The sequence below is a fragment of the Eucalyptus grandis genome, chromosome 2 (genome assembly GCF_016545825.1).
Source record: "Eucalyptus grandis isolate ANBG69807.140 chromosome 2, ASM1654582v1, whole genome shotgun sequence".
In the NCBI taxonomy this organism is placed as follows: domain Eukaryota; kingdom Viridiplantae; phylum Streptophyta; class Magnoliopsida; order Myrtales; family Myrtaceae; genus Eucalyptus; species Eucalyptus grandis.
The window spans coordinates 46,868,526-46,938,565 of NC_052613.1; the positions used below are offsets into that span (position 1 = coordinate 46,868,526).

General features: G+C 40.2%; 6 protein-coding genes and 1 long non-coding RNA gene across 19 annotated transcripts in view; 1 reads left to right on the forward strand and 6 right to left on the reverse strand.

Annotated features, from left to right (window-relative positions):
- The first annotated feature begins 833 nt into the window (after positions 1–833).
- LOC104433162 (E3 ubiquitin-protein ligase RHA2A-like) lies at positions 834–1,929 on the forward strand. Its single transcript, XM_039305986.1, is given in 3 exon segments — positions 834–1,281; positions 1,284–1,584; positions 1,715–1,929. Coding segments are annotated over 2 exon segments (588 nt in total). The 5' UTR covers positions 834–956; the 3' UTR covers positions 1,547–1,584; positions 1,715–1,929.
- Positions 1,930–7,415: 5,486 nt separating this feature from the next.
- Positions 7,416–8,430, reverse strand: LOC104433163. Its single transcript, XR_723470.3, has 2 exons — positions 8,094–8,430; positions 7,416–8,014 (listed from the first exon to the last, which is right to left on the reverse strand). It is a non-coding gene; the product is annotated as an uncharacterized LOC104433163 (long non-coding RNA).
- Positions 8,431–16,300: 7,870 nt separating this feature from the next.
- LOC104433164 (putative zinc finger protein At1g68190) lies at positions 16,301–20,975 on the reverse strand. Of its 5 annotated transcripts, none has more exons than XM_010045824.2 (6): positions 20,822–20,975; positions 19,397–19,953; positions 18,843–19,211; positions 18,092–18,319; positions 17,056–17,375; positions 16,301–16,556 (listed from the first exon to the last, which is right to left on the reverse strand). In XM_010045824.2, exons 2-6 carry the CDS (start codon positions 19,883–19,885, stop codon positions 16,460–16,462), a joined length of 1,503 nt encoding a protein of 500 aa, XP_010044126.2. In that variant the 5' UTR covers positions 19,886–19,953; positions 20,822–20,975; the 3' UTR covers positions 16,301–16,459. The 5 variants fall into 5 exon arrangements, with proteins under 5 accessions (XP_010044126.2, XP_018724530.2, XP_010044125.2 ...); XM_018868985.2 differs by having other exon boundaries at positions 18,843–19,160; positions 19,397–19,912; positions 20,822–20,973; XM_010045823.3 differs by having other exon boundaries at positions 19,397–19,912; positions 20,822–20,973.
- A 1,266-nt stretch (positions 20,976–22,241) lies between these two features.
- Positions 22,242–29,425, reverse strand: LOC104435494 (amino-acid permease BAT1). Of its 2 annotated transcripts, none has more exons than XM_018868982.2 (8): positions 29,160–29,425; positions 28,205–28,465; positions 24,334–24,352; positions 24,009–24,228; positions 23,722–23,903; positions 23,312–23,601; positions 23,103–23,232; positions 22,242–22,903 (listed from the first exon to the last, which is right to left on the reverse strand). In XM_018868982.2, exons 1-8 carry the CDS (start codon positions 29,324–29,326, stop codon positions 22,556–22,558), a joined length of 1,617 nt encoding a protein of 538 aa, XP_018724527.1. In that variant the 5' UTR covers positions 29,327–29,425; the 3' UTR covers positions 22,242–22,555. The 2 variants fall into 2 exon arrangements, with proteins under 2 accessions (XP_018724527.1, XP_018724528.1); XM_018868983.2 differs by lacking the exons at positions 28,205–28,465; positions 29,160–29,425 and adding exons at positions 25,665–25,925; positions 26,046–26,726.
- Positions 29,426–33,172: 3,747 nt separating this feature from the next.
- Positions 33,173–37,340, reverse strand: LOC104433161 (amino-acid permease BAT1 homolog). The gene is made up of 8 exons (XM_010045821.3): positions 36,994–37,340; positions 36,613–36,873; positions 35,216–35,234; positions 34,891–35,110; positions 34,604–34,785; positions 33,937–34,226; positions 33,728–33,857; positions 33,173–33,557 (listed from the first exon to the last, which is right to left on the reverse strand). Exons 1-8 carry the CDS (start codon positions 37,119–37,121, stop codon positions 33,210–33,212), a joined length of 1,578 nt encoding a protein of 525 aa, XP_010044123.2. The 5' UTR covers positions 37,122–37,340; the 3' UTR covers positions 33,173–33,209.
- A 4,480-nt stretch (positions 37,341–41,820) lies between these two features.
- Positions 41,821–45,360, reverse strand: LOC104433160 (lipid phosphate phosphatase 2). The gene is made up of 7 exons (XM_010045820.3): positions 45,074–45,360; positions 44,888–44,975; positions 44,689–44,798; positions 44,447–44,540; positions 43,280–43,468; positions 43,129–43,188; positions 41,821–42,180 (listed from the first exon to the last, which is right to left on the reverse strand). Exons 1-7 carry the CDS (start codon positions 45,287–45,289, stop codon positions 41,978–41,980), a joined length of 960 nt encoding a protein of 319 aa, XP_010044122.1. The 5' UTR covers positions 45,290–45,360; the 3' UTR covers positions 41,821–41,977.
- Positions 45,361–62,989: 17,629 nt separating this feature from the next.
- The window catches only part of LOC104433158 (lipid phosphate phosphatase 2), a 7,091-nt gene continuing 40 nt past the window's right edge, over positions 62,990–70,040 (reverse strand). The window contains exons 1-9 of one of the 8 annotated variants that reach the window (XM_039307527.1): positions 69,399–69,713; positions 67,409–67,540; positions 67,292–67,321; positions 67,115–67,202; positions 66,916–67,025; positions 66,674–66,767; positions 65,007–65,195; positions 64,857–64,916; positions 62,990–63,455 (exon numbers count right to left, since the gene is read on the reverse strand). In XM_039307527.1, coding sequence (XP_039163461.1) covers positions 63,250–63,455; positions 64,857–64,916; positions 65,007–65,195; positions 66,674–66,767; positions 66,916–67,025; positions 67,115–67,202; positions 67,292–67,321; positions 67,409–67,507 — 876 coding nt within the window. In that variant the 5' untranslated portion in view covers positions 67,508–67,540; positions 69,399–69,713 and the 3' untranslated portion in view covers positions 62,990–63,249. Of the gene's footprint in view, positions 63,456–64,856; positions 64,917–65,006; positions 65,196–66,673; positions 66,768–66,915; positions 67,026–67,114; positions 67,203–67,291; positions 67,541–67,854; positions 68,198–69,142; positions 69,714–69,849 lie in introns of those variants that run through there. The other 7 variants (XM_018868980.2, XM_039307526.1, XM_010045818.3 and 4 more) reach the window with 7 other exon arrangements.

Genomic DNA, 70,040 nt, shown 5'->3' on the forward strand with positions numbered 1-70,040 from the left:
TCACTTAGCAAAGGGAGCTTATATTCATCATTTCTTTAAGGGTTAGCGGTTTCAAATTTGGTATAGATTTTACATGAAACTTAAAAGAATAGGTTCTTTATTTTTGGGAACCTAAAATTTATTTTGCATATCTTGAAATCTACAACTTATCTTATTACAGATTTAAGGTTCTATATAAGTTCATGATTTAATAGTCATCAATTCTTTACTGATTTATTGATCATAATTTATATATAGACGCAAGAAAAATATGAAATATTAATAAAATAAAAATCTCAATTATATGATAAAAGCTAAGATAAGTGGTTTTCAGATAGTAATGTTATTAAATTATCGTAAGATCATATAAAGATATAGATAAAAAAAAAAACACACAAAAAAATATATCGCTGTAACGTCTTGTGGTTGCTGCTCATCTAATCGTGACCCTCGAGGGCCACACACGAGCGCCTGCTTTGACGCCGCCTCTTCGCCACCTGCGACGTCGGGCACAACCAATCGCATTCGCCGAAACGCCATCAAGTCAGCAACTTGGCCCGACTGACGTGATGAAAGAAAAGAAAAAAAGTACGCCCTGATTAATTAGCAAAAATCACCATCAAACTTTGCAACTTCCTGAGCAACACATGTGTGGCAGCATCGTTATCCACGCATCAGCCCCACCACCCCAAGAAACGAAAATCAACAATTTGCTAACCCAAATTTAAAAATAATTAAAAAAAGAAGAAGAAGAAGCAGTTTTGAATTTTTTTTTTTTTTTCCAAACATTTTTCAAATGGAACGAAAGTGGGCCCCTCCCCCAAAACACAGCACATGCTTTGCTATAATACAGCGCACAGCGCTCTCCCATTCTTTTGGCCCTCCCCAACCCAACCCAACCCAACCCACACGACACGAGCGTCTCTCTTTTTTCTCCTCCATCATCCGGAAACGAGCACTCGAATCGGACGACGGCGATGTTGCAGAGCCAACTCCAGGACGTCGCCTCCGGCTCCATCCCCCTCCTCCTCCTCGCCGTCGTCGCCCGCAGCGTCCGCCACCTCCGCTCCCTCCTCCTCGCCCTCCTCCACTCCCTCCGCCTCTCCAGATCCATCCACCGCGCCGCCTCCGACTCCTCCGTCGACGCCGGCCTCATCGGCTCCGGCCTCGCCGGCCTCATCGTCCTCGCCGACCACCTCAACCAGAACCGCCTCTCCTCCTGCCGCTGCCCCGCCCCCGCCGCCCCCGGCGGTTCTGGCCTCGGCCTCGGGTCGCCCGACTGCGTGGTGTGCCTCTCCGCGATGAGGAGGGCGAGCAGGTGCGCGAGCTCGGGTGCCGCCACGTCTTCCACAAGGCGTGCCTCGACGGGTGGCTCCAGCACCTCAACTTCAACTGCCCGCTCTGCCGGTCCCCGCTGGCGGCGTCCGGCGAGCCCGCGGACGCCGCGGGGAGGCGCGTGGGGGAGAGCTGGTGGAGTGGTTCTCGCTGCGCTGAGCCCACCCCGGCCGGGGGAAGGGGGACCCTTGAATTTTGGGCGGGGGCGGTGGCGATGGGCCACGAGCTTTGACCGTGTCTTGTTGCGCCATCAGTCGTGGCGCAGAAACGGTGACACACTTCTTCTTCCATCTTGCTCTTTTTTCACAGTCCTTTTGACCATCTTTTTTTTTTTTTTAAACCCTTTTCACTGCTAGGGTTGTCTTGACTTTCTTTTTTTTACTTGGTGCTGTTCATATAGGTTTTTGGGCTAGGTCTTTGCCATTTGCAATAATGAGATCGTGATAGAGGGAGAGAGATGCGTATGTAAGATGATGATGATGTCTGGGATTGGCCCTTAGGGTTTTTTGAAGAGCTCCTGCTGTAGGGAAGCTCTTTTTCACTTCGCTGTAAATGTCGACCTTTCCGGAGTTTTAAGAGTGATCTTTAATAAAATGGCATTTACCATTACTTTTATCTTTTTTTCATTACTAACATCGTTTGTATCATTCTTATGGCCTTACCCCCATTTCATAGATAAGTGGTCAGTGCATCTTTTACGAATCTCACTCGGGACTCGAATTTTATCCACATATTTCATACAACATTTCACGCATTAGCATAAATATAATTTATTAGCTTTTGGATTGGCGATTCTTATTGACTGGGAACTCTACCTTGTCGCGCCTGCACGTTCGAGGCACGGCTTTAGTCATATAATTTCACATGATCACGAGTACCAATGGACTAAGACTACTCGGCAAAGTATTTCATGCAGATCTTACCAAAAAAAGAAAACGACGAAATATATTAGGACGATCTTAGTTATGTTTTCTGACGGATTAAATTTTATGCCGAACTTCTCTTCGATAATATCGCCCAATGTGTAGAGCTTCGGTTGTAGTTTCTCTTTCACCAAACTCGTACGGCAATCCAAATGGAGGTTCCTCTCTATTATTGCTCGTGACATTTTGCATGAATTGTCAAACCTTTTTTCGCGATTGCAATATTGAACTCAAAACAAACAATAACAAAATGGCTTGGCGGTGCCCCACGACAAGTACCACAAAAGCATTCACTTCGTGGAACGAAAAGCGAAGCTCTTCGAGATAGACTTAATAGATGATGTATGCGCACTAAACATCATTTTGCTTGATGGAAAATTATTTACCTATTTTCCAGTATTTTGATGATGAAGAACTAATTGATATATAGAAATCATCCAACACGGATTAAAATAATTAATCTAGATTGAGGGAATAAGGGGAAGGAAATCACTTGTTATAAACCATAAAGTAAAAATTAATTATTTTTTAGATATAATTTTCATGGATGATATTAAAGATATTTTTCGTTTTGAGAGAAATAAATCCATCGTAAATTTTTAACGAAATGCACAAAATATTTTGTTAGAACATATTTGGGATGATAAAGTGTCCAATCAAGGAAAGGAAGTGGACCCAGTCTTGTAAACATTGACAATTTGAAGCTGCACAGAAAAAATATAAAATGGAGCTGATTGCCGACCTGATCACTTGTTGTCGGCATTATTAACTTTAATTATTGGGAATGAGAGTTTATCCGATGAAGTGTCTCCACCAATCCCCTTCGAGTAGTGGGTGCTGATGCAATATGAGTTGCTTTGGTGCGGTCAAACAGAATTTAATTTTAAAATTAAAACCTGTTCTTTTTTCTTTGGTCGAACACCCATAACCTGCTGAAAGGTGCATTTTTCTCCCCGTTGATTTAATTTAAAATTAAATTTCATCCAAAAGGGCTTCTAAACTCGATAAAAGGAATTCATTAAGCTTAGACTGTTATGTTTTCATCGATGGCATTTTGAAAAGAGAACATATTTTCAATTTTCGACATTGTTTGTTGTGTATGGAAAATCGTTCTTTCTATCGTTAATATTTTATCGAGTGTCTTGGGACACTTGTTAACAATGTCTAGATTTGTCCAAATGGGTTATAGACCCATTATATATATAACCCATATATGATAGGTTGAATTATTAGATGAGTTAGTTATATTTTGTAAATGAGTTTAAAATTGTAAAACCCCAAATAATATGGATGTTTGATGAGTCCGCAACTTTCTTAGACTCAACACATTTGTATGACTTCTTGCCTTCTCTCAATTTCATGCTTGTTCGCTTTGTGCTCCCATCCCGATTTGGGTATGAGTTTTCGAAAATTAGGTTAAATATAGAAATATTTTTGCAATATGTGTTAAGTTGAGTATAAGTTACTAGATTCGTATTACATAAAAATGTATCAAAACATATGAAATTGGTCCATTTAGGTTGGACCATTTTCAATCTAACTCGTCAATTTGATAGGTCTTAACATCATTTCAAAAAATCAATTTTTTAAGTGAAGAAATGTTTGTTTACTATTTCACTCCCAAGGAATCATGAAATACTTGGGAGAATTTCTTATTTGTACTTCTAATGGATGGCAAGAATGTGTTGATCATTAGTGACGAAACAACATGTAACTATATATATATATATATATATATATATATATCTTTACAAATATGATTATTATACCATTAGACTATGTTTGGCAATCCAGATGTGGATTGGAATAAGATATGATAAAGGGGTTTAAAATCCTCTAAATATCCTTCGAATTATAGAAATAACCCATCATTTTTTTTATGCAACCTAAGATAGGATTTGAAGGTGGAGCTATTGTGGTGGAGGGAGCATGATGGAGCAAGGCCAGCTACAAAGCGAAATGGAGGGGGCCAACCTCCACCATTAAGCAATAGTCCAAACTAAAGACAAGGAGAATTTCTTTTTGGCATTTCGTTAAATGGTTGGTGAGCACATAGTTTAGAGTTGACCAAGAGAGAGATTGTGAAACAATGGAGGATGAGAATGAGCAATCAGAGGTGAACTAGAGAGAGGAACCGAGAGATGATTCAGTGATGGTAAAAAAGTTGAAATCGATTGAAAAAGTGAGGGAGCTATAAATGAGGTGGCGACCCCTAGCCTTCCAAGTGAGTCATGAGCAAGGGAACAGGCGAGGATACTCGAAGATGCTGGAGTGAGCGACTGTTGTGGTGGATGGCTATTGGAGTGGTGGTGGGGTTAGGGGTGTGCAAAATATCGGGGAACCGCCCGGACCGCCCGGAACCCGGACCGGAACCGCCCGGAACCGGCGGTTCTTGAGGGAACCGATCCGGTCCGGTTCCAATTTTTTCGGAACCGGCGGGTACCGGTCCGGTTCCCGATTCCATAGGCAGATCCGTCCACCGGATTGGACCGGAACCTTTTTAATATTAAAAAAAAAAATTACTAAAAGAAACCTCGACTAGATCTCATTTCCTCACTCTCTTTGTCTTTGGTTCTCTCTCTCTTTGTCTCTTCCTTGGTTCTTCCTAATCCTATCACCATTTTGATTCCTCCTTGAGCATCAACGCCGCTGCCGCTGCTCCTCCGCTGCTGTTGTTTGCCCCCTCGCGTCGGCCGCCACCTGCCACAGCCGCAGAAAATTGTTCCGCGACCGTTCTATGTTAAAAACCCAACCATAGGCCTCCTCCCCTCCTTCTCAACTCATAGATCCAACCGTTCTATGTTGAAAACCAAAATTGTTTCGCGTCAAGATCGGTTCCCTTGATCCACCCGGGAACCGGACCGGACCGGCGGTCCGGTTCCGGGTGGATCCATGCAACAAATGGGTGGATTCCGGTTCCAATTTTTCGGAACCGGTCTTTAGCGGGCGATTCCCGATTCTAAGTGGGAACCGCCCGCCCAGACCATGCACACCCCTAGGTGGGGTGCCATTGAGGAGAAATGCCAAGGGCGATGAGTCTCGCTTGAGGTAATGTTTTCTTGGTACATGGGAATTGCTAAGTTAATTTTTAGATTTTTATATCTAATCCGGATTTATCCCACTCTCAACGTTGGATTTCTTATCTGGCATTTTATCTGAGTATATTAGGTTTGGAGAATATCACCAAATACTGGATAGGATAATTGATTCAAATCCGGACCACCAAATGCAATTTTATAATTTTAATGGATTACATCTTTGACAAAAGATTGAGATGCTCCTCATTTAGGTAGTAGGATTGGAATCCTCTAAATTTTGGTCACCCTTTGGACCGAAATTATCTTGTATTTAGGAGCTACCAAACACTCTTACAAATTTCCTCCCTTTCTTTCTATGAGAGGGAGAAAATTTCCAATTTTGCTCTCTTTCCCTCACAAAATACTTAAAATTTTTTTTACTTTTTACACTAACCCTTCCCAAACAACAAGCAAGAGTTTGTTAGAATGGCCTTTGAACTTTCAACTTTTAGATGAAAGAGTGGGGGAGACTTGCAATTGTCATTAGTATATATTTTTTTCCAGTAGTGTTATTAGCAGTTGACGCAGGCATATACATTGATTTATAGGAGTTTCGATGGCATCCTGACGTCATTTGGAGCATCAGCCTAGTCAAAATCAATCTGAAGGATTCAGAAAATCATTAACTTGCGTTGAGAAACGGGTTCACATTGCTAATGGTTTCGTGTACCCTTTGAGGAATTCTTTTGTTTTCTTGCATAAGCGACAATTTGAGGATTGATGCACGAAATCCGTTCATGGGCTCAGCTAGGCCTGAGTACGTCGCGGAATAGATGGAAACAGGATCGAAGCAACCATGTGACGAAAACGAGCCTGCTGGGCTCCTCCAGGTGCGAGTCCATGGCCATCTATTGCGGCCTCGCGGGGGGCTTCTTACTCTATCGTCGTTAGCTCCTCCGACTAATCGAGTCACGCTGCACGCTCACGCGTTTGCTTTACCAATTATTTACTTTCGATAGTTACTTTAGCAAATCTCTAATTCTTATGCCAATTTCAGTAATAAATTCCCACTCGATGTACGAGAGATCTTTTGATAATCGATGATTAGAAACAATCAATTATGTATAAATACATGGTGATTTTAAATACCTACGTATCACGTGTTTTCAATAGTTGCTCATGATGAGTTTTCCAGTGATAGTATGAAAAGGTTGAATTCATTTTAGGGTAATCGGTTAGACAAAAAATAATTTTAAACTCGCTTGAAAAAGAATAATATGAAAAGAATTATCAAATACACTTTACTAATAAATGAACATAGCAAAATTATCCATCGTAGAAGGAAAAAGGGTTCTAATACATGATTGGATATACTTAATAATATGCTTAACGGAATATATTTTAAGTAGTGATTGTTACGATTGAAAAGTTACGCGGATACCCACTACAGAAAAATTGTGTTGCGTACTGTAGACATCTATGGTAGACATATACGGGAGATAATAAATTTGGTGTGGTGGCCGTCTTGTCTTAAGATATATGCACATATTACATACACATGCGAATTAATTTATGCTGATGTTATGTTCACGAACAATGCATTTGTTTAGAAATGGTTCAACTCCATGCCACAAAAGTCAAGCGTGCTTACTTCTTTTCCCGTAGTCAATATGAAACATCTTCAGATTATTATGTCAGAAAAGAATCGCATGTTCTTCCAAATTAGGGATGGAGGAAAAGCACGCTGCTATTTTTGAGCAGCAAATAGGTGCGCAACTATTCAAAAATGTTTGATTCATCGTTCGACATTTTGACGAGTCTTTTCTTTTCTTTTCTATTTTTTCCCTTTTCTTCTGGTCGGAACTTTCTGACGAGGTCGATGAAATGATGATCACGGTTCACGAGGGTTTCCCAGCTACAAGACAATTGAAGCCTAAGTGGGAGACCAAACGCATAATTCCGGGATGATTATCTGGGACCATGCCAGTAAAATCTAATCCTCTTTTTCTCTTCTTTTCTGCTCATTTTTCCGGTTTCCTTTCTTTAATCTTTATGATGATGGAAAGAAATTTACAAACATCATGGCTTCATCATGCAAATCGGAAAAAGCCGGCAGCCCATCTGAACATGAATACGGCCAAAGTTTAAGATACTCCCGTGATCTGAACAACAGAACCTCTTCCAAATTATTGATTCATGATGTGTACATCGGCTGTAATCTTCCACCAAAAGAGAAAAAACAAAAGGGGTCGTGTACAAATACATCAATCCAAAACTCAATCTATTACAAGTACACAACACACCTGACAGACCACATGGGAAGATTAGTCCCAGAACGTCCACGAGAAAGAAGCCAAGATGAACTTTTTCTTGCCCTAAAAGTTTTGTTAACTTCATAAACAAAGCAAAGATACATTATTCTCAGGTGTAAGTGATGCATGCCCAGCAACATCTCCCTCCCTCCCTCCCTCCCCCTCTCTCTCGAGTCGCAAAGCCCAACCGACCACAATCCCTCTTTTAAAACTCGAGCATGCGTCTCTTACATCCCATTTCCAAAGGATAGAAAAAAAGACAAAAATCATGAGAAGCAACCTCCTAAAAGAAGGGAACATAGAAAAGCTAAAGTCGATAAGTACTACAGAAAGAAAAAGAGAAATACATGATGATGAGTTTAACGTGAAAATCGGACCGCTACCCTCAATTCCCCGCAATGCAACGATGCTGCTCTCCCAACTCTGCCCGTCTGTTTAATTTCTTTCACTTGATGTGAACAGAAAAAAGGGTTAGAAACTCGGGAGAGCGCAATTGCAAAGCTGTTTTCGGCGCTTTCGTGCCTTACTTTTCGCTAGACAAGCATCGCCCTAGTACAGTTTTTGGGACGCCGTCGACGCCAACATCCGCTGCTCCTTCCGTAACCGCTGCTGGAAACCACCGCAACATGCCGACGACCGCCCATCCCGGTGGATGTATGTGGTTTGGTTTGTGAGAAAAGGAATGGAGATTTGCGGTGTGGAAGCAAAAGTTAAGTGAGGGATGAGATAAAAAAAAAAAAGGAAAGAAAGAGAGGGGGAGAGAGCTTTATGAGTTGTTGCTACATAGCTAGGGAAGCCATAACACAGAAAAGAGACCACAGTTTCAAGTGAGTGATGATGAGGAGTGAATGGTGGTGGCAGGGGACATGATGGGTCGAATATAAAGGCGAGATCGTAGCTTTTGGTCGAAGGCGTGAGTGGTCTTTTTCCCTTCTTTTCACCCTCTCTCTCTTTTTGTTTTAGCTTTAACTTTTCCATGGGGTGCAAATTTGTTTATATCACTTCTTTGTATTTCTTTTTTCAAAAAAGTGAGGTTGAAATTCACGTTGAAGAAGGGCATGTTTGTGGGGAATGAAAATAACTCCACTAACCCGTTTTCCAAGGCTCTGGGAATTTCCACACTCGAAAATTTTATATATTCCTCCTTGATGCAGGAGGGGGGAAGGAAAGTGGGATTGATGGGGCTCCTTTGTCTGCGTGCGGGAGTGAAACTTTGCTTTACATTTATATTATATATATATATTCCTCCTCCTTTTGCTTGCATTAATTCGGGGGCTATGGGGCTTTCGGATGGCGACAAGAGTCTATTCATTAGCCAACTTTTTAGATTTATTGCCTTATAATTGAGGGTTGGATGGACGTTTGAGGATGGCCATTTGCCTAGATATTTGCGTGGTATGGATCTTGAAACGATGGCACACGGACCCGAGAAGGCCATCAATCCCACTTTCCATGTGCACTCTTTTTGAGTTATTTGCTAAGTCGCTGGTTACAAATTAAATGTCCAAAAATTATTATGTAAGTTTGAAAAAAAGGACAGTAGTCATTCCATGATAGATCAATCATGATTTTTAAAACTTTGGCGCTCAAGCTTTTATGAATAAAGAAACAAATTGTTTTTAGTTCAATCGAATACCGACAAGTCGACTGTAGTTATCACCAATTGTGATATATACACATGAACGGCCTCTTGTTTTTGACTAATCCTCCTGTTGGAACTATCGGTCACAAACTCGTTAACTAAAAGCTTACAACCGATAATGATGAAATTGATAAATAATATAAAAATAAATAAATAAATAAATAATATATATATATTAGTGTAATTCTTCACACAATGCATTTATACTGTAAAATTTAATAATCACTTTCTATCTCGACTATTTTCCTACGTTTTGCATGTTCTATATTATTGTAGATATTACAAGAGTTGCTCCTTCTCTGTGATGATGTATGTGGTTCCAAAGTGGATCGATATATTCGTAATTCTTCTCTATGAGCAAAAAAAAAATAAAAAATGCTAAAAGGTCTACTATGTATCCTGAAAGCTCCAATGCACCTTAAAAGCTCCGATGTTCCGAATCGGATTATGAGGTACCTTTTAAGTACTAAAATTTGATTACCTGCATGTCAATTATGTAGGTCTGAAAGTAATTGTAATATTCCTTGCCTAATGTGTATTTATCTTCCCCGCGTCCCTCATGTAAACATGAATCTGGAAAGGAAAATTCTACACTTGAATCTCCATGTCGTCGTACTTTTAATTGGTGAGATTGAACTATATGGTAATAGACCAAATTTCACCCGTAAAACTTTTTTTTCCTAAAGAAATTGGGATCCTCTTAGTCTAAAAGATGAATCGAGAATTGCAGTTTAGATCATTGAGAGGATGACACATCAAACACAGCTAATATTGGACGAGTTCAATTTATTTTCCCTCCTTTTTTTTCAATAAAAAAAATTGTCGTCTTTCCCCGTCAATTCTTCTTACTTATTCCAACTCCAATGTCATCCTCCTTCACCATGACGCCCTCGTCGCCGTCACCGTCCAAACCTCAGTTGCGTGACACACCACCACACATTGCCAATTTTTATGTGTGTGTATGTATCTATGCCGTGTTGAACGGCACCCCAAATATGAGGCTAGTACTCAAATCCGAAGTCTTAAGCTTCGGCGACCCCTATTTAGGGTTGCCTAAAGTGCGCCACAGGCTTGCATCGTTGTCGCGACTAGCTGCATTCGCATAAGTCTCGGTCTTTGTTGAGAGAGAGAGAGAGAGAGGTTAACGTTTGGATAGTTTTGGATGAAATTTCTGAAAGTCCGAAAGCATTTTGGTCAAGATAGGGTAACTTGAGCATGTTACTCCATATTTTTGAGCGTGTATCACCTTTTCCATGGTTAGAGATCAGAGTGGGTTGTTGCTTGTTTGACCTTAGGATGCCCGCAAGAGAACAAACGATAAAGGAAACGATAGTGGTCCTCGTTGCTACTCTAATTGACCTTTCTGTCACGACATTGACTGTTGAGTCATGAGACGTAGCTGTACATAAACCACAGCCGTCCATGGCTTGGAGGGATATGATGGACGGAAGAAAAGCGGCAGCTGAATCAGTAAGCGACGACTACCGGATAAAAGCGCCCCCCTATCTCACTTTACCACGTTCAAAGCAAAGAGAGAGCAAAAGAAACGCAAACAAAGTCAGCGGCGAGATCGTGGTTGGATCTCGCTTTTCGCTGTTCACACTCGCACACACCGTTTTTTCCACCTTGACAAAGCTGGTGGCCTTGTTCCCATCATCACGCCCCTCCTCCTCCTCCCTTCTTCCTTCCATGCATGGTGCATCCTCGTACATTGCCTTCCGATCTCTCGATCCGACGGCCCGAAGCAACGACACGCCATGCCTTTCCTATCGTGGGTTCATGATGATCATCCATCGATGGACCTATCATCTGTTCTTAGTTGACCCGCTCGTTGTGTCGTTTCCTCCTCTCATGATAAACCAATAATGCATGCCGGACCCATTTTTATACCACATTCTAGAAAAATAAAAGGTCAGGTTGCACTACTACCCTCATGCCTGCTTTTAGTATAATTATTATTATTATTTTTTTAATGATGCGTCATGTGGGTACGTATCCACTCTTTATATTAAGTGAATTTCGCACGTTACCCTTTAGTCAAGTTTGTCGTTTTGAAAAAAAAAAAAATATTGACCCGAAAGGTGTTCTTAATTTCATTTTGTGTCGTTTTGCTTAGATAGGTTGCAAATTACTGATGTTTACCCGCCGCCGGCCGAATTTGAGGATTACATTAACTTGAGACAATGTGCTCTCAACGTCAAAACGAGAAACAAGAAGAAGAAACTGTCTCCCCTTATTAATTAGAAGGAGAAGAGTTGCAAAATGTACGAAAATACACGTCGGGAGGACGTCCATGTTCCTGCGGATTCGAAGTATGAGAGATTCTTAAACGTAAATATCTTTGAACAAAACGATATTTCTACTTTTAAAATGTCGGAGTTTATGTTAACGAGTGTCTTTGAGTACTTGTTAAGAACATTGAATTGAAAAAGATTATACTTTCATGACGATTGATCACACATAACACAAGAACAATCGGTATATATATTGAAGACTGCATTCTGGATCGTGTTGAATCATCATATTGACCTTTGCGTTGAGCAAGGAGATTTGTAAAAGTTGTTTTTATCAAAATTGATGAAACAATCTAACAAAATACCGCCGGCAGTTTTACAATAAATGGAACTTCGAGTCGGTAAGTAAATTACTCATATTGTGACCAAAAAAGCTTATAGATGCAATCGGGTTTGTGCAAATTTTGCTTCGATTCGGCAAAAATGCCAAATTAGAACTTAACCAAGTCAATAATTTAATGAAAAGAGGAGGTTTTCCTTAAGTTCGGTCGAGTTCAGGTTTTGAATTTTAGGGTTTCCATTCGACCAGGGCCTTATCAAAAGGGGCTTGGAAGTATGGAGGGCGACCCGGTTATACGTCATGCCACGCAATTAGTACGTCATAATTAGCGTATGTATAAATGTGGCTTTTTCTTAGCTTAGATAACGGGGCTTGTTGACTTCGACGCTGAAGTATGAAGAGGGCCGAAGCCCCCCAGGCGACGCCGAGCATTCTTCCTACGTGCGCCTGCAGGGGCGCGTACTCTACACTTGCCATCGTTTATATGGAATGTGGGCCATCTTCTTAAACCATATGGACATGATTTATATATCACGCAGGTCGGCTAAAGTCATTCCATGGATTATTCTTGATGCGCACGGCGATGCACATAAATTTATGGATTGGGATACTCCAAATTTAGGAAGATAATCAACATTTATTTGGTTAGTCCTTTTTGTTTCATTATGTTAAGAGTGATTTCTTCCGTTCACATGAAAATGATCACGGCAAATTTCCAAATAAGGTTCAAATTCATTTATTTATTTATTTACGTGCAATGCCCTCTGACCATGACTGAAGTCACAATATCCCAAAACTCTCAAACCCCAAATAATTATGTTAAGTTTGACCATAGTTTTGGTCTCCAATTGCTAGTACGACAATGAAAAAGGAAAGTGCCAAACACATATTCGAGTTTTCAACCACTTTGCATTCTCTATCTTTGAAAGTGCAAAGTGCAAGTTTGCATCCTTATTTTTATAGAGTTTTGCATCCATTTAAGACATTTCAATTTTCATTTTCGTAAATGCTCATGCGCATTTCTTCATACCCACTAATCCACATCTCTTAAACCCAAAGATCTAACCCTAACCCTTAGGTTAGTCACCAAGGGCGCCCCCTCCCTCTTACGCCCGCAATTGTGACCTTTGACAACTTGCGTCGCCCCTGTCACTAAAAGACTTGCCTTGTGGCCCCACAAATGGACCCGTTGCAGATTTTCATCACATTTCCTAAATATTATTGTCAAGGTCATTTATGCTGTCACAATAGCCGTGAGGACTTTGATTGCTAGATTGGCGAGAGAGAGATAGGGAGCTAAGGGCGGGAGAGGCGATTAACAACGATTGATGGTGACAGGTGATTAACAATAACCAACGGTGACCATATATTTGGATAGAGAATTCATACGAACGAAATAATTAATATTAGAAATTAAAAAAAAAAAAAACTCATCTCCTTTCTTTTTTCTTGTTTTGGTGCGTACGAAGGGTATTGTGATCATTTCAATTGGGCGTTACACAGTTGAGAAGGCAAAACTTCATCGTCAAAAAGTAGGGAATGGGAAGTGAAAAACTACAGATAAATCTCTTGAGAGCGCGTGCGTGCGTAAGGAAGGGATTCGCGTGGGGGCGCACGTCGGCGAGATGGAATAAGGTGAATAAAGAAAAGGAGGGCCAAGGAGTGGAGTGGGGGGGTGGAGAATGGTCAATCATTGGATACTCAAAAAGGGCCAAAATTGGGGGGTGCGAAATCCGATAAAGCGGCCCCCAAATTGGGTCACCCCACTGTCGGCCCAGCGGTTGACACGACACCGGTCACTCTCGTGTGCGCCTCGGACCTTGCAATGCCCTCTCTCTCTCTACTCCCCACGACACGAGAAAGGCGACCCAACCAAAAAAAAAAAAAAAAAAAAAAAAAAAAGAAGGTCTTCCCACGCCCACATTGCATGCTTCAATACGCTGTGCGACTGATCGCTCTTAGCTTTTATAAAAATTACACCTGTGAGATCATTGACAGGGCCAGATTTATCTTTTTCTTTGGAGCTTTGATTTGGTCCGGCCATGCGAAGTTTCGTGATTATTGTTTTGGAAAAAAAATAAAAATTTGATGGCTCAAATGTTGTTTGAAATTTCCAGTGTTACGTATAATCGCACGCTCATTTTAGTATCCCTTCGCGCATCATACTCGACGTGCTTTTGCGAAATAGTCAATACCTTTCCCTTTTGTTGTAACTCCAGCTTGAATGTCGAAATAATTATACTTATATTGAGCTTGTAGATATATAGATAATGTCCATTGTGACATCGATGCGCCAAACTTTTTTGTATCATGAAAACCTCAAAATTTGGGGAAAGGTGTTGAAAAAAATCCTAAATTTATTGTATTGATGACAACTTAGTCCTAAACTAATTTAGTTCTAGACCTTTTAAACTAATGCAAATTTAGCCCTAAACCTTATGATTTGGTACTAATTTAGTCATTTCAACTAATTTTGACTGGATATTACCATGGACATTTAGTTGATTTATGTGGCACCATCATCGCTAATAACTTTTAAATTTTTTTCTAATTTTTTTTCTTTCCTTGTTTTTCTCTCATTTCTTCTTCTTCTTCGTCCTTTTACCGGTGATTGTCCACCAGGTGATGGCCAGGAGGGTTGGCCTTGCTTGGCCATGGCGAGGCCAGTCCTTGCCCAAGCCAAGGTGACCAAGCCGAGCATCGCCTTCGCTTGGGTGACGCTCGGCTCATTAGATTTGGCGAGGGGAGCCCTTGCTAAGGTTGCCCTTGCCCAAGCTATATCTAGTAAGGTCGACCCTTGTCGAGGCTCAGTCTTAACATGGCCAAGCAAGGCCAGGCCGAAGAAGAAGAAGAAGAAGAAGAAGTGCCGCATAAGCTCACCATCATCCACATCAGTAATATTAGGCCAAAATTAATTGGAAGGACGGAATTGACATCAAATAAAAAAGTTTATGATTAAATTGCAACCATTAAAAATTTTGGAACTAAATTAGCATTAATGCAATAGATTGAGAACTTTTTTTTGACACTTTTCCCTCCAAATTTGTATTAGTATGACAAAAATACTCTCCACTTGCCATACAAAGCCCAAAACTTTGGACTTTGAAATATTGTCGGTGTTTTGGGCAAAAATATGTTTGTTGCTAGTACAAGTCTGTGGTATGGATGGAGTGGTAAAAAATGTGGCATGTCGATGCTACCGTATGGAAAAATATAAGGTTTTTGGTGGTAGATAGATGGTATTTTTATCACGCTAGTACAAGTTTGAGGTATCAATGGCACTTGTCATACTAGTGCGAATTTGATGATTTTTGTCACACAACTATTTTGGGAGTAATGGTGCCAAAATAAGCATAATTTGGAGTTTTTGGTAGTATAATAGCAATAAATCGTTGACCACTCGAACTTGTGCCGTTTAAAAATAAGGAACTTCTTATCCAAACTTGGACCAATTGATCAGAAGTAGTTACATAACTATTTATCATGCGGGGCTCACATAATCGACAAGTAGGATGGACACAACCCCTATGCTCTTGGGTACGGGCAAGAATTTGAGAAGCTTTTTGTTGGGGCGAGGTCTACGGATGCGATCACTCACCGCTATTGATCATGTAGGGCCATATATTGAGCTTACACGGTCAACGGCTACGATGGATTCGATTCATGGAAACACGAGTCTCACGCAGGAACTTTGCCCCAAGAGATTGGCCCCGTCTGAAGAAGCCGTCGAAGGATGGCCTTCTACGGCGGTCCACACGGTCCTCCACATTGGATCCCATTTCGGTAGCATCGCCCTCTCTTTTGACCCGTGCGGTAGAATAATCCAAATCCAAAGGGTGAATGTGAACGAATGGATGTGTGGGGAGGCGACAAGGATTATCATCGATCACCTCATTTTCCTTTTGACGAGGGGAGCGCCATCGAAATTATCCCACCAACCCACAGCTGCCGACGCGTAAAAAGAAACGACCGATAGGTTAAAAGGGAACCTCACTAAAAGGAAGGGAGCTTTCGCTCTTACTTTGGACATCCGCGGCCTGTCTGTTTGATTTACGGGGATGGCGGGCTCCATGGATGCTTTCCTCATTTTAACGTGCTTGTTTTGCCCGGAAGGGGGAAGGGAATAATACCCTCTAAAAATTTTACGTTCCAGTGATTCTGAGATCCAGATGAGGACGGAGATGAAGCCTTTTAAGGACTTACTAGGTCCGAACAGTTCCTTTTTCTTTACATTGTGCTTCCGAGGTTAACTCTGCCAAGACTAGTGTTAATTTTTCATCAAGACTGCTCTAAATCTGGTCTCGCTATTGATTTCCATCGCTTTCGGAAAAAAAACTAAACAGAAACAAAGCGTAAACACGAGCACCCTTTGGCGTTTCTATAGCGAAGGGCAATAACCTAGGTGTGATCTATGCTCAGTTTCTGCAGATTCGTCTCACCTCTGCTTTCCTTCTCTTTAATTCCATGGACTCCTTAATGACGCTCTAAGCATGTAGTTTTGCCTGCGTTTGCTCGAGATACGGGAAAATTAATCTACATTCAGAAAAACACAAGTAGCACAGCAGGACGAGATCCATAGCCCCAGTAATTAGAGCTCGACACTTATGTACAGCACAGCTACAGAACATGAAGATGAAGGAAGACCACTCTCAGTCGCTTCTCGTGACGCCAGCGGTATCAAGAATCGTACCCCCCGGTCTTTAACCTTCCCTTTACACGCTTCCGTGCATCTGCTTTCCCTCTTTGGGATGCATTCTGCGTTCTTTTCTCGTGCCTGGAAGAAGGAACATTCATCTGCTTTCATAAAGAACAAGTTCTATGTTGACCAATGTTAGCTTCTTTTTTCTTGCCATGATTTCAATCAATTTAAGTGAAAGATCCTTGTACTCAGGCCCCCAGGCAACAGGGTCCTGCAGATTTATAGCAAAAACTGTCTATACTTCCACCTTTGCTGGCTCACGGGCATAGGTGGCAAATCCATGCGAAAACAAGCACCTTAAAATGACTCGTTTGCACTAATGAACATACACTATTTCGGTTGTTAACATGACGAGAGTGATATAGTCCAGCAAGGTCAGTATGTTCATGATTCGTCAATCAGATTCAGGACTAACTTTTTCCTACCACGGTCCTGATATGAAACTTGAGTTATGCACACCTCCTTTTCAGCAATAAGTGTAAATTAAGTTAGCCTACTTTTTAAAGCGAGTCAATAGAAGAACTCAAATCATTGAGAGGACACATCGCATTGTTTGGGTCAAACTAGTGCGTACCTTCGAGGTTTCTCTCTGTCTATGTTGTTCATCATGTCGGTTTGTCTACCATCCCTCTTGACAATGTCCTCCTCACGCACGTCGCATTGTTGTTCTCCTCCAATGATGCTGGGTGAAAGACGGCTTTCAAGAGAATCTAAACCGGTGCTTTCTGAATTGAGCCTTGAAATTGAGGGTGACAATGTCGAATAAGATTCTCGAATGGAGGGGCAGGGATCCAAGGTTCCCTGCCGTATGAAATTAACCTGGTTTTTAAGAACTGTATTGCCATCCATAACATTGGTGGCGCCAAAGCAAACAGATGTAGCCACTGAAATATCCTGTCATAGAAAATTACATCCTGCTGTGAGATACACATTATAGAATCCGCAAATTCATGTCACATGAGGCTAAAGTATTGAAAATCATATTGTCAGGTCTGCCAGAAAATTGATGACAGCATTTTATCCAATCAAATGAAGTTTAACCAAATTTGAGGCCCATTATAATGTGTCTGCCGCCACTGTTATCTTCCTTGATCCACTGCTTCAAGTGCACAACACAAACAACAGATTTGTGGTAATTTAATGAGTAGTTAACAGTTTGTCAAAGGGAATGCCTGTATTTTCGAACCTCTAAACTTTGTTCTCCAAAATCCAGACTAGACCATGCAAAAGAACAATACATTAATTGGAAAAAACTCATTTGTGATAGCTATATTATACCATCCCATGGCGGTACTAAGAGTGAACTAATTGAGCACGTTGCTTGTACTTCTCATTGCCGGTCTGTCATATTAAGCAGATTGTCACAATAATAAGTTTTTTTAACATTTCATACTCAAAGAGAAAATTTCATAATTCAGTAACCTATGCCTTTGAGTTTTCCCTGCAGTTTGTAATAATTTCTCCTCATTTCTTGGTCTGTGTTTGTGCCATTGTGGGGAGTTGGGGGTGGGGACAGAATCTAAATCTATCATCCTGCAGTATGATACTCCAACTGGGAAGTTGGGTTATAGTAATTGAAGGTTCTTCCATCAGAGAATTGTCAGTAAAACCTCGAAAAGTTCGGCATGGCTATTCTCTGAGTCATCAAGAGGAACATCCTTGTCCAAAGAAGAATATTCCAGCTTGCTTTCATCAAGTAGAACTCTGATTGTGTCTTGCTCTCCTCCAAAAAGTTCTTCATAGTTTTGGAACGTCACATCAACTTCTGGAATGTCAAAATCGTCATGGCAAGCAAGCTCGTTGCAAACCCCAAGATCTTGCATATTTTGGGTCCAAAACTGCACATTCAATGGCTCTCCATGAGTGGTAATACATCGTGCAAATAAAGATTACCTTAACGAGAGTAGATTAAAGAAATTCCCTTTCTTGCGTTATTCTACCATCAAAGCACTGCCACTTCTCACTGATGGCTTTTAGGAAAAAGTAACATATATGAAGCCCATTACATTTCATCTTCTCGTTGTCAGAATCTTAGCTGCACATCTTTCATCACCACTACATGCAAATACGTGAAGAAGAAATAGGAACAACACTACCAAAAATTTCATAATGAATGAAGATAAGAACCACAAAACTCTCTCTGAAACTCCTACTCAACCTTTGAACTGTCTAAAGATATTTATGATTATGAAGTTGCTCTTGTTCAATGAGAATTTCGGCCCAACTTGAAATGAAAATGTTAAATAAATTTAAAGAAGAGGAAACTCCCTTATAAATGAACACTACATCCCACATGGAGAACTGAACCGAGAAATAACATGCAATTATTATATACAGCAGACTCAACGACAATGATCAAACCTGACTAGTCTGAAAAGGGCTTCTGCATTGCCAGATGGATTCGCTTTGCCAAGGGCTAGGAGTGCCAGAAGTTGAAGATGATGGTAAGTTCCCTAGTGTGGAAAATGCTGAAGGAGAGTTCTCCGCTTTCAGATCCTGGAGCAAGGTAATCCTTTCACTGGAAAGATCGTGGCAGCTCCGCAAACTCTGATCAGTATTCTCATTGAACTTCCTTGGACTATGAGAAAATGATGAAGAAAAATCATTTTGCTCTTGATCACAAATCAATGGCAAGCTGTCCTTCTTCTCATTTAGTTGAAGCTTTCTCAAGTCAAGAATCTGTTGCATAATGAAGCAAGATGACTGATTCTGCTGACCGTCACATGATGTCTGAAAATAGGAGGAGATAATAGACACAAGAACAGTCATTTTATTTGTCCCTTTGAGACTACAAGTATGCAAAACAAGCTCAAATCGGCCACCTAGAACTCAACTTGATATCTTATGACGACTGGTTAATCATCACAAAGAACTAACAGAGCTTATGCCATTGACAAGTATGCAAAGATGCCTACCTTAGCTCTTTCTCGATTTCTTGATCCAACATTACATTCCCCTGGATAGACTGAACCTGAAGTATCCACAGTTATTGTGCCCAAATCCACAAATTCATGGGAAGAGGAATCAGATGGACCGGTGCAAGCAAGATTGCCCAATTGGCTCAAGTCTAAGTCCCATAATTCTGCAAAGTCATTAGCTGAAGGGGATCCCATGTAACTGTAGATTGCCTGCGTCCGATGCTGACAAGACCCATCGTGGATCCTCCGGTTGCAATTACGACAGATATACAGCTTGTGGTCCAGACAGTGAACGTATGCTGGGCGGTACTGGCAAGAATCACATAGGAGAGATCGGAGATGGCGGCTAGACAGTGCATTGGCTGAATGTACTTTTGCATCACAAGAGAGGCAAAGTTGTGCTGCATCAGCTTGACAGTAGATGACGGGCCTCAAAGCCCTGCAGAATTCACAGACTTTCTCCATGCTCCTTTTAGTTTGGATCATAAGCTTCAATTTTTTGGTGTCATGATTCTGTATGCCATCCCCATCCAAGAGTCAGTACCAGTATATGCCTTCGTATGAGAGTGCTTCTTGTTAATGTCAATGATCAACTGGCTATGCATAAACAAATGATTCAACTAGATTCAAGAGGGGAAATGGGAAACCAGGCATCCAGCACAGAACCATTAAAACAGACGTGATCATGGCTTTAACAACAAGCTTATGTGGCCATCAAACCGTCAGGATCCAAGGTGGTTTCCTAATGAATGAAAAGCGTAAGTTCCACGCATCTAAAGCTTGAGGAACTTCAGTCCTATCATAGAAATCGGTCGAGGTTTTTCATCTATGATGTGAATTACATTTAAATTACCCATCACAAAGAAAGTAACTAGTAAAAGATTAGAACCAATCAGATCATACTGCATATTGCTCATTCCATATGCTTTTACCCTTTACTAGATAACACGAATATAGCTTCATGTTCCTCACTGCCTTGTTATAGTAAACGAACGGTGCGAAAAATGCGAGAAAAGTTTAAAGGGTGTCGAAGGACTGGACAATAAAGCCAGGAAAATAAAAAAATCTTTCCAGTAATATGTTCAGACCTAGAAACTGTTCAGTTTTTAAAAATATGCATTGCTAGAAGTGAGAATTCCAGCCCAATGTCGCGCTAGATAATCAACCACATTCGGACACTCCAATCATACGAGCTAAAGTCAATTCCATACACAGATCTCTACAGTTCTTAGACTCCACCTAATTCACAGACAGTACTTTTCGATGTGCACGTAGCTAAAATCAAACCAGAAAAAAGATGAAAGGAAAAGAAAAGAAAAATAAAAAAAATGAAACGATTTCCCGAGTCGTGACAATATAGAAAATGAGGATCATCTCTGGCAAATCAGCCTATCAAGAGAGAGGACTAAAAGAAGAAGCTACCTGTCTGCTTCCAGAGGAGATCAGGAGCCCCGCTTTTTCTCCTTCCCTTTCATTTCCCATTTATCCGGGAAAATTTCATCTCTGACTTTGGAGCTTTATCTCATCCCACTTTTCTCTTCCCCCTTCCCCTGATCTCATCTTTGGCTTGCCCCAGCCAACCTTTTCGGTCCGACGTGTCAGCTCTCCGCGGGGGCGGAACTTTCTTACGTGGGTCGGCGACACGTGGGCTGCGTTGGGCCCCGCTGACGTTATCTGGGTTGCCCATGTGAGGCCCGTACTGTTATCCACTAGCTGGGACATGCCGCCCAATGGACGATCGCCGCGTGGGAATGGCAAGTGCGGATGACGGCGTCGCTCTTTTCGGCCAGTGGTCTCGGAGTGAAAGCAATGCTCCATGACCGATCTTCATAGATTTTATGCGATGAATAACGTCTTGAGTTAGAAGTAAGCATGCAATTATAGCAGGTCATTTCAGCGTTTGATGGAAGTATTATCTCAAAGTACTTTTAGGTTGATAATTATTCTATTTTCTTTTTTAATTTTGTTCCTAGAGGAGTTTACGAGCATTTGAATAAATTTGGTAATCGTTTGAAATTTTTTATTCTAGAAATAGAAATGTGATTAATAGGATTTCAAATTCTTTTACAATTTAAAATTTCTTTTTAATTTTTTAATAATTATATATATATTTTTTCTTTTCTTTTCTTTTCTTTTCTTCTTCTCCTTCTTCCTTTGGTCGGTGACCTCAAGCAAGGAAGAGGTTCCCTAGCGGCTAGGCGAGCTCAGCTTTGCTGGAGGCCAACGACACTTTGATGATGAGGTCGTTGGGTTGGCCAAGGCCCGTGATTGGCCAAAGGAAGAAGGAGAAGAAGAAAAGAAGAAAAACATGAATTTGATTGTGAAGTTGTCGTTGGGAACAAAAAGTAACTTTTTTTCTTACTTTTTAATTCTATATCAAATCTATTTTTAGGAACAAAAAATCTACTAAATAGATTTTTTTTTTTTTTTGTGGGAGAAAATAAAATCGAGTATTGCTTGGTCGATTACTAAATAGACTCTTAGTACACATACGACCCAAATTATTTCCCAATACACCAACACTAGGGATTGACCAAGTCCCAAATCCTATAACAGGTGAACGAGTTGATCACTATAGATTTTAGGTCGTCATCACATTGTCAATTTAATATTAACATTTTCTTATTACTTCAAAACATACCATATGCAATTGAATTGCATTGAGCTAAAAATCAATCCTCTTGGAGCTGAATTATAATGTGATGATTCTGCAGTCGACATAAATAGCCTTCTTAGATACTAGACGTTTACTCCTAGGGAAAGTTCTTCAACTGTCAATGAACATCAGGAAAAAGGAAAAAAAAAAAAGGATGTCATGCTTTTGACATGCCTGTGGATGGAGGCAAAATAGGTTTATTAAATCATCAGTTGAACAAGCATGAATTGAAGAAGAATCCCGTCTCATAAATAACACTTTGTTCCAGTCGTCTGAGTTTTCCGATGGCATGACACATCGATTTACTGGAGTTATGGCACGAACAGTCTCGCACACATCTAAACAAGTATATTGCTGTGTTAAAAAGAAAATCTTTGGCAGGAACAGAGAGAAAGAGGGGCCCGCTGCGATTTCTATTCAACGTCATGGATGCATAGCTACTGCATTTTTCTTGTATGGCTGCATGTTTCTGCACATCGTGTGAAACTAGTACACTGAATTCAAGTATCTATATTGGTTATGGGACCTCTAAACCAATGCCGAGCGCTGAAGACCCAAGAACAAACCGTAAGAATGAGCAAGCCGCCGACTGCAACGGGAGTATAATTGAGTGTCTCTTTTGTGATGGGGTAGGCCACAGGCAACGAGAAGAGAACCGAGATGGTTGCCACCCAGAGGACTGCAGTCCATCCAACTAACTCCCCATATCGTCCCAAGTTGAATGGCCCCGGGACAAAGGACTTGCGAGCCAACGTCACCCTGAAGAAAATTGGGAGGGCATAAGCAATGTACAACCCGATTACCGCTATGGACACCATTGCGTCAAAAGCTACTATGCTCCCAAGAGACTGCAAAACAGATTTAAGAAGCACATTGATCAGCAGATTTGAGGGACGCAGAAAAAGTTCATTGAATTGGCGAGGACAGAGCTAAAGTGGCACTTAGTTGGATCTTTCCACGTCAAGAGATCAAACAGAAATGATCTAAAATGTCGCCAAAGCAGGAATAGAAAATTCAAGGGGTGAAAAAGTAAAACGATGTTCTTACGGTCAGCGCCATGCAAAAGGATATAAAAGCGGAGAGCCAAACTGCATTTATCGGGACCTCTTGCTTATTCACTTGATGCCACAGAGATGACAATGGCATCGCTCCATCTCTAGAAAATGCATAAGCCATCCTGAACATGACATTTTGCATTGCATGAGTCTCCTACTCGGAGTCAATATGATAAAAGCTCCAGAGAGAAAAATGTTTACCTGGAATTGCTGGTGACTGAACTCATGCCACAGAAAAATATGGCAACAGCCACCACCCCTAGGCAAATTATACCCCCAACTCCACTGCCGAATCTGCTTTTGAATGCTAAATAGAATATTTCGGCAATTGCATAACCAGCAGCATCGTTCTCATCGCTTAGGAGATAGGTGATGTTTGTCACTGCAAAGGTGATGCCTACTAGGTAACCCCATCCAAAAATGATAGATATCCCGATAGAACTAATAATTCCTATCGGACCATTCTTATCAGCATTCTTGGTTTCCTCTGTCTAGAAAAAGAAGGCTATGAGAAGCAGGATTTCAGTTTCACACATCTAAATATTAAGGTGATAACGAGGGTAATAAAAGGGCTGAAGTGAACTACGCATCTGATTAAAAAAAAGACTTACCATGTGAGCAGATGCATCATACCCAGTAAGTGTATACTGACTCATTAGAAGTCCGAGAACAAATATATAGGGTTTGCTGTCAATGCCTTCCCCATTATCAGTGTTGAAGTAAGTGAAAACAAACTTGGCACTAGCCCTTTCCTTTGCAACACAGGGGATGAGAATCATGAGAACAACAACACCTGAAACCAGAATGCCAAGGCTTGTAGGAGGATGAAGGAAAGGATCACTAATGAAACAGAAAAATTAAGCCTAGTAAAATGTTCTTCAGGGTTTTGATTCCTCACCTACAAGATTCCAAAGAGCAGCAAGCTGTCCAAAGAAAGATAAAACCGAAATAGGAAGACTGTTTATAATAGCGTGAAGGAACAAAATTCCCCCATGGAAACCAATAACAACATATTTTGATGCCTCATATCCGCCGCCATTTTTGCCACCAGTGCTTAGGAGAATAATAACCTGAATCAACTGTGCCAGAGAAAAATCTATGCTAGCTGTGACTGCCCACTGCAAATGAGAGTATACCAGAAATTGTTAGAACTGGTGAAAACTTGGGATCACTGAACATAGCAAAGGATTTGCAGTTCCATAGTAAGGAGTTTTCAAAAGTACCTGACCAACAATATTGAACCTGAAAGAGAGAATTTGTACGCATGTTAGGAAAGATGTCATTTAAAAGAAAAATTCAGCTCTTAAAGATTGAAAATATAAAGTGGACACCACAACCAGATACTTGCACATAGTTGCATAAAGAAAATAAATGAGATCGGCCGGCTGCATGACAGAGGAAAATCCATCTTGAATCAGCATAAATGCACCTACCATGAAAATTTGACTCTTTTCGCTGAATTTGCATGACATGGCAAACTGAGAGTGGGGTTAGATTGCACAACTAAAATATTAAGAGTTTCATGTGGTCTATCCGATTTACATATCTTAAGATGCAAGTATAGGATCTCTGTGTCTTATTTTAAATTGACTAAGTAAATGGAATGGCATATGTAGAACTCATGTCAAGGTAGTACCCAGACATTCAGAATTTGCTCTTAAAAACCATTGCCAGATAAATGGGCTTGTAAGGAGAAGTGAATTAGTCCCCTTTTCTTAATTCCCTACAGTCAATCTTGCTGCATGCCATAATGCCAATGAACAATCGCAGTTCACGAGAGGGTCCAGCCATACACGCAAGATAACGGGTTTAAGCACAACACAGTAACACTTCCATGCTTGCACTACCTTTATGTGATGCATCTCTGAGTTTACACTAGAGCTATCGACTGCAGTACTCGCACCTCCTCAGGCAGAATTTGAGCCTACCAAACTAAAGAAGCAATAGCTGTTCTATGAATTTGAGCTTTTTGTATGAACCACACTCGTCTGTCATAGTTGTTCACTTTATAATGTTCAAACCATCGCCCTGCCTATCATCGAAGTTACAGCAAACTGGAGGGGCTGTAGGAAAAGGAGCGGGTTTCAATTTTCAAATTGCTGCTACTGCATCTCATCCTACGTTGGCTGCAATTCTCACTGGTTCATGGAAAATGCAAGACTGTGATCATGAAGAAAAAGGGACAGCGATGACACGTTCTTGACAAGCTTTCTAGAATGTGAAAGGACTTAACAAAATCCAACCAAAATCAAGCAATTGTTACTGAGGCACCTACTAAATCCGCAAGCAATCACTTTTCACGGAAAGTGACACCGACACCAGACCCCACAAAAGAACATGCATCCCTGCTCAATAGCAATACTGTGATTGACTTTATCCATTACATCGAACACAATTACTTGTAGAAGCAATGATACTGGAAATGAACAAATTCGATTCGCTAATATAGGATAGAGGATGCTGGGGAGAAACCAGGGTCTCCATTGCGGGTATTAGTATCGATATCTGCATAAACACTTATCTCGTCATAAAACTAATTGATGAGACAATTTACCAGCCAGTCAACCAAGAGGCGAACGGTGCCCAATTCCGGCCTGCGAGCTTGGCGCTCCAGTAATAGAGGCCCCCAGAGGTCGGGTAAGCTGAACATATTTCAGCCATGGACGACCCGACAAACATGGTGAAAAAACCAGCGACGAACCACCCGTAGACCATCGAGGCCGTCCCGCCGTACCGGAGCCCATTGTTGAAGAGCGTGGTTATGCCGGTGAGCACCGATATAATCGAGAACGAGAACGCGAAATTCGATATCACCCTGCAACCAAAAAATTCACCCCCCGCCAAAACCGAGCCAAACCAAACGACCCAAACGCCTCAGCAAAGAGCCCAGCGGAAGAAACTATGGAGGTACACGAGGAGGAAGAGAGAGCGTTACGAGAGGTCGCGCTTGAGCTCCTGCTTGTAGCCGAGCTCGTGCAGACGGGTGTGGCCCGAGTCAACGGCGTCGGCCCCGTTTTGAGCTGCGCGAGTCGGGAGGTCCCTTTTATCCCGATCATAAACCATCTTCTCCTTCTTCTCCTTCTCCTTCTCCTTCACACGGCCTAGAAAAAGGGAGACTTTAAGAATGCTCTGTTCAGCCTCTCTGCTTCTGTTTCTCCCCCTCGAGATCTTCTCTGTTTGTTTGATAAGTTCTAGGGAGGAGCGGAGTTCTCCCACTTCAGAGGAGCAATCCAATCAGAATCACCGCAGCAAAGTCATCTCAAAATATCAGAGGGAGCGGTTCTTTTCTTGGATTGCGTCTCTGAGGAGAGAGTCAAACAGAGCAGCCAGTGACGGAATGAAGGAAGGGAATCAAGAAAGCGAGACGCGAGAGCTTGTGAGCATGACTACTTGAAAACGATGCTTCCCCTTCTCAAGTCGGGTCGATACCGTTTCGCCTCTTCGGTCATCAGTCGATTCTTGATTTTCTTTATATTCCCCTTTTTCTTTTTTAAGCCATGATTGCGTTAGGCGTCGGCTGACTCCCGCCTGTCATACGCAAGACAGCCAATCGAAAATCGAGACGCAGGACGTTGAAATCTAATGTTAGAAATTTCATCATAAGGCCGGGAGGAATTTGTGCATGTGAACACTTTTCTCTCTTCTTTTCTTGTTTCTTATTTTTTTTTTTCCCTTTTTCGGTGAAAGAGAATCCTATTTCATCGAGATCGAGATTCGATTAAGTTTTCGCTGTCCTTCTGCCGACGCGATCCAGAGGTTGACATCGTGCCCCCCTTCATGTCGCTTTCCGTGCCTCTGTCTGGCATCCTTCTTCATTGGAATGCGTAAACTATATGACATAAGTTGACTGTTTTCACGTATTCGGACACGGTACTTTTTTAACCAAAATCTATAGAATACAAATATCGACACGTAAGTTCACGTGTACTAATTTAAAGTCATAGAGAATTTTAATTCTTAATAGGAAAGAAAAAAACAAAACGTTGTTAAACTGGAACAAACTATAGTTTTGTGTTAAGCTCCCGGCATCCCAAAAAATATGGCCAAGTTGAACCAAGTGATAAGTTTCCTGACGCATGCTACGTGGCCATGTCCGGCGAGTCAACAATTTCAACGCACGAAGTTTCTCTTCACGGAACGACTTTTCCGAATTTCAGGTTGCGCTTTTTTCCAAGGTAAAATCATCGCCCGCTTTTGCCATGGAGACGGAAGTTCGAGGGCACGAACGTGTTTCCTTAGAAACCACACGAAAATATAATAAAATTATGCATCGATCAGCAAAGTTGACCAGAAAAGTATAATTTATAAGTGTCGCATGGAGGGACGTTTTAGAAAATTCAGCCCCCGCGGGCTTTCGGGTCAGCGAAACGTGCGTGCTAAAACTTCGAAACCGAATCTGAATCTTTGACCCGAGAAAGAGGAAAATGTGAATCTTTGATCTGATTTTCGTTGTCGAAATGGGAATGCGATGGAGCATGGCTGGCAAATCGATGAGAGATCTCGCACGTGGTAAAGCATGTAACCACATGACGGGACCGGGATGAAAGAAGAAAATTATTTTTGATCCAAATTGGTCAGAGCCAGACGATCCGGACCACGTTCGATGATCTTGTAGCGTACCACCATACGGTGGGCCTTGTCTGCATCCAAAACGCGCGCCATTTTCTACATTGGGCTATATCGTGGGCCAGTCAGTTTTGTAGTTGGATCTGGATAAGGCACTGCGCTCTCCGCAGGCAATTTTGAGAAGGTCTTCGACCGGAATGCCATGGAATTTTGGTACCGCAAATAAGGCTAAGCACCATTCTAAAAGACACGCGATACCGCACAGAAATCTGGCCGAGTATTCGTTTGTTTACTTGGTTATTTTTCGGACAAGGAATCCCACGTTGGATAGGTTAATCTGAACATATGTAACGCCCGACTGACTTCTTGGATCCAGTATGAGGCGGGCCTAAAGTCGAAATGGGCGGATCTAAATGCAAAACCGCTTTCCGGTTATGTTTGCAGAGATTGCGTTTGGATATGTCATATGCCTATCTAACATGGTATTGCAAGTAAGGTTTAGTGAAAAAGGAGAGAGTGATGGCGTACCAGCCAGTGAACCAAGAGGCGACGGGTCCCCACTCAGTCCCGCAGAGCTTGGCGCTCCAAAAGTAGAGGCCGCCGGAGGTCGGGAAAGCGGAACAGATCTCGGCCATCGAGAAACCGACCACCAGAGTCATCATGCCCACGAATGGCCAGCCGTAGATCATGGTCAAGGGTCCGCCGTAGGTGAGCCCTGTCCCGTACATGGTGGTGAGTCCCGTGAGTACCGATACTATGGAGAAAGTCACAGAGAAGTTGGCGATCGCCCTGCTCAAAACCCCAAAGACACATTGAATACTTTGAAACAATACAAGCACCCGATCGAATCAATCGAAAGTTCAAAGACAATAATACATATTAGCTTAAAAGTACAGGGATATAAAATGAAATGGATTTGAAAGTTCAGAAATGTCATAAGAAATTAAACAGAAGTTCAAAAACTAGTATAAAATCTAAGGCTTCCTCCGTGCAAGCAGAAACCAGACTGAAAATAAGAAAACGAACACGTACTTAAACAAAATGGCCCGTGTAATCTATCACGATTCTACGTAAACTCTCAAGTGCACCTGTTGGAGTCGGATGAAATGAAATGGGTCGCTTTTATACAGATTCTGTGCATGAATAATCCATTCAAAACCGATCCGACCCGACCCGACCGTCACATTCCACCTCTGCCACTCCCATTGGGCGAATGTGAAGCCATCGTTCTAATGAGGAGAAAAATATAAAGGACATGAAGAGATGTGTGTCCCCAGAAAGGAACATCCGACCCAAATCGAACCTCTCATTCCAGATACCGATCACATCTCCACGGATTACCGCACCATTTTCAGGGAAAAATGCACGGAGAGAGAGAGAAGGGGATTTTCGAGTTCAAGCGCCTTAATTTCGGTCGATTAACTAATCAAAGAATCAGATGACGAAATTCGGTAGAGGGCAGAGAGGGGGGGAAGGTACGCACGTGAGGCTGCGGCGGAGCTCTTGCTTGTAACCGAGCTGTTTGAGTCGAGAATCGTCGGAAGCATCCTCGATGGCCTCGCGGTCCCCTCGGTCGGGGAGGAGATGGTATTCCTCGGCTGCCGCCGCGGATGTACCCGCCCAGTCTCCGCCGCGGCTCGCCATCGCCATGGGGTCAGTTCTTGCCAAGGGGAGAAGAGTCTCAGAAGCAGAGGAATCGTGACTTTCTCGGCGATTCTCCCCTTGACTTTAGTAGCGATAGAGAAGTCGGAAGAAGTATGAAAAAAAAAAGGGATCGAGAGAGTGGGGAATGATGGTGATGTGAGGGATCCCGCATCTAACAGTCCAAGTACTTTTCCTAGGAAAAGCGAAGAGATCGACGGGTGTGCGTGTAGGATTGGAGGAGTAGCTTGACGAGCCGACTGTTAGAATCCTGCGACTGGATCACGGGACGTTGGCAGGGCCCTAGCAGTAATCAAATCCCGTGCCATCCCTTTGTTTGCCAACTCACCATTTTCTATTTGGATCAAAAACTTCTGAGAATCGCATTCTGCCCAGCTCCCACTAAACTTTTGGGATATTGGCAAATGGCTCCGCGGAATTTCAATCGCCTCTCCCTCACATTACGAGACGGTTTGGCGGTATATCGTGCTCATCGCCCCCGGCCAAATCTTGCTCAAAGCTTGGACTTGTGTACCCCACTCCCCCTCCCCCTCGTCTTCATTAGGGGTGAGTGTTCTAGATTGTTGCAGATTCCGTATAAATTCTATCTAAAATCTAAAACACATCTAATATTTTAGAATTTATCCTGTCACATATTTCAAGGTAGGTTCAAGGTTTTATTCAAGTTTTACTTATATTAGAACGATGATAATAGATCATCACATTTAATAACTATTACTTGTTGCAATAATCCACCGACCACATTTAGACAAATAAAGAATATGAAATATTAACAAAATAAAAGTCTCGATTATAAAATAGAAACTCAGACTAATAATTCCAAATTATATACTCATCATACCACAAAATAGCATGAAGATATAAATTAAAAAAAGTAATGTTACAGGTTGTGGGTTTTTTCTTTTTTTGTCATAAATTTGTAGGTTCTACCTACCTAGAATTTCGAGTCTATCTATTAAAACAGGTTACTCAATTTTTTGAACTAAGAACCTATCTTGCATACCTTAGAACTTGGAACCGAACAAATCCCACTAGCTCTGCGGGGGCGAAACTTTCTTACGTGGGTCAACGACATGTGGGTTGTGTGGGCCCCATTGACGTTATCTGGGTTGCGAATGTGAGGCCCATACTGTTATCCACTAGCCGGGACATGCCGCCCAATGAACGATCGCCACGTGGGAATGGTAGTGTGGATGACGGCGTCGCTCTTTTCGGCCAGTGGTCTCAGAGGGAAAGCAATTCTCCATGACTGATCTTCATAGATTTTATGCGATAACTAACGTCGAGTCATATAAGTAAGCATGCAATTATAGCATATCATTTCAGCGTTTGATGGAAGTATCATCTCAAAGTACTTTTAGGTTGATAATTATTCTATTTTCTTTTTAATTTTGTTCCTAGAGGAGTTTATCAGCATTTGAATAAATTTGGTAATTGTTTGAAATTTTTATTCTCGAAATAGAAATGCGTTTGATAGGGCTTTAAATTCTTTTTAATTTTTTTAATAATTAATTATATTTTTCTCTCTTTTTTTTCTTTTTTTCCCTTTTCTTCTTCTCATTCTTCCTTTGGTTGGTGACCTCCAGGGAGGCCGAGGCTCCCCAACAGCTGGGCGAGCTTGGCCTCAGTGGGGCCAACGACTCTTTGATGAGGTCGTTGGGTTGGTTGAGGCCAGTGATCGGCCAAAGGAAGAAGGAGAAGAAGAAAAGGGAAAAAGAAAAGAAGAAAAACATCAATATGACTTTGAAGTCGTTTTCGAGAACAAAGAGATAACTTTTTTTTATACTTCTTAATTCTACTCCAAATCTATTCTCAGGAACAAAAAGTTTACTTAACGGATTTTTTTTTTTTTTGGGTGGAGAAAATAGAATCAAGTATTACTTGGTCAATTACTAAATAGACTCTTAGTACACGTGTGACCGAAATTATTTCCCAATACACCAACACTAGGGATTGACCAAGTCCCAAATCCTATAACAGGTGAACGAGTTGATCACTGTAAATTTTAGGTCATTATTACATTGCCAATCTAATATTAACATTTCTTATTACTTCAAAACATGCCGTACGCAGTCGAATTGCAAAGAGCTAAAAATCAATCCTCTCAAAGTTGAATTATAATGTGATGATTTTGCAGTTGACATAAATAGCCTTCTTAGATACCAGACATTTACTCTTAGGGAAAGTTCTTCAACTATCAACGAACATCAGGAAAAAAGAAAAAAGAAAAAATGATGTCATGCTTTAGACATGTGTCACAAGCCGACAGTTCCCTTGGCCGCGAAACCACCCGTGCGGCGCCTGGTGAGCAGAATTTGCCAGTCCAGCCTTCCTTCTATAGCTATTCCAGCAAATAATATGGTGAATAACTTATTTGTATGAGATCGTACCACATCCAGCTTCGCTCAGGCGTTTAGTCCTAGCAGATCTCTTTAGGCTCAACAATTGGTTCGGCCTGCCATGGCCTTATCAGGAGAGTAGCATCAAGTTCTGACCAATTTGTGCACAAGAGGCCAACCCGTCTTTAGAGCTCCTAAGTGATATAATCTTTTCATCCTAAAACTCCTAGCACCAATCGTCCTGATGCCACTCCCACGGATTAGTTGTGTTCATCTCTTTGCATCCTCACTCTTCACTCGATAATCCCAAGCACTACTCATAAGTGTCACGAGTATGGGAGGCCGTGACATTTTCCCCCACTCAATTTCACAACGCCCTCGTTGCGATCTGTTTTGTCGCTTCATTGCGTCTCTTAACCATTGATGCGCCACTTTCGAGATTTCACATCGAATGGTCACGTTCACCCAACAAAACAGGTTTTGCTCCATTAATAACTTTTTTTGATCTCAACTGTTCGGGCCATTTTTGGTCACTTCCACTTTTTTTTGGAAAATATGGCATTTTTCGCCAACCATATTTTTTGGCAGCACCATTTTTGCCTTTTAAGCATTGACCCTAGCAAACCAAATGGAGGTTCTTTCCTTATTGAAAATTGTGAATTTACCGATCGATCCAGGAACATTATCCTTATTCAGTGAGGATTCGGTTCTTCTCTAACTCTCTATCCGCTTAGCAAGGAATTGACTCTTCCTAGTGTCCCAATTGTCATCCTAGAAGCTTAGTCGAGAGCCGCACTTTGTTCGAGTATATTTTGCCCCGGCAATTCACTCTCCGCCCTCGTAGAACCGGGTAGACCACCGGTACTTCCTAGCTCATCCCACATTGGAGCGAGGAGTTCGATTCTCTGACTCACCCACTTATGGAGGAATTCCTGTCTGATAGCATGTGTCACGGGCCGACAGTTCCCTTGACCGCGGAATGACCAGTGGGCGCCTGCAAGCTAGCCTTCCTTCTATAGCTATTCCAGCGAACAATACGATAAATAGCTTCTTTGTACGAGATCGTACTACGCCCAACTTCGCTCAAGCGTCTAGTCCATCGAGTGAAATAATATATTTCTTTAGGCTCAATAACTAATTTCGGCCTGCCATGGCCTCGTTAGGAGAGCAGCATCAGCTCCCGACCAATTTTGTACACGAGAGGCCAACCTCGCCTTCGTGATATAATCCTTCCATCCTAGAATTCCTAACACCAACCGTCCTGACGCCACTCCCATGGACTAGTTGTGTTTGTCCCCTTTGCATCCTCACTCTTCACTCGATAACCCTAAGCGCCGCTCACAAGTGTTACAAGTACAGAAGAATTCACAAACCGTGACACATGCCTGTGGATGGAGGCAAAATAGGTTTATTAAATCATCAGTTGAACAAGCATGAATTGAAGAAGAGTCCGTCTCATGGATGCATAGCTACTGCATTTTTATTGTATGGCTGGACGTTTCTGCACATCGTGTGCAACTAGTACACTGAATTCAAGTATCTATATTGGTTATGGGACCTCTAAACCAATGCCGAGCGCTGAAGACCCAGGAACAAACCGTAAGAATGAGCAAGCCACCAACTGCAACGGGAGTATAATTGAGTGTCTCTTTTGTGATGGGGTAGGCCACAGGCAACGAGAAGAGAACCGAGATGGTCGCCACCCAGAGGACTGCAGTCCATCCAACTAACACCCCATATCGTCCCAAGTTGAATGGCCCCGGGACAAAGGACTTGCGAGCCAATGTCACCCTGAAGAAAATTGGGAGGGCATAAGCAATGTACAACCCGATTGTCGCTATGGACACCATTGCGTCAAAAGCTACAATGCTCCCAAGAGACTGCAAAACGGATTGAAGAAGCACATTGATCAGCATTGGAGCGAGGACAGAGCTAAAGTGGCACTTAGTTGGATCTTTCCACGTCAAGAGATCAAACAGAAATGATCTAAAATGTCGCCAAAGCAGGAATAGAAAATTCAAGGGGTGAAAAAGTAAAACGATGTTCTTACGGTCAGCGCCATGCAAAAGGATATAAAAACGGAGAGCCAAACTGCATTTATCGGGACCTCGTGCTTATTCACTCGATGCCACAGAGATGACAATGGCATCGCTCCATCTCTAGAAAATGCATAAGCCATCCTGAAAATGACATTTTGCATCGCATGAGTCTCCTACTCAGAGTCAATATGATAATAGCTCCAGAGAGAAAAATGTTTACCTGGAATTGCTGGTGACTGAACTCATGCCACAGAAAAATATGGCAACAGCCACCACCCCTAGGCAAATTATACCCCCAACTCCACTGCCGAATCTGCTTTTGAATACTAAATAGAATATTTCCGCAATAGCATAACCAGCAGCATCGTTCTCATCGCTTAGGAGATAGGCGATGTTTGTCACTGCAAAGGTGATGCCTACTAGGTAACCCCATCCAAAAATGATAGATATCCCGATAGAACTAATAATTCCTTTCGGACCATTCTTATCAGCATTCTTGGTTTCCTCTGTCTAGAAAAAGAAGGATATGAGAAGAAGGATTTCAGTTTCACACATCTAAATATTAAGATGATAATGAGGGAAATAAAAGGGCTGACGTGAACTACGCATCTGATTATATCATTTAGATGATACGGTCAAGGGAATAGGCAGAATCTCCAAGAAGAGTGGAAGATACTAAGTTACTAAGCAAAGTAGCTATACAATGTTCCCATCAACCGTAACTTAAAGCTTATGGGGATCATTTTGAGCAAATTTCCTATGTCGTGAGGCTTTTCTGACCATTTTATCTCAAAACCACCTCTAAGTCTCGTGTTTGCAATGATTTTATTCCCAGAGTTGTGAAAAAAAACAAAGAAAAAAAGAAGAAGAAACGAAGGTAGACTTACCATGTGAGCAGATGCATCATACCCAGTAAGTGGATACTGACTCATCAGAAGTCCGAGAACAAATATATAGGGTTTGCTGTCAATGCCTTCCCCATTATCAGTGTTGAAGTAAGTGAAAACAAACTTGGCACTAGCCCTTTCCTTTGCAACACAGGGGATGAGAATCATGAGAACAACAACACCTGAAACCAGAATGCCAAGGCTTGTAGGAGGATGAAGGAAAGGATCACTAATGAAACAGAAAAATTAAGCCTAGTAAAATGTTCTTCAGGGTTTTGATTCCTCACCTACAAGATTCCAAGCAGCAGCAAGCTGTCCAAAGAAAGATAAAACCGAAATAGGAAGACTGTTTATAATAGCGTGAAGGAGCAATATTCCCCCATGGAAACCAATAACAACATATTTCGATGCCTCGTATCCGCCGCCATTTTTGCCACCAGTGCTTAGGAGAATAATAACCTGAATCAACTGTGCCAGAGAAAAATCTATGCTAGCTGTGATTGCCCACTGCAAATGAGAGCATACAAGAAATTGTTAGAACTGGTGAAAACTTGGGATCACTGAACATAGCAAAGGATTTTCAGTTTCATAGTTAGGAGATTTCAAAAGTACCTGACCAACAATATTGAACCTGAAAGAGAGAATTTGTAAGCATGTTAGGAAATATGTCATTTAAAAGAAAAATTCAGCTCTTAAAGATTGAAAATATAGAGTGGCCACCACAACCAGATACTTGCACGTAGTTGCATAAAGAAAATAAATGAGAACGGCTGGCTGCATGACAGAGGAAAATCCATCTTGAATCAGCATAACCTAACAGTGAGTGTTTCGAGTTTATGCACCTACCATGAAAATTTGACTCATTTTGCTGAATTTGCATGACATGGCAAACTGAGAGTGGGGGTTGGATTGCACAACTAAAATATTAGTAGTTTCATGTGGTCTATCTGATTTACATATCTTAAGATGCAAGAATAGGGTCTCTGTGTCTTATTTTAAATTGACTAAGTAAACGGAATGGCATATGCAGAACTCATGTCAAGGTAGTACCCAGACATTCAGAATTTACTCTTAAAAACAATTGCAGATAAATGGGCTTGTAAGGATAAGTGAATTACTTCCCCTTTCCTTAATTCCCTACAGTCAATCTTGCTGCATGCCATAATGCCAATGAACAATTGTAGTTCACGAGAGGGTCCAGCCATACACACAAGATAACAGGTTTAAGCATAGCACAGTAACACTTCCATGCTTGCACTACCTTTATGTGATACATCTCCGAGTTTACACTAGAGCTATCAACTGTAGTGCTCGCACCTCCTCAGGCAGAATTTGAGCCTACCAAACTAAAGAAGCAATAGCTGCTCAATGAATTTGAGCTTTTTGCATGAACCACACTCATCTATCATAATTGTTCACATTATAATGTTCAAACCATCACCCTGCTTATCATCGAAGTTACAGCAAAGTAGAGGGGCTGTAGGAAAAGGAGCGGGTTTCAATTTTCAAATTGCTGCTACTGAATCTCATCCTACGTTAGCTGCAATTCTCACTGGTTCATGGAAAATGCAAGACCGTGATCATGAAGAGAAAGGGACAGCAATGAGACGTTCTTGACAAGCTTTCTAGAATGTGAAAGGACTTAACAAAATCCAACCAAAATCAAGCAATTGTTACTGAGGCACCTACTAAATCCGCAAGCAATCACTTTTCACGGAAGGTGACACCGACACCAGACCCCACAAAAGAACATGCAATCCCGCTCAATAGCAATACTGTGATTAACTTTATCCACCACATCGAACACAATTACTTGTAGAAACATTGACACTGGAAATGAACAAATTCGATTCGCTACTATAGGATATAGGTTTCGACCAAAAAAAAAAAAAAAAGAACTATAGGATATAGGATGCAAGGGAGAAATTGGGGTCTCCATTGCGGGTATTAGTATCGAAATCTGCATAAACACTTAAGTCGTCATAAAACTAACCGAAGAGACAATTTACCAGCCAGTCAACCAAGAGGCGAACGGTGCCCAATTCCGGCCTGCGAGCTTGGCGCTCCAGTAATAGAGGCCCCCGGAGGTCGGGTAAGCTGAACAGATTTCAGCCATGGACGACCCGACGAACATGGTGAAAAAACCAGCGACGAACCACCCGTAGACCATCGAGGCCGTCCCGCCGTACCGTAGCCCATTGCCGAAGAGCGTGTTTATGCCGGTGAGCACCGATACAATCGAGAACGAGAACGCGAAATTCGATATCACCCTGAAACCAAAAAATTCATCCCCCACGAAAACCAAACCAAACCAAACGACCGAAACGCCTCAGCAAAGAGCCCAACGGAAGAAACTACGGAGGTACACAAGGAGGAAGAGAGAGCGTTACGAGAGGTCGCGCTTGAGCTCCTGCTTGTAGCCGAGCTCGTTCAGACGGGCGTGGCCCGAGTCAACGGCGTCGGCCCCGTTTTGAGCTGCGCGAGTCGGGAGGTCCCTTTTATCGCGATCATAAACCATCTTCTCCTTCTTCTCCTTCTCCTTCTCCTTCACACGGCCTAGAAAAAGGGAGACTTTAAGAATGCTCTGTTCAGCCTCTCTGCTTCTGTTTCTCCCCCCTCGAGATCTCCTTTGTTTGTTCGTGTAGTATTTATTAAGTTCTGGGAAGGAGCGGAGTTCTCCCACTTCAGAGGAGCGACTCCAATCAGAATCACCGCAGCAAAGTCATCTCAGAATATCAAAGGGAGCGGTTCTTTTCTGGAATTGCACCTCTGAGGAGAGGGTCAGACAGAGAAGCCAATGACGGAATCTGAATCTTTGACCCGAGAAGGAAGAAAATCTGAATCTTTGATCTGATTTTCCCTGTCGATGATGGGAATGTGCTGCAGCATGGCAGGCTAATCGAGGAGAGATCTCGCACGTGGCAAAACATGTAACCACACGACGGGACCGCGACGAAAGAAGAAAATTATTCCCGATCCAAATTGGTACCGTAGCACCATACGGGGTAAGGGTGAGTATGATCCAAATTGGGCCATTTTACCCCATAATCCTAAGACTAATCCGTACAGTACCGGTCATCAATTTTTGTTTGCCAACTCGCCATTTTCTATTTGGATAAAAAAACTTCTGAGAATTGCATTTTGCCCAGCCCTCACTAAACTTTTGGGATATTGGCAAATGTCTCCGCGGAATTTCAATCGCCCCCACCTCACATTGCGAGATAGTTTGGCGGTATATCGTGCTCATCACCCCCGGCCAAATCTTGCTCGAAGCTCGAACTCGTGTACCCCCCCTCCCTCGGGTCTTCATTAGGGGTGAGTGTTCCAAATTATTCCAGGTTTCGTACAAATTCAATCTAGAATTTGAAACATATCTACATATCATAGAAGTTACCCTATCACAAGTTTTAGGATTGGTTCAAGGTTTTATAAAAGTTTTACCTGTATTAGAATGATGGTAACAAATCATCACATTTAATAACTATTACTTGCTACTATAATCTATCGACCACATTTAGACAAATAAAGAAAATAAAATATTAACCAAGTAGAAGTTTCAGTTATAAAATAGAAGTTCAGACTAGAGATTTCAAATTATATACTCATCATACCATAGAATAGCGCAAAGATATAGATCAAGAAAAGTAATGTTGCAGGTTGTAGGTTCTCTTTTTTTTTTTTTTTTGGTCACAAGTTTGTAAGTTCTGCCTACCTAGAATTTTGAACCTATCTATTAAAACAAGTTACTCAATTTTTGAACTAGGAATCTATCCCGCATACCTTAAAACTTGAACCGGACAAATCCGATCAGTTTGGTTCTTTGATTCCAGGTTTTATTATGGAACTATGCTCACCCCTAGTTTCTATAGGTATTGAGGAGATATGCTTTTTCTTTTTTTTAATAAATGAGAAGACGTGTGTCAAGATCACATAGAATGGATCTTATTCGTGTAATTAGGTCGCGCTCATGAAGACATGTCAGATGTCTTAGCAAAGAGAACGATCATTTTCGTAGTACTTTGTCGTGCTGATTACGTAATATGTGAACCGTTTGAAGAGATTGGTTGTCGACGCTTATGAAAAGAGGCCCATTCTTCCGTTGAATCAAAGCAACTCACTATCAACCGTCCGATCGCACCACGGCAAAATTGTCGTGGAACCCGCGGCACTAGGAAAAAGGCCCGAACAGAAGATGATGAAATGGGCAGGTGTTGAGCACCCTTGAATCATGTCGCCGTTAAATAATATGGATCTTTCTATACTTACTCTACACTCACTCGGACTTTTTGCCCGCTCTTTGCAGGGCGTTGGAAATCGAAAACCCACTCCTGAAACTTACTCGTCCCCACCCCATCTCCCTGAGAAGGTAGAGATTTGAACCATTTACCTCCTCCTTCCATGTTGGAAGGGTGGCCACTGACGCGAATCCTAGTAATTGAGGCCACTCTTATCGAATAACGTGAGTTAGTTCAGCTTATCCGTATCAGATATAGTTAAGATTTCTAGCGATGAAAGTCTATCCGATAAACGGCTCACCACAGCATACCGAAAGTCACGTATCAATAAATCTGAAACGAAGTATCCCTTTGCTTTTGGGACACACACAAGACGCATCGAATCAACCAAAAACCGGAACCTAAAAATATACACGAAACAGCAATCCGAACGACGAAAGCATCACGATTCCTTCCGGCTCAAAGTTCCATCAATTGCCGCGAAGCCGCCAGTTTCTTATAGGCCTCCACCACGAACTTGCCGTCGACCTCCTCCCCGGTCGAGACCACGGATATCTTCTGGCTCTCCCTGGTGATCCGCTTCCCCCGGAAGATGCCGGCGCCACTGCTCGACTTGACGACGCTGCACGCGAGGCCGATCATCATGTCGATGTAGCCGTTGTGGAACTTGGCCAGTAGCTTCACGGGGGAGAGCGAGGCGGCGGCCATCTTCCACCGGAGCTTCGGCGCTGTCCGGACCTTCCAGTGGCGCCGGCTGCCGCTGCCGCTGCCCCTCCCGCCGAGCCTCAGGACCTTCAACTTGCTTCGTTTGGCGGGGCTACCAGACAGCTTTTGGTACCTTCTTCTCCTCCAGTACCTCTTCAGGCTTTCGTAGTACGCAGTGGGGCGAACCATCTCCATTTTGTGTGTATGTATGGCTGCGCAAGAGAGAGAGATAGAGAGAGATTGGGATGATGAGTGGAGAGTTCTGCGGAAAAGGTCTGTATTTATAGAGGAGGTCAGAGGCAAGTGGGGCTTGAACGAAAGCATGTTATACATCAGAGTTCAGCTGTCCAAGGAAGGAACGGTGGAGTGACGAGGAGAGAAAGAGACGCGTAGCAGAATTTTGTCGCGTTGGTCAACATTGGCTGTTTTTGACCGGCAACTTGCAAAAGCTCGTTATAAATGCATTACAACGACGGTCCAGATAATCCATGATCCGTAGACTCTTATATAATAAACGTGTTTAAAAAAAAAAAAAAACTCGAGACTCGAGTTCGACTTACTTGATCCTATGCAGTCATATGAGGATATATATGTTCGAAGACACTAATCGGCTCCATCTGTTTTGTAAGAAATGAACGATCTAGATAATATTTTTCTAAAATGATTGCTTGAATTAATTAGTCAATGAAAGAAAGGTTTATAATTGACAACAATATATGTCTAGACATTTTCGTCAAAGATGAAAATTCTTTTCACAGCGAAACAAACGCACCCTATGTGTCTATGTAATTACTCTATTTTGCTTTCAAGAAACTCGTTAGAATGTTTAAATTGCTTCTATATAAGGAGCAGATAACTCCTGAAAAAGAAAAAAAGAAAAAAAAGACGAGATATTTGAACCGACTCAATCTCACTATCGAGAGAACCAAGAATGGTGTGGTCCTCTTAATAATTAATGACTATGCTGATATTTTTCTAAGAGACCAAGACTAGTGTGGTCCTCTTAATAATTAATGACTACGCTGATATTTTTCTTTTGTATGGAGCGTCGAGAATGCGTCTAATTTGACTTTATGGAAAGAGTTGAACATGCGTCCAAGCAGAACACCCTTTTTTTTTTTGTCAATCTTCAGTTCATTTCTTCGAAATTGCCTGCGGGCGACGCGAACGCAAAAAGGGTTATGCAGATGGGATGAGACTGACCAGGTCCGGTCTCAATTTTCTGCAAATTCATCAATGGAGGCTAACTGTAGCTATAGTATAGTACACCGGAGTGAACTCTGTCAACGAAAACATTCCCTAGTACAGTCAACAAACTGTGGCCGGTACGCCGGTTGAATCCCAGTGAATTTTCCTAAGGTCCTACTTTTGTACGGTCGTACCTCTTCCGTGCCCGCGGGAGGCAGAAGAAGAAAATCCCGGGTAGTGTTCTAGAAGCGAGAGAGTCCGTTGGAACGGATTACTGGAATATGGTCAACTGTGTACAAGAGAAATCGAAGATGAAAAGCCTGTTTCATACCACAAGACGATCCTCTTATAACATTGATTGATCTCGACATGGCATCACTAGGTGAAACTCGGAATGCTATAGACCTCATTCCCATCTTCTCACGCCTCGTCATGGACCTACTTGGCCGTCCCTGCAACGGTATCGTATCTTGTTACTAGAGCACGTTGAGATTGTTCTCCTCAAATGTCTGAAGCTTTTACAGCAGTTTCGGGCATCAAATCCTGAGGATTATCGACTGTGCTGTCACTCATTTTTCTACACGTTGTTTGGTTATATTCCAACGCTGTGTCTCTGTGAAGGCTGGCCGGCCTAATTTCAACTGCAGAGTTTCTTTTTGAGATTGAGCGGGAACCCTTGATTGTGTGAAATACCAGAAGCACTCTCTCTACCTTTGATTGGCACTTGTATTTAACTATTCCCGTTCCACCACCAGGACCTAACTGATCGCTTTTAATTTGTCCTAACAAAGAAACATTTCACTTACAGTGGACGGATCGCATCTTCTTATAACTAGAGCCATCAGTATAGCGTTGACTCGCACACATGATAGTTCGATCATGCACTTTCTAGGGTTTTAATGCCTTTGACTGCCGGGTACCAAGCTATGCAATTGCCTCCACTTATCCTGGCTCGAGGACCATGTATTGCATCCTAATTCCAATTTGACATTCACTTCCCTCATTTGCATTTTCTGCAAGTGAGCAAGATAACATTGACCCGCAAATAATGACTTTGGAAAGATACATTTGATTTAGAAGCTACAAAATTAGAAGACAACCAGAACCTGGCAGTCGAAAATTAAACCGTGCACTCCCAAACATCCAGAGGAATTAGAGAAACAGAATTTTATTTTTGATGTGTACTTTTCCATATGTACTGATGAAAACTAGAGATTCTATGTGTACTCGAAGTTGAAGCCCAAAGTCAGTGCCTCCAGTCGCTCTCCACCCTATCTAGTACAGCGCTTGTATCCCTAATGTTGCCATTTGACATTTCCATTCCATGTTGAGAATCAATGTACACACTCTCGAGCTCTGATTGGTGTTCTCTCTGGTTTGTGCTCGTCGATGACTGAAGGTCATTCTGAGATTCTTTCAACATCTGGAAGTAAGCGTAAGGCCCCCAACCTGCAGTTAAACATAGAAAATGACGAACATAAGCAGACGGTTCTCTACAGTGAGTGCACCCTTATAACTTGACGATAACATAAATTTAAAGCAGTGCTGGACCCTCTGATTGCAACTCCTAACTCTGTGCTGTTGATTGAAAAAGGAAGATATGACCAGCATAATGAGGATCAACGTAGCAGCCAGTTAATCTTGGAAATTGATCTAAGTTCAAAAGCGCATGAGCAGAAAGAATTAAAAGAACAGTTTTTGCAGTAAGCAGACAATTTCCATTTATCCTCCTGGTCTAGTCTAGTTCATAAATGAACTGGAAACAATGTTTTCATGTGATTCAATTTAACGGACATTGTTCATCCCAAGAAATCCAAAATCATACACTAAATCAAATTACTGAGAATTGTCTAGTCGGATTTCAAGTAAGTCGTACAGAATTTGAGATACAAATCAGCGACCAATCATGCTCAAAAGGGCACGTTCATATTAACAGAAAGACAATAGGTGACATGAAAACGGACAAAGAAGAAGAAGGAGATCCATAGGTTACATTTGATCGTTCGGATTTATAATCGGGATAGGTTCCATGGGATTTGAAATTGAGGCCAATCAAGAAAATGATTCACGGGACATTAAAGGTACATAAACATGTACATGGCATGACACTTTTGTTTTTCGCTCTTTCTGTGCACAGAAAACGAAAATTATACTTCAAAAGTAATGACACACTAAGTGAAACAAAATAAGCTACCACTTTCGACGCTGTCTAATGAGTCCTTCATATCATACGCCTTTCCTTTTCCTTAACATAAGCAAAACTGTACTCCATAGCTTAGAAAAAGAAGAGTACAAATCTTGTAGGCTTCTGTGTGTTTTCCTATGGCTAACAGTTCATGAAAGAAAAGGTCATGTGAAAAACATAAGACCCTTTCACAAAAGAATAAAGAAGAGTACCGTTTACATCGTGTGGAGGCGGAAAGTACTGCAAGTAACAAAATGAAGCAACGACTGTTCCTGTGCGAATTAAAAAGAACGGTCACTTGCTTAAGGAGACAGCTAGTACTGCAATGGTTAGAAAAAAATTCAATGCAAGTTGAAAACTAACCGAGAAGAGCCCCAGTAAATACATCTTGCCAATGATGCCAGTAGTCAGCAACTCGAGAAACTCCTACAAGAGCTGCTGAAAGTAACGGGAGAAGAACAAGACAAAGCTTCGCAATATGGCCTCTACGATCGAACACCCTGATTTTCCCTGACAAATACCACGCGAAAAAAACCAGTCCAGCAAAGGTCCCTGTAAAACCAGAGCTTCTCAGAATGAATATCGCGTCACAAACAGCAGATAACTTGGTTTGCAAAAACAAATTAGTAACATTAGAATTATAATTTAATATGCGGGACTATCGTTTCTTTACCGCACAGTGTTGTCCCTTAGCGACTGATAATGTTCAAGGTCAATTAATCAAAGTGTTAGTTGGTATTTTTTCAGGATTATGAAAATTAAATAATTTCATTAACCGGTCAGCAGATTTAATATGGTCCTCAAAGTTCACTGGTCCTTCTAGATTTTGACTTTCTCTGGATGAGGAGATATATAAGCTCAAAGAGGTACCCGGTTCTCTATTATTGCTGTACAATGTTTGACCACTGGTGATTCAAAAAGAATCGTGCTCCTGGACAAGCGGGTCAGCATCTTGTTTCAAGTTGACTTTTTCTCCCCAGACGATGATGGCGACAACCAATTAAATTATAGAAGTAAAACTATTCAGAAACTTGATTCTTCTATGTTGTCCTTATCTTCATCGTGACTACTTAAGCAAATCAACAAAATGATCACAATTCGTTGAGTGACTTTGGAGCACTTCTTAAGCAATCAAATGAGCAAATACTGCATTTTCCAATGCATTAACTACCCTCGTGATAAGCACAATCAATGCTTTGAAAATCAAATATTTCTTCATTAAGCATGTTTAACAAGTGCCCTTGTTAATAAGACCTTTCAATTATGACATGGCATGCTCAGCTACCATCAAATTTGGCATTTAGTTAAAAAAGGCAAAGTAAACACTATTCCATTGTCACTCTATCTTCTTAAGTTTCCGTCATCCATAATCTGATTTAAGATCTTGATAGGGTACACATTGTTTGGAATCAGGTTCTTTGAGAGCCAAAATTTAGCGCCATGCTGCATATAGACAAATCCAAAGTTTCCTGGCCATCTGTAGACTTCACTCAACAATATATTCAAGAGAGATTTCTTTTAGATGCTTACATGAGGTATGCCCGCTTGGAAAACTTTTATGTCCTTCTTTGATGACAGCCTTATCTCCGGTACAAATTACACCCCATGTGACGGGGTCAAACACCTGCCACCGTGGCACAGGTCATTTTTCATCCTTCGCATGTTCAAAGATGTTAGCACTATCTAGAAATGGCAACATGACAGACAAGTTGAAATCATTCGCAAAGGAAAGGTGAAAAATTCATAAGTGCAAGATTTTCTTTAGGCCCTACCCCTTGACCATCAGGAAAGCAACGCCAGAAAAAATCTGGTCGAGGTCGGCCAACAGCATTTTTGATTGCGTCAGTTATAACTCCAGTGATAAGGATAGAAAACAGGAGACCTGGACAAGTTCACTTAGATCAGTTACCTTTGGACATGATATTCATGCACGTGCATTAGCACAAACTTACAGAGATTGAGAGGATTTACCCATTATGGCATGGTGCAGGTCATAAATATCCCTTCTGATGAAGTATAATATCAGAAAAACAGCAATTGGCAGAAGCATCGCAATAACCTATGTTAAAATGTCATAACTTAACTCAAAATGTATATAAATATGTAATTTTTATGTCGTGTAAACTTTGTTCACATATGTTTTGACCATTTACGTACTGGAACAGCCCAGAAGGGAACAGTGTTTTGCCGCAGGGGGTACTTCAAGTCTGTCATCATGTCCTCTCCAACAAAACGATGAAATGGTTCTACGACGTTCAATATGATATCTATTACCACAAGAACAAAGAGGATCAACCAGTCATAGATGTGTACTCTTGCCACTTTGATTCCATGGGACCTGACTGTGTGACAACCCGATTGGATCTCCAGCATCTTCAACTCTTAGTTGAAAACGTTTCTTGCTGATAATATATATAATAAAGGGAACTATGAGAGCCTGTCAAAGGGATTTAACACGTGCATGCAAATGCTCAGTAGAACCGAAAGGACTTTACACAAGAGAGAAGCAAAATTAGCAATGGTGACCAGTAATAACCACGAGGCAGTTCAGTATCCAAATGAATTGTTGAAAATACTGTAACGTGGTGGGAAAAAAGGAAGCAAAGCATCAATAAAAGTCACTTCTAAAGTAAAAAGTAAGAAATTGAAAGCGAAAAATCTAACAAATACACAGTGAGATTACACAAAGACATCATGCCATTGTGACGAAGAAATTCCCAGATTACTCGACAATCTTCCTTCCTTTCAATGTACAACCTCCTCCATCTATTATGAGGTGAAGTTGAAGATTTGTATAGATCAAGGTTTTGTAAAACGATGGGGACTTAAGTTTCAAATCCCCTCTGTCTATACGAACGTTCTTGAAGAATGACAGAAGCTCAAAACAGTACCTTCCTTCAATACAACAGAGATAAAACGGCAGCTCCAGATCAAATCAGTAAGCACGCGTGAAAAGCACAAGCTCTACATAGAACTGATCCAAACCTCTAGTAGGAACAACTCTACTTGTACAACACATTACGAGAGGAAAACCTCTCCAATCATTCCCATCCACTATGGCGAAAGGACTAAGGACTCGAGTCAAAATAACAAGAAACATTTAAGATTTAGCCACCATTTGCAGACTAACCCAAAATCAGATGCACATGACAGCAAAGGAGGACTCAATTATTAAATAGGTTCAAGCAGGACTCTAATACATCTAATACACCAGGGCCAAACCCAACATCATGCATACCGGACATGACACCAATGATGATGTTTCCCAAAGCACACTAGGCTTAACACACAGGTGAATGGCATGGGACATGTCAAGTTTAACTTCTTCAGGAAGATAAAAGCAAGACCAGACACGTCTCCAAAGCTGACAGTCCCAGTGATTTTGGCCACCGGTTTAGAAATTTCTCGAAGTAGTTCACCGCTTTACTAATGATACCAGCAGATAGAATTGGCAAGAGAACTCATCGTAAAAACTTTGAATAGAACGTACAAAGTAAAACAAGAGTACTGCTACCCGCATCTGGTGGCTTAACACAAGCCACAACTCACGATGCTTAATAAAATGCTCCTGATTTTCGCCCTAAAAGAAGATTAGAGCGGGTGGAGCATATACTATTAGATTGGATCATACAAAAAGGAAAATTTATCATTCTTACGTGCCTATAATCTGCATAAAGCAAAGAACGAAAGGAACACAACAACCAATCTCTACAATTTCCAGGGTGAACATAGAGCTGCATTCTGCATCGGCACAGATGAAAAGACGCACCTGCAGTACCAATCTCCGGCAAAGTAGAACAATCTAAAGAAAAACGCATGGATAGGATACAAATTTTACAATCATCTAGCCGCATCGATTCTACACTCCAATTTCGTCGAGACAATACCAAACGCTATACTCCAACGCCAACTAAACCGAGCCAACCCCAAAATATCCTCTCCTCACGTTAATCCTCCCACGTCCTTTCCCCAGCAAATGGAACTCGAAAATTCGGAATCACGAACACATAATTTCAGTCAAACGAAAACACAACACGTACCGTAGCGAAATGCTCGGTAAGGACAGACTCACGTTCAAATTCAGACCCCAAGAAGAACAAGAGCCGTTACCAACAAGAGCACGCGGTTTTCAAAATGGACGGAACAAGAGGACGCCAGCGAAGCAGAACGAGTGACCGAGCTGAGACGTTGCTCAGGGGAGGTGGAGAAGAAGAACGAGAGCTTTTCGGGATTCAGAATAGCTCGCTGGAGATGCCCGAAAGGAACTACTCAGAAGCGCGTGGTTCTTTTGGGCAGCACCATGAGCGAACAGGAGGATGAGGCTCGCACCAAGGCATCATCACCTTTCCAAAAGAGGGAAGCCCGCCAAGTAGAAAGAGTAGACAAAAACGGCAGTATATCAGAGGTTGTTGCTTTTCTCGGCCGCTTCTACCATAGGGAGCAGGGTGATAAATGCATGAGATACTGTGTCCCTTTAAAGCTAAAACTCGATCTAGTCAAGGCATGCATTATTACTCACGGATAGAAGGCGTCCCTCTGCACCGGTGCTCTCATCCCCTGCCGACGGATGCTCGAGTCGTAACTCGTTATACCTCTCAAGAAAAAATTGTGACGATAAACGGGCGAGATTTACTCTCGGAAAAAGTGCTAAAAAAACCATAAACTTTTTGTATTTGTGTCAATTTAGTCTTAAACTTTTTTTGTGCAAATTTAGTTATAAACATTTTTACGTTGTGCTAATTTAATTATTTCCGGCCAATTTTAACTGGATTTTGCTGACTAGACCCTAGCTGATTGACATTGACAACTTTTAATAATATTTTAATTTTTTTATTCTTTTTCTTTCTCTTTATTCCTTCTCCTCCTCCTTTCTCCAGCTGGTTGCCGGACCTCGGCGACCGGCCAGAGGCGACGGCCGGCAAGGTCGAGGTCGACCTTGCTAGCCACCTCACTAGTGGCCGCAAGGGCGAGCCTCGCCCGCCTGGCACAAGGCTGCCCTTGAGGCCTAGGCGGTGAGGCCAGCTCAAAGCGCGATGTTGGCCTCACATCGATCTGGCAGGGCTCGCCCTCGTCGAATTTGGCGAGGGTCGAGCCTTGCCCATGATCGGCAAGGGCGAGCCTCGCCAGCCCGGTGCAAGGCCAGCTCGAGGCCGCCCTCGCAACCACTAGCGAGGTGGCTGGCGAGGTCAAGGTCAACCTTGCCGGCCGTTGCCTCTAGCCAGTCGCCGAGGTTTGGTGACCGACTGGAGGAAGGAGGAGGAGAAGGAAAAAAAAAAATTAAAATATTATTAAAAATTGTTCACGTCAGCATCGATGAAACCACGTAAGCCGGCCGGCGTCCACTTAGCAAAATCAGGCCAAAATTGACTGGAAATGACTAAATTGGCACAACGTAAAAATGTTTAAAACTAAATTGACACAAATACAAAATGTTTATGACTTTTTTTTTAACACTTTTCCCATTTACTCTTAAAGTTGAGGAGTTGGAGATCCGTTCTCCAGAAATTATCATTAACACCCCGGAAAAAAGCAGAGTGAAATCCATCCTTCCCTTAACGAAAGATGAAAATTGGGGAAAATTATTAGGTGCTTTCGGAGCGTGCACAGACTAATCGTGAAGTAAAATTCTTAGAAACGATCATGGGAAGTCAATTTAATAATACAGTTTTTGGAGCATTTAGGAAAGATAATTTCTTTATTACTTTGATTTTTATTTCTTTTTGCACGATTGAAATTCTTTTAGTAGCAGATAGGATGCTTGTAAAATTCTTTCCATAAAAGCTTGAGGTTGGAAACCCATTTTAAGTTTGACTGTGATTTATCGTCTATAATTTATAGTTGGCCATCTAAATTCGCATAGACATGGAAGAATAATATTTGCATTTATAGTAAGATAATCTTTAACACCAGAACTCATAATTCGAAGCTTAGATAACTATCCCTTTGAGTTATGGCTGCTAGCCTCTATGCCACGGGTCATAAACAAGGCTTATATTGTGTCGCTTGTGTGTTATGCTAATATTAAGTCCTTGAATCAACTATGTGACTAAGTTAGCCAAAAGAAAATTATGATTAAGATTTTATTTGTTTCATGAAAAATTTGATATTTTTGGAAAAAAATTTAAGAAGTAATTTTCTAAAAATAGGCAATATTTTCTAGTTATTTGAAGTGGAGATATCTTGTGCCGTTTGAAAAGGAAAACTTATTTTTATTTTCTTACATATACATGTACCATCCAAGTGCTAGTTAGTGATTTTGACATGGGCAACCCAAGAACTGAGCATAGATACCAAGGTCTCGAGCCTAGTCTCCGTGGACCTTAACTCGGCCTCGTTGGACCCAAGCCTGAGCGTTAAGGAGCCGGGCAAGAGCACTAGTCCCATGTCCAAATAAGTTGTGCTCGAGATCTTAATGCCTATGCCCAAGTCCTTAATGCCTAGGTCTGCACCTGTCGAGGCAAGGCAATGGAGGCCCAAGACCCAGCCTCTATGGACCAAGGCCCAACCTCTGTGAATTGGGCCTAGCCTCCAATGTCTCGAACTTGGGCATCCAAGTCCTAAGCCGGTGTCTTGGACCTAACCTTTGTGGACTCAAACCTAGCATTGAGGAACAAGGCACTAACATCGGGATCCTAGGCCCAGCCTCTTTGGACTCAGGCCTACTGCCAAGGACTTGAGAATGGACGTTGAAATTCCCATACCCAAGCGCAGAGTCTCTAAGAAAAGTACTGACATCTAGTTATATTAATGATTTCTGATTTTTGAAAGAGAATCATTTTTTTTTTTTCTGAATTTAAGTATAGATTTTCGGTCAATTCATTTTCTTAAGCAATTTAAACATAAGAAAATGAAGAAAATACTTTTTTCAAAGAAAATTCTACAAAACAAACGAAACCTGGGAAAAAGCATTATATATATATACTCTATACTTTCTTGTTCTCTCATATAGTACTCCGATCCTAACCCCTTTATGGTATCAGAGCCAGTAGGAAAGTATAGATAGTCTTTGTAAGAACATACACATAGATCGAGAGCCATTCGTTGGCATCCTTCTTGTTTCTACAGAGTGGTCCAGCCGTAAGTCCCCGAGTGGCAGTTAGACCGTTGGTTTAGCTCAGTAACGGTTCAAGAAGGAACAGTTCCGATCTTAAGTATGAGCTTACATAGAAGATCTACATCTTCCTCTAGTTCTTTATCACAAATGGACTCAGATCCAAGTCCTATACATCGAGAAGAAGTAAGGATAGAAGATTTCAACAAATCTATAGAAAATTGGGAAATTCCTAAAATACAGCTTAAGGAAATATACAAGCAATCAAAATTGAAGTTTTTCAAAAATCAGACTATGTCATAACTACTGAAGAAAGAGATGTTCCTCTTTCTAATTCTTATGAAAAAAAAAATACATCTTTTGAACAAAGAGTCCATTTAAAAGCATAAACAAAAATACAACTACATTCATATAGGACTAGTCCAAGTAGGAGTCAAACCTCTTACTAAAGAAGGCCTTAATACTTCCATTCTCTTAGTCTTACGTGATGCACGTCTTTTAAACTATGATGAATCCATTCTTGGTACTGTAGAGACAAGTCTCTGCAAAGGACCCATACATTTTGACTGTTACCCCAATTTTTTTGTATCTCTCAAAGATAAGAACATTCTTAGAGCCCTCACACTCCAAATCAAAACCCATAATTACAACGTAGCAGATTGATCTATTCCTCTAGCTCTTGTCTATAGAATTCATTATAAAGCCATGACCTCCGCTTTTGGAGAAAATGCTTTCAAACATAGTCCACAGGGAGAAACACTCCTTCTCCAAACTGACATTTCTAGAGCAAATACTACAATTCCTAGGTCTATTAATTGGAACCAAGTTACTTTACCAGAACAATGGGAATTAGAAAACCAAATTCCCCAACAAGTTGTTCAAAATACAGATCCTATTAATGTCATTCAACATCCAGAAGGAAAAGTGACCATTAGATTTCCTAGAAGATCATTCGATTCAAGATCTAGTCCTTCCTTTCATAATTCCTACACGAGGTCCATAGATCTTAATCCTAATCTTCCTCCTATAATCACCATTCCTCCTAGTACGCATAGAAACACTCCTCCTCCTAGTATACAAAGAGACACCCCCACACGTGCCACAACACCTTCACCTCCTTCCACTAGTAGAGGTAATCATGAGACACCTCTTGAACCAGAAATTAGTGGTTTAGATAATAGATCAGGGATTTCCAGGCCAGTTTATCAACAAAACCAGCCTGAACCAGTTCTAGAAAATACTGATTCTCCTCATCATTCTCCTACTTATTCGCAAATAATAGATGCCGAGCTTAATGTCTTAGAAAACATTTTGAGCCAAACAAAGCTTTTCTTAATAAAGAATTTAATTCTGAAAACAACAAACAAATCAGAATGGTTCTTCAAAACCTTTGCTGATAAAGCAAAAGACATCAAACAAAAATATTACGACTACATATATGAATATGAAGTTCATATATTTTTCTTTGATTGGTTAGAAGAACAATTCCTCGAACCAAAAGAAATAATTGTTTTAGATCATCATTACAAGTGGAAACTTGATAATGGTGAAACCATAGAATCTAATCATCCACCCCTTAGGAGAATAAAAATTTAGCATGGAGATAGCGAGGTTACAGCCACTCCTTTTAGGCTTCCAGACAAAGGAGACTCTCTATACACCTACAAAGTTATTGAACAAAACAATTTTACTAATCAACATTTAGTAACCTTAGGAAAACAATTGAATAGAATAGAATCCACCATCCAGAATCCTACTTAGCTTATTACACCACAAATTGATACTCTCAAAAAACCCATTTTTAAAGCCTTTGAATTTCCAAAAAATCTTAGCCCAGAATTTGCCAAAGCTATAGAACAAAAGAAAAAACTCTTAGGAAAATCAAAGTTAGAACCTGATCCTATACTAGACACTCCTAAATTCCAGAGTCTTATCATTAAAGACACTCCAGACCAACCCACTATTAGCACCCTAACCAAACACTCTAGTAATTCCGATACTGAGTCAGTCACTGAGATTAACAGACTCAATTGGAGACAACCTCAGAAGCTTTATTATAGCAGAGCTACCCCACCAGATATTGCCCAAGAAGAATCATCGCAAAAAATACAGAATAAATACTCTCCTGACGCCATCTATGAATGGAACATTGATGGTGTTGTTGAAACCAATATTATGAACATTCTTAACAACATGGTCATGTTTGCTAATGTCTACAAAACCCAGCAAGATGTTTCTGACCATGCTGTTGCTAATCTTTTAGTAGCAGGATTTACTGGACAACTAAAAGATTGGTGGGATAATTACCTGACAGATGAACAAAAAACACAAATTTTAACTGCTTATAAGGTAGATGATTTTGGTCAACGCATGGATGATGATCAAGGATATCTCATCCAAGATGCCGTCAATACCCTTATCTATTCCATTTCACAGCACTTCGTAGGAGATCCTTCACATATTAGGGATAGAAACCAAGATCTCATTTCCAATATGTATTGCAAATCCTTAGGAAGATTTAGAGAATACAAAGAGCTTTTCTTTCAAAGGGTTCTTATTAGACCCGACTGCAATCAACCCTTTTGGAAAGAAAAATTCTTAGCAGGTTTACTTCAGATTATAGGAGACCAAGTTAGAGATAAAATTAGAGAAGAATACAACGGTCAAATTCCTTATGATATCCTTTCTTATGGAGAAATAGTCTCTTATGTTTATAGACAAGGAACACAAATGTGTAATACTATCAAATTACAAAGACAACTCAAGGAAGAACAATTCCTCACCAATAGGAGTCTAGGAGATTTTTGTGCTCAATATGACCCATCTTATAATGAAAAAACAAAAACAAAATGTAAGGGAACTTGTCCTCCCGAGAAAGAAACAAAAAAATATCGCAACAAACCTCAACCTCGTAGGAATAACCAAAGACACCAGAATAACCAAAATAGGACTCACACTGATAAGAAAATTTTTAAAGACATTAAGTGCTACTCTTGTGGTAGAAAAGGTCATATTTCAAAATACTGTGGGATTAACAAAAAATTGAATGAGCTTTCTTTAGATGACAATACTCTTAACCAGTTAAATAACATCTTCATAGAAAATGATGATACTTCTTCTGATGAACTTCTTGAGGAAGAAGGTCTTCAGATCAATGAAATAGATTCCTCTTCAGATTCCGAATATGAAGACGCTTCTCCAGAAAAACCCATTCCTGAAGTAAACGTCTTAACAAAAGAAGAATAATTCCTTCTCAGCACTGCTGACAAAATACTTGACCCTGAAGCCAAAAAAGAATACTTAGATAGACTACACTCTTCTATGAATATTACTTCCAAGCCTAATACTTCCTACAATCTTAAAGACATTCTGAATAGAAACAAAAAACCCCAGTCCAGACCTATAAATATTAATGACCTCCAAAACGAAATAAAACAACAAAAGTTAGAAATACAAGCCTTGAAAGAGACTCAATTAGAAATGAAACAGGAAATTTCTGATATAAAGTCTCTTGTCATAAAAGGAAAAACAAAACTTGATGACCAAAATGAAATCATTAGTACCCCAGACATCTCTGATCCAGCCTTTCTTATGTTGTTAACAGAAATAACATCTAGAAAATGGATAATAAATATTAAGATAAAAATCAATAATGAGTATATTATTGAAACAACAGCACTCTTTGATACATGGGCCGACCTCAATTGTATCAAGGAAGGCTTTGTTCCAACAAGATACTTTGACAAAACTTCTGAATCCTTAAAATCAGCCTCAGGAGACAAACTGAATATACAATACAAGTTACCCGAAGCCCTAATAATAAAAGACCAAATGTCTTACAAAACATCTTTTCTTTTAGTTAAAAACATGAGGCAACAGGTTATCCTTGGAACACCTTTTATACAATTAATCCAACCCTTTACTGTTACTAATTAAGGTATCGAAACTCATGCTTTAAACAAAAAAATCACCTTCAATTTCATAACAAAACCACAGAAAAGAAGTCTTAATATTCTACAAGAACATTCCATTTCAGAAATAAATTGCCTTATAAAAGACAAAGAAAACCAGCTTGAATTTTTAAAAGAAGATTTAGAATTCAAAAGGATAGAAGAAAATCTTTTGAAACCAAAAATTGTAGAAAAGATTGCTTCCTTACAAAAGCACATAGAGAAAACCATATGCTCTACCTTACCCAATGCCTTTTGGGAAAGAAAGAAGCATATTGTAGACCTACCTTATGAACATGATTTTTCTGAAAACAAAATTCCTACCAAAGCTCGCCCAACACATATGAACCAAGAAGTTTTAAAATTTTGTCGAGCAGAAATACAAGATCTTTTAAATAAAAAACTCATAAGAAAAAGTCAATCACCTTGGAGTTGTTCTGCTTTCTATGTCAATAAAAATGCTGAACTAGAAAGAGGAGTTCCTAGATTAGTTATTAATTATAAACCTCTTAATACAGCCCTTAGATGGATAAGATACCCTATACCTAATAAAAAAGATTTACTAAACAGACTTTGTAGATGAAAATATTTTCTAAATTTGACATGAAATCAGGATTTTGGCAAATATAAGTCAGTGAAAAAGATAAATACAAGACAGCCTTTACTGTACCTTTTGGCCAATATGAATGGAATGTTATGCCATTCGGCCTCAAAAATGCCCCTTCAGAATTCCAAAGAATTATGAACGAGATTTTCAATCCCTATTCAGATTACATCATAGTTTATATAGATGATGTTCTAGTATTCTCTTCCAATATAGAACATCATTTCAAACATTTATCTACTTTCATAAAAATAATCATACAAAACGGTCTTGTAGTCTCTCCTACTAAAATTGCACTCTTCAAGACCAAGGTTAGATTTTTAGGTCATTACATCCATTTAAGCACCATCACTCCCATAGAAAGATCAATCTCTTTTACTGATAAATTCCCAGATGAGATTAAAGACAAAACTCAATTACAAAGGTTTTTTGGTAGTCTCAATTATATTTTAGATTTCTTTCCCAATATAAATATCCTTTGTAAACTTTTACATCAAAGGTTACGAAAGGATCCTCCTCCATGGACCTCTGTCCATACAGACATTGTCAAACAAATAAAAATGCATGTGAAAGATATACCATGCTTACATCTTGCTGACCCTTCCACTTTCAAAATAGTAGAAACAGACGCGTCAGAATTAGGATACGGTGGCATTCTCAAACAAGTCAATAACAACAAAGAACAAGTTATTCAGTTTATATCAAAACATTGGAATTCCACTCAACAAAATTATTCGACAATCAAAAAAGAAATACTTGCTATAATTTTATCTATATCAAAATTCCAAGGAGATTTATTAAATAAAAAATTTCTCTTGAGAATTGATTGCAAATCAGCCAAAGACATTTTACAAAAAGACGTTTTAAATGTTGCATCAAAACAAATTTTTGCCAGATGGCAAGCCATACTTTCAGTTTTTGATTTTGACATTGAATTTATAAATGGTTCTTCAAATTCATTACCGATTTTCTCACAAGAGAATTTTACGGGGGATATCAATATGCCAAGATCCAAAAAAGACAAAGACAAAGGCAAAGGCAAAGCCACCGCCGAACCCTCCAATACACCACCAAAGTCGAAAGGCTTAACATCTATCAAGAAATGGCTTGAAATGGCAGAAAACAACCAGACATTCATACACCAAACACCTTTGAAACACACATCACCTGATCCCATGTTAGCCTTTAATCAGCTAGCTGACATGATACCAAAAGAAACCATTTTATTACTTGCACAGTCTATACAAAACAAGACAAAGAAAGAGTCATCCAATGCCATCGAGGTAAGCAACAATCCTTCCCCGCTGGTTACACAAAAACCAGCAGAATACAAAAAAAATTCGAATGAGGTGGTTATTAGGCCACAGGCAACCCCTCAATCTCAAAAATCAAAATTTTTCCCTAAAACATCATTTAAAAAAATATTGACTGTAGAAGATGGATTCTTCGATGAAGATCCAATCAAATTTGCAAAAAACATCTTTCCAAAAAACTGGTTATTCAAACCACACAATACAAACAAAACCCTTACTTATTATGAGCAAATTCTAGTGGAGACGGAATCAGCAAGATTTACCCATTTTGCTGACAAAAACAATACAGAAAACATTCTATACTCCACTATATCCATCAGTAAAGTCATACACCCCTCACACTAGGGAGCCTCACCTTATACACCCAGAAAATTCCAAACCAGACTTACCCAAAGCCTACCATATTCTTCCTCATACACCTACTGGGACTACCAACAAGCTTGGTGGAACGTTTTCTTCAGACAAAATATAAATTTCCAACACACCTGGTTGTTATTTTTCAAAAATAACTTCCTAAGACAAAGCCTACCAAATTGGTTTGACTCCTGGTGGGATCTCTTTGGTCATTTAGACATAATCCTACACCTCACAGTCAAACAAGGTTATAAGGTTTTTAGTGAATACTTCGTACCAACACCACATGATATAAGGTTCCCATGCCTTATGCATTTCTTTATAATATTTAGAATCTCTTGGGTAACACTCGGGAATTTGAATACAATACATCCACAAAACCCGGGGTACCGCTTATTGTCCGAAAATACAAAACAAAATGGTGGGATGGATTCAAACACCATGAACAAGGATCCGAAGCTGCGGTTAGAACATGGCTAAAACAGCCAGAAAAACATGATAAACTTAGTCCCATCAAAAATATCCTTTTTACAGGAAAAATCCATGGCAAGTGCAGCACTTGCTGCAGTCCAGAGCAAAGAGGAATACTGTAACATCTTCAGGACAATGCTATCGGAAGCGGAAAAATCACAATGTGGATCTTCCAAATCTCAAGACAATACAGACGAATCCTCACAGTCCCATCACAGTGGAAACACCAATGAAGACGACTGCTACGGGATCAACCTAGACAGAGATTAAATTCAAGACATCACATGCCGACACTGTTACGAGCGGCGCAAAGGCTATACATCGTAGCATACACTATTCACTGTTCACTATTCACTTACACTGTTCACTCAGTACTGTTCACTTTACACTGTTCAGCACTGTAGCACTTTCACTGTAGCACCCTTATAAATACACCCTCTCTGCATAGAAGAAGGGGGCTCGAAATTTTCCAGATTTCTCTCTTCTTCTTCTCCCTCTCTCACTTGTAACCCATCATCTCTTCCATCTCCATCCTCATCTCTTCCATCTCCAAGCTCTCTTACCTTGTATCCCCGGTTTCAAAGTAAGTTAGTTTTTCATACACATAGTTTTATACGGGGTTACCAACTTACATGATAGTTGGTTAACCATTTCTTGTAATACAAACATCAATACTCCCTGGAGTGCGGATTACCGCCCTAGTGGATGACTTGATGCTTTAGTTTCTGCATCTTTCAATACATGTAATTTCAGCTTTTCAGCTTTATAATACAAGTTCATACATATATGTATGTATGTATGTATGTATGTATGTATGTATGTATGTATGTATTTTGTAGAGAAATTTCATGGAAAACACGACGTTTTAAAAAAATAAAGAAAATGAGGGGAGTAGTGAGAGTGCAGAGTCGATGTAGTGGGTTTTGATTTTCTTTTACCTACTCCCCATTATGTATTTTTTATTCCTTCCAAATGAATTTTATATCACTATATAGTGCATCTTATTTAAACCTTTCCTTTTACATTTTTTATTTCTCTCTTTTTCCAATTTCCATATTTTTAAATTTTAACACATCATTATGTTCTAACGTATACATACATGATACCGGCCACATAAACCCAATCAATTTGTATTTGATATCTACAATTTAGTCAATATTTTTTTACTATCACTTAGAATTTAATTTCCATATATTCGTATATGGAATAATATAAATACTACGAGTGGCTGTGATGCATATTTTCTATGCGAGTTAAACAAGATCCTTCCAGTTATGCCAAAATTATATATGTTTGCCCATAAAAGAAAAAAAAAATCATATACTAGCCCAATTGATTTCATTTTCTTTTGCTTTACTAGTTTAATTTACCACTTTTTATGCGGTGTCCTTTTTATATACTTCACAAGGATAGTTCAGCGATTAAAATCATCAACGGGTGTCTCATTTTATTTATTTATTTATTTCATTTGGATCTCTAAGAAATAACGTGATTCATTATATTTCTCAAGTTGTACATTTAAGAATACGATGCTATCACCTATATAACATTTTAGCTTAAAATCAAGTATGAATGAAATATTCCAATTAAAAATAATTGTGCACAGTGAAGTGCAGGTATGTTGTTGATTAAAGAGAGTGTGTGAGATTGGGCACTGCGAGGGTTTTCTTGGGGCCTTTTTTTTATTACTTGCTCCTGCTCACTTTTATTTCTTCTTTTTGTATGTTATTTTTTTTCTTTTCAATCACTAATTCATCTCTTGGCCTGAAAATAAATAAATATATATTTACTTTTTCTAAATACTATAGGAAATTTTTAGAAGAACATATCACACATGTCACTTCCTCCGTTCTTTTTCTCCCTTGTAAAATTCTTAAACTGAAATTATATCCACTTTCTAGTTTTCCCTTTATTTCTTCTCCTTCTTTATGCAACTATTCTTTTTTATCAAATTTATTTTATTTTATTTTATTTTTCAAGTTATATTATATAATCCCTTCTCTTAAGTAAAATATTTGCCTGATTATAAGATCTAACTTAAAGTGCCGTTATGAATTTTGAGGTTGATAAACTTTAAATGTCAAAATTTCTACTTAAATTCCTGAATAAAATAACTTTACACTAGTGATATGCAACTTTAAATGCTCTCAATTTCTAATGATTGTATGAGAATATGTCTCGTGCACAAGCATGAATTCACAATTTGCTAAGGAGAGACATAATTTATTAACTTATTTTTATGAGAATCAATTCATCAAAACATTAAGAATCAACATGGGCTATTAGTGGTTTATTGTGACAAAACATGAATCTGTCCGGAATTATGCACTTGAAGAGGTCTCCCAACTCTAAATTTGACACATTTGCTTTACATATAAAAGTAAATTTGTAATTATTTATATTTTTGTCGATAGAAGAGCCCTCAAGTATTTTGACAAGCGAATATAAAGCTATCTAAACTCTACTTTGAAAAAAGTATTACGGAAAATCAAGATTTATAAAGAACGCCACATATGATTGAAAGATTAAAAAAGGATTAAGCCAGTTCAGTGTGAATTTTTTAGCGTAATAAAAGGATTGATAATGTCATGATTATTAAATTTTTATGGTCAGGCAACTCGCGTGCAAGAAACTCCGATATTCTACCAATTCCCTCAATAATTCCACAGGGAAACATGCTCTATGCAAACTCGCCCATAACATCCCACGTAAGATGTAATTTGCGTGTACTTCTATATAGACAACGATATATATCAGAGTCAAAATCACTGCATGCGTCAAATCAAGGAGTAGCTAATTAATAAGAACTGCATTTATGCCTGTCCAGAGACAGATATTAGCTTTATTATAAAGTAAGGTTGATCCCTCGTTCATACTCGAGAAGTCATTTTCCACAATCATGTCGTCGACCCTCGTTGTGGCTTTTTAAGTATCATCACATCTCTTTCTTAAAATTGAAACCGCGTGCTGCCAGGTGTTTGCAGCTTCATCAGTTGATTTAGATAAATCCAGTCGTGGAACTAAGACTGAAGACTTCCGAACCGATGTCGATTCTGACCCGGAGCTGTCGATGAATACAAGGTATCGGTATAAGATATGGTGAGGAGACCGGACAAAGCTTTATCCTAGGAGCTACTCACAATGCTTCACAAAGAAGAAAGATAAGTCGGCCACATCGAAGTTGTCAATACGAATACTGTGAAAAAAAAAGAGATTCATCTGCTCAGGATGCCAAGGAATCGTGGATTGAACAATAGTGACGGTGACATTCTTTGAAGAACTTTTTAACGCAAATTATGGTAATCCGGATTACTGTGGCCTTGTCCACGAACTCTCTTTTGGCCTATAGTATGAATAGAGAAACGATAAGTACATATACATAGAGATCGCCCTAAAGAATTAACGTGCTGTGTGATATGTTAGAATTGTAAATGGACGTTTAAATAAGCGAAACATCCTCGATTCCTACCGCTGGATGTCTATCGCATTGCTTGTTATATTAATTTTGTTGAGAGATTCTTTGCTTCTTCTGTTAGCCATGTCTTTCCTTACTTCACACATGCGACCGAAAAAGGAAAAGGTGAAAACGATGGAGAGAGAGAGAGAGAGAGAGAGAGAGAGAGTGGATCGGCCAACTTCGCGTACTTCGCATCATGGACCTCCCTGTCTCTTTATGCCTCCCTTTTTATATCAAGAGAACTATCTTAGGAAGATGTTACGTCGGTTGGTTCATGTTCTTTTTAGGCAAGAATATTGAATTTGTGGACGGTGTTGATGGAATCGACCTTTCGATCGATGGACAGAATAATAATCTTTAACGCAATAAGTGTTGATTGATTGACAACCATGCTAAGCCAAACAATAGCCTGTTTGGCAGATATTACTTCCAAATTTGGTGACAAAAGAATACTTTCTATATTTGCTATAAAAGAACCATCTTGTAAATGAAATAGAAAAGTCCAGGCGCCATCAAATTGTGGTGTGAAGCTTAGGCGAAATTGCAATTAGCAATCAGAGTTGTTCCAAATCATCAGGCTTTTCAGAAACTTCTAAATCTATTATATGATAGTCAATTCAATTTTAAATATTTCAATTGTACCAATTTAATCATGAACCTTTTAATTATGCCAATTTAGTTATAATAATTTACTATTTAGTCATTCTGGCAAATTTTGATCGGAAATCTCTAAAGTAGTGGTCAAGTTAGCACTAGTTATCCGACATGGTATGTTAGACGCTAACTAGCCAATTTTTAAAATTTTTATGATTTTTTTTCCTTTTTCCTTTCCTTTTCTTTTTCTATTTTATCTTTCCCTTTTTCCCTCCTTCGACCATCATCAAACCTCATCAATGGTCGGTGGAAGTCATCGGCCTCAAGCAAGGGCCACCCTCGCTTGGGTAAAGCGAGGCCAACCTTTGCGCAAATTGAGCATATGTGTTTAGATAATTACTTGGTTTGTTTGAAAAACTTGTTAGAATGCTTAAATCGCATCTATATAAATAGCATATGACTCTCGGAAATAGAAAGACGCAAATTTTTTGAAAAAACGTGATCACAACAGTTGATACAAATCAAAACTAACAAAATAGTGATTAATTATTAAGAGGAGCACGCTATTCTTGGTCTTCTAAATAGTGTGATTGCATCTAATATCAAAAAAATTGTCCAAAGAATTCTAAACCTATTATATGACGGCTAATTTAGTCATAAACTTTAATAGTGCTAATTTAATCATAAAACTTTTGATAATTTGTCAATTTAATTTTAAATATTTTAATTATGCCAATTTAATCCTAATTTTTTTAACAAAGAACCACTATAATTTTTTTGGTTAATATTGACTGGAAATTGCTTACTTAGCAATCTAGTCAATGTTAGTTTTCTTATGTGGCACAATCGATGCTAACATATATATATTTTTAAAAAAAAATTATAACTTTTTTAGTAACTTATTATTGATTATTTCATTTTTTTTATTGGTTCAAAGGGCTGATGAGGCTACTGCCATTGGACAAGGGTTAGCAACCCCCAATCAGCCCCTAGGTAAGGGCTGTGAAGCCCTCATCAACCACAAGTGAGGGTCACTGCCCTTGTCATATCTAGCAGGGGCTCACGAGCCACAACAAGGGTGTTGTAGCCCTCGCACACTATCGTTATGGCTGATGAGGACTCATAAGCCCTCGCTCTGGCCCTCCTTGCCTGCCCTTATTGTGGCCCATGAGGATCGTAGCTTCCTTATTAAATTGGTAAATTCACAAAGGGTTTAGGACTAAATTAGCATAATCAAAAAGTTTATGATTGAATTAGTCATCGTACAATAAATTTAAGACTTTTTGGACAATTTTCCCAATCTAATTTTGACTTTATGGAAAGAACTCAACATGCAGCCAAACAGAATGTCCTGTTTTTTTATATTTTTTCAAACTTCAGTCCATTCTTCGAAATTGCCTATGGGCAACGCGTAGGCAAAAGGGTTCTGTAGATGGGATGAGAATGACCAAGTCCAGTCTCAATTTTCTTGAAATTCAACGTTGGTGGCTAGCCGTGGCCATGGTACGACAAAGTGAACTTTGTCAACGAAAACATTCCCCTAGTACGGTCAACGAACTGTGGCCAGTACACCGGTGAGTCCCCATGAATTGTCCTAAAGGTCCTACCTTTGTACGCATGGACGCTTCCCGTGCCCGTGGGAGGCAGAAGAAGAAAGTCTCTCGGGTCGTGTTCTAGAAACGAAAGAGGCGGTGCCTGAACGCATTATTGCAATATGGTCAACTGCATACAAAAAAATATCAAGATGAAAAGGCCGTTTCATACCACAAGATGGTCCTCTCATATCATTGATTAATCTTGACTCGACATTGTTCCCTGTTCAGTATTGCATCTCGTCACTCGAGTGTATTGAGATTGTTCCTTTCAAATGCTGAAGGATTTTCGACCGTGCTACCCTCATTTCACGCTCATCGTTCGGTCAAATTCCCACATCGCATCTTGCCGAGGGTTGGCTGGCCTAATTTCAAAAGCTACATTTTTCTTCGAGATGGAGCGGCGACCTTTGATAGTGAAAAGTACCACATGCACTCTCTCTACCTTTGAAAATTGAATTGTCTCAATCGGCACTCGATATTTAACTACTCCTGGTTCACCTCCTAGACCTAACCAAGTAAACATTTCTCTAACGTTGACTTTGTACACACCATAGTTCAATTATATTCTTTATAGGGTGCAAATGTTTTTGACTGCTGGGTACCAAACTATGCCTTTGCATCTGACTGCTTCATTTCGCACTTATCTTGGCACCTTGACCGTGTAATTTTACACTACCGCCAAGATTTGACATTAACATCCCTCATTTGCATTCCTACGACTGGGCAAGATACATTGACCCCAAGATGATGCCTTTCAACAGACACTTGATTCAAAAGCTACCAGATTAGAAGACAGCCAGAACCTAGCAATCCAAAATTACACCATGCAACACCAGACATCCAAAAGAACTAGAGAACCAACATTTCCTTTTCGTTTGGTACTTTTCCATATGTACTGATGAAAGCTAAAAGATTCCACATGTACTTGAATTTGAAGCCCAAACTCAGTGTCTCCGATTGTTCTGCACCTCGTGTAATATGGGGCTCGTATCCCTAATGTTGCCACTTGAAGTTTCCATTCCACGTTGCGAATCAATATGAACACTCTCGAGCTCCGAGTGCTGTACCATCAGATGGTTTGTGCTTGTTGATGACTGAAGGCCATTCCGAGATTCTGCCAACATCTGAAAGTAAGCATGAGGCCCCCAACCTGCAGTTAAACATAGACAATCATGGACATAAGCAGATGTCTCTCTACAGTAACATGCACCCTTATAATCTGATGACAACATTAATTCAGAGCAATTCCTGACACTCTGATTGAAACTCTTAGTTCTGCCCTGTTGTTCTAAAAAGGAAGACATGAACAGCAAATGAGGATCAAGGCAGCAGCCAACTAATTGGGAAAATGATCTATGTTCATAAGTGTATGAGCAGAAGGAATTAAAACTATGGTTTTGCAGCATTGTAAGCAGAAGACTTCCATTTATCATGATCTAGTCTACTACATATATGAATTGGAAGCGATGCTTTTGCGTAATTCAGCTAAATAAACTGTTTATCACAAGAAATCCAATATCATATACGAAATCAAAGGGAAGAGGCCACCAAAAGCACCAAACCACGTCCACTGCGATACATTTACCCTACACTTTTCTCTGTTTTTTTTTTTTTTTTTTTCCTTCTGGTGACATCAAAATTCCAAACTATACTCACTGTGATACATTTACCTTGAAACTTTTTTCTTGTGATATAAAAAACCCCAAACTTGTACTATGTGACACATTTAACTTCAGTCAAGGTTCTGTTAGATGATTTTTCAGCCAAAACAACATAGTTTTTATTTCACTTACTGCGCCCTGTCAACACATTTGCTTTCCAGAGTAAATGTAGGCAGATGCTTAACAGTGCTCATTGACGGAACCTTGACAAAGGGTATATGTGTCACAAAAAAAAAGTTCAGGATAAATATGTCACAGCGGGGCGTAGTTTGGGGATTTTGGTGTCTTTTGCTCTAAATTAAATTACTGAAATCTACCAAGTTCTCAGATATTGCACAGAAATTGAGACACAAATCAGTAAAAAATTATGCTCAAAAGGGCATTCAAATCCTAAGGCACTAACAGAAAGACAAAAGTATAATGCTGCTAGCTAGGCAAGATGTAAACGGAAAGAAAGAAAGAAAGAAAAAAAAATCCATAGGTCACTCAAGTGTTCATGAAAGTAGAAAAGCTGGACACGAATTCTAAAAAGCTTCCATAGGGTTTTAAATGGAGACCAATCAAGAAAACGATTTTCATTAGACATCAATTGTACATAAACATGTATGGCACTCCTTTTGTTTTTTTCCTTCTTTTGGTGCGGAGAAAACAAGAATTTCACTTTAAAAGTAATAACATGCTAAGAAGAAACAAATAAGCTACCACTTTTAATAAAGTATAATGAAATCTTCATGTCATATGACTTTCCCTTTCCGCAGCATAACCAAACAGTACTCACAGCTTACCGAAAAAAGAGTACATTCCTGTAGGCATCCATGTGTTTTCCATCACGAAAGAAAAAATGATTTAAAACAGATTAGACGATTTCAGAAAAAGAATAAAGGGAGTACCATCTATATCATATGGAGGCGGAAAGAACTGCAAATAGCAAAATGAAGCAACGATTGTCCCTGTATGGATTAAAATGAGTGGTCACTTGTTTCAGTAGATGACTAGTACTGCAACAAATGAAAAAAATTCAATCAAAGTTGAAAACAAACCTAGAAGAGCCCCAGCAAATACATCTTGCCAATGATGCCAATAGTCGTCAACTCGAGAAATTCCTACAAGAGCTGCTGCAAGTAATGGGAGGAAAACAATACAAAGCTTCGCAACATGGCCTTGACGATCGAACACCCTGATTTTCCCTGACAAGTACAATGCAAGAAAACCCAGTCCAGCAAAGCACCCTGCCAAACCAGAGATCCCTCAAAATGAATCATGTCACAAAAAGGAGATATAATCATTCGCAAAATCAACATAGTAACATTCTAAATCTGATTTAATCTGCGTACATGCCATTTGTTTACCTTCTAGTGTATTGTGCTTTAATGACATGTCAATTACGTTTAAAGTCAATCAATCAACAATTCATTTATTATATTTTGCAAATTTCCCTAATAAATTTGGTAGTTGGTAGTTTTTCAATAATTTGAAAATTGGATAATTTCACAACCTGGTCAGCAGATTTAATCAAGTTATCAAAGTTGACTGGTCCTTCTAGATGTTGACTTTCTCTGGATGAGGAGATGTATTAACTCAAAAAGGTACCCAGTTCCCTATCATTGCTGTACAATGTTTGACCACTGATGATTAAAAAAGAATCACGCCCCTAGGAAAGCAAGTCAGCGTCTTGAATCAAGTAATATTTTTCTTGCCATTAGAAGTAAACTGTCCAGAAACTTGATTCTTCTATGATGTCCTTGTCTTCATTGTGAAGACTTACAAATAGTGCAATGGCTTGCATAAACTGACAGCATGCGAACATAGAAACCTGCTGGACATCTCTTTAGCCAATTCTATTGTCACAGCCAACAGAATGGATCACCTTGAGAACTCTCGCATAGAGCCTCTATATGCATTCAATTTAATTTTGCAAAATTCAAAGCATTATAAATTTTCTTTTAAAAAATCGGAATGAACAAAATGATCACAATTTGACTATTTCATTGAGATTTTTTTTTTTTTTTTTTTTAGGTGACCCAGGGAACCCACCGCACGGCCGGCAGCCGGGGAGTAAACCCTGGAGAGGCACGCAAGAAACCACCACCCACGCACCCGAGGCAAGACATCACGCAGCGCTTCAGCCTCCCTGCTTCGCAGGGGCTTCGAAACTGGGACCTCCAGCGTGGAGTCCAGCAGCCCTACCATCCACGCTGCAACGATGGGTGGTTATTTCATTGAGATTTTGTTATTAAAAAGGAAAAAAAAAAAAAAAAAAACCGGAACACTTCTTAAGCAATCAAATGAGCAGATATTGCAATTTCCAATGCACTAGCTACCCTCATAGCTACCCCCGTGATATGCACATTCGATGCTCTAAAGTCGAATATTTCGTCATTAAGTAGGTTTAACAAGTGCCCTTGTTAACAAGACCTTTCAATTAGGACTAGACATGCTCAACTACCATCAAACTTGGCATTAAGTGAAAAAAAAGGCAAAGTAAATACTATTCCATTGTCATTCTATCTTCTTAAGTTTCTGTCATCCATAATCTGATTTAAGATCTTGTAGGGTACACATTGCTTGGAATCAGTTTCTTTAAAGTACATAATTTACCCATGCTAGTCCATGTCATACAGCATATAGACAAATCCAAAGTTTCCAGGCCATCTGTAAACTTCAGTCAATAATATATTCAAACAACAGATTTCTTTTAGATGCTTACCTGAGGTATGCCCGCTTGGAAAACTTTTATATCCTTCTTTGATGACAGTCTTATCTCCAGTACAATTCACATCCAGTGTGACAGGGTCAAACACCTGCAGGTGGCACAGATCATTTTTCATTCTTTGTATGTTCAAAGATCTTAGCACTAGCTAGAAATGGCAACATGACAGACAAGTTGAAACATCATTTGCAAAGGAAAGGTGAAAAATTCATAAGTGCAAGCTTTTCTTTAGGTCTTACCCCTTTACCATCAGGAAAACAACGCCAGAAAAAATCTGGTCGAGGTCGGCCAACAGCATTTTTGATTGCTTCAGTTATAACTGCAGTGATAAGCACAGAATATAGAAGACCTGGACAAGGTCACATAGAATAATTACCTTTGGACATGATATTCACACACATGCATTAGCAAAAAGTCACATAGATTAAGAGGATTTACCCAATAAGGCATGGTGCAGGTCATAAACATCCTTTCTGATGAAGTAGTAGATGAGAATTACAACAAACGGCAGCAATATTGCGATAATCTGTGATAATTAACTAATTAATACAAATAAATGAGTAACTTTTACTTCATGTAAACTTTGTTTGACATGTGTTTTGTCTATTTACATACCGGAACAGCCCAGATGGGAACAGTATTATCCTGCAGAGGGTACCTCAGGTCTGTCATCATCTCCTCTCCAACAAAACGATGAAATGGCTCTATGACGTTCAATATAATCACCATTACCACAAGAAGAAAGAGGATCAACCAGTCATGCATGTGTACTCTTGCCACTTTGATTCCATGGGACCTAACCGTGTGACAACCCAACTGGATCTCCGGCATCTTTAACTCTTAGTTTAAAATGTTTATTGCTGACTATAGATATTAAAAAAAAAAAAAATTATGAGAGCCTGACAAAGCGATTAAACAAGTGCATGCAAATGCTCAGTAGAAGATAAAGGAGTTTACACAAGCAAAGCAAAGTCAGCAATGGCGACCAGTAATAACCACAGGCTAATTCAGTATCCAAATGAAATGATGAAAATACTGTAAAGTGGTACAAAAAAAGAAGCAAAGCATCAATAGAAGTGAGGATCCTAAAGTTTAATTAAAAAGATAAATAAATAAAAAATTTGAAAGGGAAACGTCACATAAATATATAGTGAGATTACACAGAGACATCACACTACCATGACAAAGAAACCCCTGCATTACTAGACAACTCTCCTTCTTTTCAATCTACAACTTCCTCTATCACCAGTAATAGAAAACTTGGATTTACTGCCATTGAAAAGCAAGGTTCTGTTAAAAGATAAGGACTTGAGTTCAAATCCCATCTGTCTATACAAACATCTTGAAGAATGACAGAACCTGAAAAGAGTACCTGCCTACAATAAAACAGCAATACAATGGCAACTCCAGATCAAATCAGTAAGCATGCACGAAAAGCATAAGCTCAAAACAGAACAGATGAACCAAACCTGAAAATCAATCTAGAAAGAAAAACTATACTTGTATAACACATTATGAGAGACAAACCTCTCCCATCATTCCCATCCACTACGGCAAAGGAGTAAGGACACGAGTCAAAACAACCAAAAGCAGTAATTTGCCGACTAACCCAAAATCAGATGCACAAGAAAGCAGATACATATAAGAAATACTGCAGAGGTCATACATTGGACTCAATTATTAAAAAGGTTCAAGCAAGACTTTAATACATCTAATACACCAGGGCCAAACCCAACATCATGCATACCAGACACTACACCAATGATGATGTTTCCCAAAGCACTAGGCTAAACATGTAGGCGACTGGCAAAGGAGATCACAAGTTTAACTTCTTCAGGAAGATAAAAGCAAGATTAGACAATAGCAGTGATTTCGGCCATCGCTTTAGCAATTTCTCCAAGTAGTTCAGCAGCTTTACTAACATTACCAGCCCATAGATTGGCAAGAGAACTCATCATGACTTTGAATGGAAAGTTAAAATTCAAACAAGAGCACTCCTACCAGCCTCATGTGGGCCAAAGATCTACAAGGAAACTCCAAAAGCTAAAACAGAAAAAAAGAGAAAATAAGATAGACAAGGTCACAAGTCACCATGCTTAAACAAATGCTAATGATTTTCACAAACAGGCCCTAAAAGAAGATTACAGCAGGTTGAACATGCACGGCCGAACTGTTTCGGATCATACAAAAAGAAATAGTTCATTATTGTTACGAGCCCATTAGCTGCATAAGCGAAGGAACAAAGAACAAAACAACCAATCTCTACAATTTCCTTCCACCAAAAAAGGAAAAATCTCTACAATTTCCAGGGCGAACATGAAGCTGCATTCAGAAATTGTATTTCAACAACTACAGGGAAATCCTGCACAGGCCCAGTTAAAAGAACACACATGCAGCACCAATCTCCGGAAGAGCAAAACAATCACTCTATTCGTTCCTGAAAAGAAAGGTGCTTTGATAGCATACACATTTTCTACAGACAACAAGTTGACGCATCGATTTCTAACAGCCTTGCATCTCCTCAAATCTAACTAAAAGCCAACCAAAGGGAACTTCTGCACCGGCCCAGATAACCCAAGAGCCGTTTCGAACAAAAGCACGCGACTTTCCAAGATAGACCAAACATGACGGAGGAGGAGGAGGAGGACGCGAGCGGAGTGCCTGAAACTCGGAGACGTTGCTCGTCGGGGGAGGAGGGGAAGAAGAAGAAGAAGCGCGTGACCTTTGGGGGTATCGGAGGAGCTCGCCGGAGAATCCTGAAAAAGACTACACAGAGACGCGAGGCCCAACTCGTAGCGTCAAAGGCGGCCCAGAAGAGGACGAGGGTCGCACCAAGACGCCATCTTTTTTCCAAAAAGAAGAGGCCAAAGCCGAACGGCAGTATGTCAAAGTTTACTTTTTTTATCGCCGTTCTTCTGCTACAAGGAGCAGAGCAAAGCAGACACCAAATTCAAAAAAAAAATCGCTCTGTCTGGGATGGGTGGCGTCGGTCGGAGGTGGGTTTTGAATTAGAGCCTGGTCTTTTTTGGAAAAAAAAGGAAAGAAAAAAAAGGAAAGCGATTATGAACAGCTAAGGGTGACTATACTGGGAGATATTCTCTTTCCCTTTAAAGCCAAAAAAATCAACCTAGGTTCGCATGCGTGGTTTACTCACGTATGGAAAGTGTTCTTACGTGCCAGTTTGCATCACCTATCACCTGCGAGAAAACTTGCTTCAATGGTCACTAATTCTAGCTCCACGCGAAACGTTACACCCCAATCAATGGGCGACGTTTACTCTTCGACGGAGATCTTGATCGATAAATATCAGAGTCCAAAAATGGGCCAGGTTCACTCTTTCTTCCACCCGAAATCAGAGTCGAAA

Bases quoted from the DNA above. Each gene is read 5' to 3' on its own strand.
- LOC104435494 (XM_018868982.2), bottom strand. From the start codon at position 29,326: ATGGCGATGGCGAGCCGCGGCGGAGACTGGGCGGGTACATCCGCGGCG. The intron at 23,904-24,008 runs GTGAGGAATCAA...TTCTGGTTTCAG, and splicing joins TGCTCTTTGGAATCTTGTAG to GTGTTGTTGTTCTCATGATT. The intron at 22,904-23,102 runs GTAAGAACATCG...TCTGTTTTGCAG, and splicing joins CCTTTTGCATGGCGCTGACC to TCTCTTGGGAGCATAGTAGC.
- LOC104433160 (XM_010045820.3), bottom strand. From the start codon at position 45,289: ATGCTGGAGATCCAATCGGGTTGTCACACAGTCAGGTCCCATGGAATC. The intron at 44,541-44,688 runs GTAGGGCCTAAA...CCACGGTGGCAG, and splicing joins GCTTTCCTGATGGTCAAGGG to GTGTTTGACCCCGTCACATG. The intron at 43,469-44,446 runs GTAAGCATCTAA...CTGGTTTTACAG, and splicing joins TCCAAGCGGGCATACCTCAT to GGACCTTTGCTGGACTGGTT.
- LOC104433164 (XM_010045823.3), bottom strand. From the start codon at position 20,881: ATGGGAAATGAAAGGGAAGGAGAAAAAGCGGGGCTCCTGATCTCCTCT. The intron at 18,320-18,842 runs GTTTGATCATTG...TTGAATGTGCAG, and splicing joins GCCCTTTTCAGACTAGTCAG to TTTTGGACCCAAAATATGCA. The intron at 16,557-17,055 runs GTACGCACTAGT...TCCTTCTTCCAG, and splicing joins GACAGAGAGAAACCTCGAAG to GCACGAGAAAAGAACGCAGA.
- LOC104433161 (XM_010045821.3), bottom strand. From the start codon at position 37,121: ATGGTTTATGATCGCGATAAAAGGGACCTCCCGACTCGCGCAGCTCAA. The intron at 33,858-33,936 runs GTAAACATTTTT...TGTCATTTTCAG, and splicing joins TCAGTCACCAGCAATTCCAG to GATGGCTTATGCATTTTCTA. The intron at 33,558-33,727 runs GTAAGAACATCG...TCCGTTTTGCAG, and splicing joins CCTTTTGCATGGCGCTGACC to TCTCTTGGGAGCATTGTAGC.